Consider the following 72,089-nt stretch of genomic DNA (forward strand, 5'->3'; position numbering starts at 1 on the left):
ACTTTGCACCCACTTTTTAGGGTCTTGGGGTGGGCTATTTTTCTAACCCTCACTGTTTCCTTACAGTCCCAGCGACCCTCTACAAGGTCACATAGGTTTGGGGTCCATTCGTGGTTCGCATTCCACTTCTAGAGTATATGGTTTGTGTTGCCCCTATCCCTATGTGCCTCCATTGCATTCTATTGTGACTATACATTGTTTGCACTGTTCTCTATTGCTATTACTGCATATTTTGGTATTGTGTACATATATCTTGTGTATATTTGCTATCCTCATACTGAGGGTATTCACTGAGATACTTTGGCATATTGTCATAAAAATAAAATACCTTTATTTTTAGTATAACTGTGTATTGTGTTTTCTTATGATATTGTGCAAGTGACACTAGTGGTACTGTAGGAGCTTCACTCGTCTCCTAGTTCAGCCTAAGCTGCTCTGCTAAGCTAACTTTTCTATCAGCCTAAGCTGCTAGATACCCCTCTACACTAATAAGGGATACCTCGGCCTGGTGCAAGGTGTAAGTACCTCTTGGTACCCACTACAAGCCAGTCCAGCCTCCTACACCCTGTGCACCCGTCTTGTTCACCTCATGAGTCCTCTGTGCACTTTGTGCAAAATCCCTTTGTGCACAGCCTGGCCCAGGTCCCCAACACTCTATTCTGTGACTCTCAACTTGCTGAGTTGTTCTCCTGCGGCGTGGGACTTTCCTTTATAATTCATGATTCGTATTCCACTTTCTTAGTATATGGTTTGTGTTTCCACTAGACCTGTTTTCTCCCATTGCATTCTGTAGCGTTTCGGATTGTTTGCACTATCCTATTTCTAATTACTAACCATATTTTGGTGTCTAGTGTATATATTGTGTATAATATTTACCCCCAGAAGGAGTATTGTCTCTAAGCTATTTTTGGTACTGTGCCACCCAAAAAACTACCTTTATTTTTGGTAACACTGAGTATTGTCTTTACTTGTGTATAAGTACTGTGTAACTTTAAATGGTATTGCGGGACCCTAGTTCAGCCTAAGCTGCTTTGCTATAGCTATCTCTATCAGCCTAAGCTGCTAGAAAACTGCTACTTCACTAATTATGGATAACTGGACCTGGCACAAGGTGTAAGTACCCAAGGTACCCACTACAAGCCAGGCCAGCCTCCTACAATCAGTGATGGATTCAGAGGGCTGTGAACCTATCTAAAACCTGCAGTAACATTTTAGGGTTTTCCATGTCCAGACCTGTCACTGAAACCACCTTTAGGAATGAAAGCTCAAACTGGTCTTTTCCATTCTATGTTTCATTTCACTCCTGCAGTACACTCTGTCTATTTGAGTAGCAGTGGACCCTGAAGTTTTGAACATGCTCTTTCCTCCATGATGTCGGCTTCACCCAGACCTGCACTGATTATAGAAACTTACTTCAAAAGTTGTGCACCATGAAAGAAAATACTCATAGGCACGAATTCTGGATTAGTTTTTTATTGACTTCTTTTTATTTGAATATGATACAAAGCTTAATGACAGAACAAGAATGCCTTTAAACTTCTTCCTAACTTCATAGAAGCTCAAGGAATGGGACACTAGGTGAGCAGAATCAGTATGAGTTTGTAAACCTCAGCAGGCCCCTGAGCAGTGATTGGCAGTAGTGACTCCCAGCAGGTCGATGATCTATAGCTCCTGAGTAGTGGCTGATTTGAGTGAAACTTTGCAGAGCTGATATGAATAAGAACAGAAGAGAGTTCTGCAGATGTCAATCCATCTCTTCTGTCTAATCCTTGGTGCAGCCTCAAGGATCCTCTCAGAGCTCTCGAGTAAAACTATTTCTCCCAACGCTGCAGGACATAAATAAAACATACACATTAGGATTTCAGCAAAGACACTCTTAACATATTCATCATCTTGAACAAAGTTCAATCCACCACTTCCAAAATCTAATTACCTCCTCTTGTAACCACTCAGTCCGTATTCTCAATGATCAAACAATGAATGAACCTTATACCTGTTACTCAGCCAAGGTCACATTCAGATATTCATCTTCTTGAAAAATTCTCCCAGATAAAGACGGACAGTGCTGAGAATTAGTACCTGCATTCCCTTTCATGTCATTCAGAAAAAGAATCTCTGCTCAATCAATAAATACATTATTTGAATTACAAGGATGTGTTCCTCCCTCTGTCAAGTCTGGCCTATTGACCCCTGCCACAGTCCATTAAACAAGCACTGACAGCACCAAAACCTCTGGCTTATGAACAAAAGTGTATTTTGTGTCACTGATAGGTGTAGACACTCAATAAATCATTATGCACACACTCCTCTTATTTCACACATGTATCCATACATCAATTCATTGATTGATCCTTCGATACATGCTCTGACACAACCACAATAAAATACACACTAACTATGCAACATATGCAAAATAAATGGAAAGGATACGTTTTTAATAACAAAACTAAACATTGCAGTGTGTGTCCATCCCCCAAAGCCATTGTAAGTAGTTGTTTTAAAGTTCAAGAATGGAGCCACATTCATAACGAATGTGTTGGTCATCTTTGAATGGGAAAAAAATGATGCACTACACAACAGCATTCCATAATGCTCTTCTGGTTTTAGGGAAGGAAAGTTAAACTGTTTAGGTTAACTGTGCATATTCTCAGTATTTGGTATATGTTTTTCTTATGAAAAGCACGAATGATAAAGTGATAAAGCAGTTACAAGTTCATATCCCACCGCTGCACCACCAATGTAGGAGGCTGGCCTGGCTTATAGTGGGTACCTTATGGTACTTACACCTTGTGCCAGGTCCAGTTGTCCCACGGCGTGGTAGAGGATGCAGAGCTGTTTCCACACAGAAAGACTGCAAACAAGCCTTGCTAGCTGCAAGAGTCACAGCTAAAGAAAATGGGTGTTGCCCGGGCCCAGGAAGGACCAGGAAGTCGCCGCTTGGAGGAGGAAACAGAGAGGGTGCTCAGCAGCACAGTGAGCCCATGCAGTAGCAGGCAGCACCCGCGGAAGTACTTGAACAGGCATTCAATAAATCCGAGCATGGCGGTTGTCTCAACACTACAAAAGAAGGTCCCACAAAGCCGGTGGTCAACTCAGCAAGTTGAGCAATACAGGATGGAGTGCTGGGGAACTGGGCTATACTATGCACGAAGGATTCCTTGCAAGAGTGAACAGAAGCCCTAGCAGCTGCAGATCATGCAGTACACAGGATTACTGTCTGGTGTGGGGAGGCAAGGACTTACCTCCACCAAATTTGGACAGAAGGACCACTGGACTTTGGGGGTCACTTGGATCCAGCTCCTGTGTTCCAGGGACCCCACTCGTCCAGATGAGAGGGGACCCAGAGGACCGGTGATGCAGAAGTTTGGTGCCTGCGTTAGCTGGGGGAAGCTTCCCTCGACCCACAGGAGATTTCTTCTTGGCTTCCAGTGCAGGGTGAAGGCAGACAGCCCTCAGAGCATGCACCACCAGGAAACAGTCGAGAAAGCCGGCAGGATTAGGTGCTACAATGTTGCTGGAAGTCATCTTGCTACTTTGTTGCGGTTTTGCAGGCGTCCTGGAGCTGTCAGCGGTCAATCCTTGGCAGAAGTCGAAGAGGAAAGTGCAGAGGAACTCTGGTGAGCTCTTGCATTTGTTATCTACGGAATAGCCCAGAGGAGAGACCCTAAATAGCCAGAAAAGGAGGTTTGGCTACCAAGAAAGGAGGTTTGGCTACCAAGAGAGGTAAGAACCTATCAGGAGGGGTCTCTGACGTCACCTGCTGGCACTGGCCACTCAGAGCAGTCCAGTGTGCCCCCAACACCTCTGAATACAAGATGGCAGAAGTCTGGGACACACTGGAGGAGCTTTGGGCACCTCCCATGGGAGGAACTGGTCAGGGGAGTGGTCACTCCTATTTCCTTTTGTCCAGTTTTGCGCCAGAGCAGGGCTGGGGGATCCCTGAAGTGGTGTAGACTGGCTTATGCAGAGATGGGCACCATTTGTGCCCATCAAAGCATTTTGATGTCCCACATCGTGAAGAAGCTTGCAGAGGTGTTTCCGTGCAGAAAGACCGCAAACAAGCCTTGCTAGCTGCAAGGGTCGCAGTTAGGGTTTTTGGATGCTGCTGTGGCCCAGGAGGGACCAGGATGTCGCCAATTGCGTGAGGAGACAGAGGGGGCGTCCAGCAAGACAAAGAGCCCACTCAGAAGCAAGCAGCACCCGTAGAAGTGCCAGAACAGGCACTACGAATTGGAGTGAACCAGAGCTCACCTGAAGTCACAAAGGAAGGTCCCAGGACGCCGGAAGACAACTCAGGAGGTCGTGCACTGCAGGTTAGAGTGTGGGGGACCAGGCTTGGCTGTGCACAAAGGAAATCCTGGAAGAGTGCACAGGAGCCAGAGCAGCTGCAAATCACGCGGTACCCAGCAATGCAGTCTAGCGTGGGGAGGCAAGGACTTACCTCCACCAAACTTGGACTGAAGAGTCACTGGACTGTGGGAGTGACTTGGACAGAGTTGCTGAGTTCAAGGGACCTCGCTCGTCGTGCTGAGAGGAGACCCAGAGGACCGGTGATGCAGTCTTTTGGTGCCTGCGGTTGCAGGGGGAAGATTCCGTCGACCCACAGGAGATTTCTTCAGAGCTTCTAGTGCAGAGAGGAGGCAGACTACCCCCACAGCATGCACCACCAGGAAAACAGTTGAGAAGGCGGCAGGATCAGCGTTACAAGGTCGCAGTAGTCGTCTTTGTTGCTTTGTTGCAGTTTTGCAGGCTTCCAGAGCAGTCAGTGGTCGATTCCTTGGCAGAAGGTGAAGAGAGAAATGCAGAGGAACTCTGATGAGCTCTTGCATTCGTTATCTAAAGAATTCCCCAAAGCAGAGACCCTAATTAGCCAGAAAAGGAGGTTTGGCTACTTAGGAGAGAGGATAGGCTAGCAACACCTGGAGGAGCCTATCAGAAGGAGTCTCTGACGTCACCTGCTGGCACTGGCCACTCAGAGCAGTCCAGTGTGCCAGCAGCACCTCTGTTTCCAAGATGGCAGAGGTCTGCAGCACACTGGAGGAGCTCTGGGCACCTCCCAGGGGAGGTGCAGGTCAGGGGAGTGGTCACTTCCCTTTCCTTTGTCCAGTTTCGCGCCAGAGCAGGGCTGGGGATCCCTGAACCGGTGTAGACTGGCTTATGCAGAAATGGGCACCATCTGTGCCCATGAAAGCATTTCCAGAGGCTGGGGGAGGCTACTCCTCCCCAGCCCTAACACCTTGTTCCAAATGGAGAGGTTGTAACACCCTCTCTCTGAGGAAGTCCTTTGTTCTGCCTTCCTGGGCCAAGCCTGGCTGGACCCCAGGAGGGCAGAAACCTGTCTGAGGGGTTGGCAGCAGCAGCTGCAGTGAAACCCCGGGAAAGGTAGTTTAGCAGTACCCGGGTCTGAGCTAGAGACTCGGGGGATCATGGAATTGTCTCCCCAATGCCAGAATGGCATTGGGGTGACAATTCCATGATCTTAGACATGTTACATGGCCATGTTCAGAGTTACCGTTGTGACGCTATACATATGTCGTGACATGTGTATAGTGCTCGCGTGTAATGGTGTCCCCGCACTCACAAAGTCCGGGGAATTTGCCCTGAACAATGTGGGGGCACCTTGGCTAGTGCCAGGGTGCCCACACATTAAGTAACTTTGCACCCAACCTTTACCAGGTAAAGGTTAGACATATAGGTGACTTATAAGTTACTTAAGTGCAGTGGTAAATGGCTGTGAAATAACGTGGACGTTATTTCACTCAGGCTGCAGTGGCAGGCCTGTGTAAGAATTGTCAGAGCTCCCTATGGGTGGCAAAAGAAATGCTGCAGCCCATAGGGATCTCCTGGAACCCCAATACCCTGGGTACCTCAGTACCATATACTAGGGAATTATAAGGGTGTTCCAGTATGCCAATGTAAATTGGTGAAATTGGTCACTAGCCTGTTAGTGACAATTTGGAAAGAAATGAGAGATCATAACCACTGAGGTTCTGGTTAGCAGACCCTCAGTGAGACAGTTAGTCATAACACAGGTAACACGTACAGGGCACACTTATGAGCACTGGGGCCCTGGCTGGCAGGGTCCCAGTGACACATACAACTAAAACAACATATATACAATGAAATATCGGGGTAACATGCCAGACAAGATGGTACTTTCCTACATGCACGCCTACAAAGCCCTACACGACCAAGGTCGAGCATACATGAACCAACACTTGAACTTTCAGCAACCACCCAGAAACCTTTGCTTTGCCTCCCTCGCTCTTGCTCAGACTCTGCTCATCTGCCCCAGCCTCAGTGGAAGCCGCTCCCTCTCCCACCTTGCCACCAAGTCCTGGACCGCCATCCCTCACCACCGCCCGGCTTCACCCTCATTAATGGACTTTAGGAAGAGACTCAGGACCTGGCTTTTTGACTAAAACCCAGCAGTCCAGCGCCTGGTTGCCCTCACTGGTGATATGTTACACTTTACAAATACTGATTGATTGACTGAATAATCAAATTTCTCTATCTATTGGTTTGCTCAGCTGTCTGACATTTTGCTTCTTCCTACCACAACACACATCATTGGGCGATGGATCATCACCACTCAGACATCGGCTGACTTTATTATAAGCATCTGTAATACAGAGCAACACATGTATAGTGCCACTCAAAAAACAATTTACTAAAAATAAAGCATAATGCACTTGAATTTACCAATGATTGCTAGTGTCCATGTATACTAGGATGTCAACGCAATACAAAATGTGTCAAAGGTTGTACTATAAAATTATTAAAAACAAGCGTTGGCATATTTACTTATCCTGTTTAGAACAAGCACAATTCATTAGAGTATCATAAGTGTATCTGCACACTTTTATGTTGAGTCACACTCCCTAACCTTTGGGAAAGACATCTGAAGCAGTTGCATCTTACTTGTAATGGAGATCTACTAACATCTTAGGGCACTGCATGAGGGGCATCTACTAAAATCTTGAAGGACTGCAGCCGTGTTAAAAACTGCAAGCTGCTATTTCTGCCTTGAGAGGGACGTGTAGTAATGACATGAAGCACTGCAACCATGAGAAAGGCTAGGCCTATTGGTTTTGCCAATGCTTTCCTACTTTCTCTCCTTTCCATTGCTTTCCCAACATGTTGTTCGTTCTTCTTTCTCTACCTTTTTTCTCTATTGAGCTACGCCTAAGTCTGATAATGCAAAACACACTTGTCTTTCTTATTGAAAAGGCACCACCATCACTTACCTTGTTGCTTTCCAGTTGTCGGTTCTCTCACCAGCATGACTTCTAAGCAGCCATATTGTCTCCAAAACCTCATTTCCATTGTCATCCTCAAAGCACTGCCCGACGAAGGATGTCACTGAATCTGAAGAAGAGAGAGGATACAGTGTGTACAACTTCAGTGGGAAGTGGGAAAGGCATCTTGTAAGATAAGGTAGATGCTGTCAACATGAGATCTTAGAATTGTTGATATAGTGTGCAGGAGGCTGGCCTGGTGTGTAGTGGGTACCCTAGGTACTTACTCCTTGTGCCAGGTCCAGTTATCCCTTATTAGTAGATTAGTAGTGTACTAGCAGCTTAGGCTGATAGAGGTAGCTACAGCAGAGCAGCTTAGGCTGAACTAGGGGATATGCAAACCTCCTACAATGCCACTTATAGTTACACAATACTTATACACAAGAAAAGCAATACTCAGTGTTAAAAAAAATAAAAGTAGTTTATTTGGATGACACAAGGCCAAAAATATCTTAGAGGCAATACTCCTTCTGGAGGTAAGTATATAATCAATATATACACTAGACACCAACATAAAGTAAGTAATTAAACATAGGATAGTGCAAACAAAAGAAAATGCTATAGAATGCAAAGGGAGAAAATAGGGACCACAGGCCTAGTGTAGTGTGTAGAGGGTCGCTGGGAGTGTAAGAAAACACACCCCACCCCAGACCCTGAAAAGTAGGAATAAAGTGCTACACTTCCCCAGAAACACACTAAACTCGTGGTAGAGGATTCTGCAAAGACTACAACAGACTGCAAAGCACTGAAGATGGATTCCTGGACCTGAGGACCTGTAAAGGAAAGGGACCAAGTCTAAGAATCGTGAAAGTGTCCGGTGGGGGCAGGAGCCCACTAAACCCCGGATGAAGGTGCAAAATGGCTGCCTCAGGATGGAAGAAGCTGAAGATTCTGCAACAATGAAAGGTGCCAGGAACTTATCCTTTGTGCAGAAGATGTCCCACGGTGTGCTGGAGGATGCAGAATTGTTTCCTTGGGCAAAGCCCGCAAACGAGCCTTGCTAACTGCAAAGGTCACCGTTAATGAAAAAGGGTGCTGCCTGGGCCCAGGAAGGACTAGGATGTCGCCACTTGGGAGAGGAGACAGAGGGAGCCCTCAGCAACACAGAGAGCCCACATGCAAGAAGGGAGCACCCACAGAAGTCCTTGAACACGGGTTCAAGAAGACTGAGCACAGAAGTCGTCTCAACACTACAAAAGAGATTCCCACGAAGCCGGTGGTCAACTCAGGGAGTTGAGCAATGCAGGACAGAGTGCTGGGTACCTTGTTCCACAGGTACTCTCGTCAGGAAATCCATCGTTGTTGCATTGCTGGTGTTGGTCTTCCTTGCAAAATTCCCCTATCACGACTTCTGTGCTCTTTGGGGACCTTAGGTGCACTTTGCACCCACTTTTTAGGGTCTTGGGGTGGGCTATTTTTCTAACCCTCACTGTTTCCTTACAGTCCCAGCGACCCTCTACAAGGTCACATAGGTTTGGGGTCCATTCGTGGTTCGCATTCCACTTCTAGAGTATATGGTTTGTGTTGCCCCTATCCCTATGTGCCTCCATTGCATTCTATTGTGACTATACATTGTTTGCACTGTTCTCTATTGCTATTACTGCATATTTTGGTATTGTGTACATATATCTTGTGTATATTTGCTATCCTCATACTGAGGGTATTCACTGAGATACTTTGGCATATTGTCATAAAAATAAAATACCTTTATTTTTAGTATAACTGTGTATTGTGTTTTCTTATGATATTGTGCAAGTGACACTAGTGGTACTGTAGGAGCTTTACTCGTCTCCTAGTTCAGCCTAAGCTGCTCTGCTAAGCTAACTTTTCTATCAGCCTAAGCTGCTAGATACCCCTCTACACTAATAAGGGATACCTGGGCCTGGTGCAAGGTGTAAGTACCTCTTGGTACCCACTACAAGCCAGTCCAGCCTCCTACACCCTGTGCACCCGTCTTGTTCACCTCATGAGTCCTCTGTGCACTTTGTGCAAAATCCCTTTGTGCACAGCCTGGCCCAGGTCCCCAACACTCTATTCTGTGACTCTCAACTTGCTGAGTTGTTCTCCTGCGGCGTGGGACTTTCCTTTATAATTCATGATTCGTATTCCACTTTCTTAGTATATGGTTTGTGTTTCCACTAGACCTGTTTTCTCCCATTGCATTCTGTAGCGTTTCGGATTGTTTGCACTATCCTATTTCTAATTACTAACCATATTTTGGTGTCTAGTGTATATATTGTGTATAATATTTACCCCCAGAAGGAGTATTGTCTCTAAGCTATTTTTGGTACTGTGCCACCCAAAAAACTACCTTTATTTTTGGTAACACTGAGTATTGTCTTTACTTGTGTATAAGTACTGTGTAACTTTAAATGGTATTGCGGGACCCTAGTTCAGCCTAAGCTGCTTTGCTATAGCTATCTCTATCAGCCAAAGCTGCTAGAACATTGCTACTTCACTAATTATGGATAACTGGACCTGGCACAAGGTGTAAGTACCCAAGGTACCCACTACAAGCCAGGCCAGCCTCCTACAATCAGTGATGGATTCAGAGGGCTGTGAACCTATCTAAAACCTGCAGTAACATTTTAGGGTTTTCCATGTCCAGACCTGTCACTGAAACCACCTTTAGGAATGAAAGCTCAAACTGGTCTTTTCCATTCTATGTTTCATTTCACTCCTGCAGTACACTCTGTCTATTTGAGTAGCAGTGGACCCTGAAGTTTTGAACATGCTCTTTCCTCCATGATGTCGGCTTCACCCAGACCTGCACTGATTATAGAAACTTACTTCAAAAGTTGTGCACCATGAAAGAAAATACTCATAGGCACGAATTCTGGATTAGTTTTTTATTGACTTCTTTTTATTAGAATATGATACAAAGCTTAATGACAGAACAAGAATGCCTTTAAACTTCTTCCTAACTTCATAGAAGCTCAAGGAATGGGACACTAGGTGAGCAGAATCAGAATGAGTTTGTAAACCTCAGCAGGCCCCTGAGCAGTGATTGGCAGTAGTGACTCCCAGCAGGTCGATGATCTATAGCTCCTGAGTAGTGGCTGATTTGAGTGAAACTTTGCAGAGCTGATATGAATAAGAACAGAAGAGAGTTCTGCAGATGTCAATCCATCTCTGCTGTCTAATCCTTGGTGCAGCCTCAAGGATCCTCTCAGAGCTCTCGAGTAAAAATATTTCTCCCAACGCTGCAGGACATAAATAAAACATACACATTAGGATTTCAGCAAAGACACTCTTAACATATTCATCATCTTGAACAAAGTTCAATCCACCACTTCCAAAATCTAATTACCTCCTCTTGTAACCACTCAGTCCGTATTCTCAATGATCAAACAATGAATGAACCTTATACCGGTTACTCAGCCAAGGTCACATTCAGATATTCATCTTCTTGAAAAATTCTCCCAGATAAAGACGGACAGTGCTGAGAATTAGTACCTGCATTCCCTTTCATGTCATTCAGAAAAAGAATCTCTGCTCAATCAATAAATACATTATTTGAATTACAAGGATGTGTTCCTCCCTCTGTCAAGTCTGGCCTATTGACCCCTGCCACAGTCCATTAAACAAGCACTGACAGCACCAAAACCTCTGGCTTATGAACAAAAGTGTATTTTGTGTCACTGATAGGTGTAGACACTCAATAAATCATTATGCACACACTCCTCTTATTTCACACATGTATCCATACATCAATTCATTGATTGATCCTTCGATACATGCTCTGACACAACCACAATAAAATACATACTAACTATGCAACATATGCAAAATAAATGGAAAGGATACGTTTTTAATAACAAAACTAAACATTGCAGTGTGTGTCCATCCCCCAAAGCCATTGTAAGTAGTTGTTTTAAAGTTCAAGAATGGAGCCACATTCATAACGAATGTGTTGGTCATCTTTGAATGGGAAAAAAATGATGCACTACACAACAGCATTCCATAATGCTCTTCTGGTTTTAGGGAAGGAAAGTTAAACTGTTTAGGTTAACTGTGCATATTCTCAGTATTTGGTATATGTTTTTCTTATGAAAAGCACGAATGATAAAGTGATAAAGCAGTTACAAGTTCATATCCCACCGCTGCACCACCAATGTAGGAGGCTGGCCTGGCTTATAGTGGGTACCTTATGGTACTTACACCTTGTGCCAGGTCCAGTTGTCCCACGGCGTGGTAGAGGATGCAGAGCTGTTTCCACACAGAAAGACTGCAAACAAGCCTTGCTAGCTGCAAGAGTCACAGCTAAAGAAAATGGGTGTTGCCCGGGCCCAGGAAGGACCAGGAAGTCGCCCCTTGGAGGAGGAAACAGAGAGGGTGCTCAGCAGCACAGTGAGCCCATGCAGAAGCAGGCAGCACCCGCGGAAGTACTTGAACAGGCATTCAATAAATCCGAGCATGGCGGTTGTCTCAACACTACAAAAGAAGGTCCCACAAAGCCGGTGGTCAACTCAGCAAGTTGAGCAATACAGGACGGAGTGCTGGGGAACTGGGCTATACTATGCACGAAGGATTCCTTGCAAGAGTGAACAGAAGCCCTAGCAGCTGCAGATCATGCAGTACACAGGATTACTGTCTGGTGTGGGGAGGCAAGGACTTACCTCCACCAAATTTGGACAGAAGGACCACTGGACTTTGGGGGTCACTTGGATCCAGCTCCTGTGTTCCAGGGACCCCACTCGTCCAGATGAGAGGGGACCCAGAGGACCGGTGATGCAGAAGTTTGGTGCCTGCGTTAGCTGGGGGAAGCTTCCCTCGACCCACAGGAGATTTCTTCTTGGCTTCCAGTGCAGGGTGAAGGCAGACAGCCCTCAGAGCATGCACCACCAGGAAACAGTCGAGAAAGCCGGCAGGATTAGGTGCTACAATGTTGCTGGAAGTCATCTTGCTACTTTGTTGCGGTTTTGCAGGCGTCCTGGAGCTGTCAGCGGTCAATCCTTGGCAGAAGTCGAAGAGGAAAGTGCAGAGGAACTCTGGTGAGCTCTTGCATTTGTTATCTACGGAATAGCCCAGAGGAGAGACCCTAAATAGCCAGAAAAGGAGGTTTGGCTACCAAGAAAGGAGGTTTGGCTACCAAGAGAGGTAAGAACCTATCAGGAGGGGTCTCTGACGTCACCTGCTGGCACTGGCCACTCAGAGCAGTCCAGTGTGCCCCCAACACCTCTGAATACAAGATGGCAGAGGTCTGGGACACACTGGAGGAGCTTTGGGCACCTCCCATGGGAGGAACTGGTCAGGGGAGTGGTCACTCCTATTTCCTTTTGTCCAGTTTTGCGCCAGAGCAGGGCTGGGGGATCCCTGAAGTGGTGTAGACTGGCTTATGCAGAGATGGGCACCATTTGTGCCCATCAAAGCATTTTGATGTCCCACATCGTGAAGAAGCTTGCAGAGGTGTTTCCGTGCAGAAAGACCGCAAACAAGCCTTGCTAGCTGCAAGGGTCGCAGTTAGGGTTTTTGGATGCTGCTGTGGCCCAGGAGGGACCAGGATGTCGCCAATTGCGTGAGGAGACAGAGGGGGCGTCCAGCAAGACAAAGAGCCCACTCAGAAGCAAGCAGCACCCGCAGAAGTGCCAGAACAGGCACTACGAAGTGGAGTGAACCAGAGCTCACCTGAAGTCACAAAGGAAGGTCCCAGGACGCCGGAGGACAACTCAGGAGGTCGTGCACTGCAGGTTAGAGTGTGGGGGACCAGGCTTGGCTGTGCACAAAGGAAATCCTGGAAGAGTGCACAGGAGCCAGAGCAGCTGCAAATCACGCGGTACCCAGCAATGCAGTCTAGCGTGGGGAGGCAAGGACTTACCTCCACCAAACTTGGACTGAAGAGTCACTGGACTGTGGGAGTGACTTGGACAGAGTTGCTGAGTTCAAGGGACCTCGCTCGTCGTGCTGAGAGGAGACCCAGAGGACCGGTGATGCAGTCTTTTGGTGCCTGCGGTTGCAGGGGGAAGATTCCGTCGACCCACAGGAGATTTCTTCAGAGCTTCTAGTGCAGAGAGGAGGCAGACTACCCCCACAGCATGCACCACCAGGAAAACAGTTGAGAAGGCGGCAGGATCAGCGTTACAAGGTCGCAGTAGTCGTCTTTGTTGCTTTGTTGCAGTTTTGCAGGCTTCCAGAGCAGTCAGCGGTCGATTCCTTGGCAGAAGGTGAAGAGAGAAATGCAGAGGAACTCTGATGAGCTCTTGCATTCGTTATCTAAAGAATTCCCCAAAGCAGAGACCCTAATTAGCCAGAAAAGGAGGTTTGGCTACTTAGGAGAGAGGATAGGCTAGCAACACCTGGAGGAGCCTATCAGAAGGAGTCTCTGACGTCACCTGCTGGCACTGGCCACTCAGAGCAGTCCAGTGTGCCAGCAGCACCTCTGTTTCCAAGATGGCAGAGGTCTGGAGCACACTGGAGGAGCTCTGGGCACCTCCCAGGGGAGGTGCAGGTCAGGGGAGTGGTCACTTCCCTTTCCTTTGTCCAGTTTCGCGCCAGAGCAGGGCTGGGGATCCCTGAACCGGTGTAGACTGGCTTATGCAGAAATGGGCACCATCTGTGCCCATGAAAGCATTTCCAGAGGCTGGGGGAGGCTACTCCTCCCCAGCCCTAACACCTTGTTCCAAATGGAGCACCCTCTCTCTGAGGAAGTCCTTTGTTCTGCCTTCCTGGGCCAAGCCTGGCTGGACCCCAGGAGGGCAGAAACCTGTCTGAGGGGTTGGCAGCAGCAGCTGCAGTGAAACCCCGGGAAAGGTAGTTTAGCAGTACCCGGGTCTGAGCTAGAGACTCGGGGGATCATGGAATTGTCTCCCCAATGCCAGAATGGCATTGGGGAGACAATTCCATGATCTTAGACATGTTACATGGCCATGTTCAGAGTTACCGTTGTGACGCTATACATATGTCGGGACATGTGTATAGTGCTCGCGTGTAATGGTGTCCCCGCACTCACAAAGTCCGGGGAATTTGCCCTGAACAATGTGGGGTCACCTTGGCTAGTGCCAGGGTGCCCACACACTAAGTAACTTTGCACCCAACCTTTACCAGGTAAAGGTTAGACATATAGGTGACTTATAAGTTACTTAAGTGCAGTGGTAAATGGCTGTGAAATAACGTGGACGTTATTTCACTCAGGCTGCAGTGGCAGGCCTGTGTAAGAATTGTCAGAGCTCCCTATGGGTGGCAAAAGAAATGCTGCAGCCCGTAGGGATCTCCTGGAACCCCAATACCCTGGGTACCTCAGTACCATATACTAGGGAATTATAAGGGTGTTCCAGTATGCCAATGTAAATTGGTGAAATTGGTCACTAGCCTGTTAGTGACAATTTGGAAAGAAATGAGAGATCATAACCACTGAGGTTCTGGTTAGCAGACCCTCAGTGAGACAGTTAGTCATAACACAGGTAACACATACAGGGCACACTTATGAGCACTGGGGCCCTGGCTGGCAGGGTCCCAGTGACACATACAACTAAAACAACATATATACAATGAAATATCGGGGTAACATGCCAGACAAGATGGTACTTTCCTACATGCACGCCTACAAAGCCCTACACGACCAAGGTCCAGCATACATGAACCAACACTTGAACTTTCAGCAACCACCCAGAAACCTTTGCTTTGCCTCCCTCGCTCTTGCTCAGACTCTGCTCATCTGCCCCAGCCTCAGTGGAAGCCGCTCCCTCTCCCACCTTGCCACCAAGTCCTGGACCGCCATCCCTCACCACCGCCCGGCTTCACCCTCATTAATGGACTTTAGGAAGAGACTCAGGACCTGGCTTTTTGACTAAAACCCAGCAGTCCAGCGCCTGGTTGCCCTCACTGGTGATATGTTACACTTTACAAATACTGATTGATTGACTGAATAATCAAATTTCTCTATCTATTGGTTTGCTCAGCTGTCTGACATTTTGCTTCTTCCTACCACAACACACATCATTGGGCGATGGATCATCACCACTCAGACATCGGCTGACTTTATTATAAGCATCTGTAATACAGAGCAACACATGTATAGTGCCACTCAAAAACCAATTTACTAAAAATAAAGCATAATGCACTTGAATTTACCAATGATTGCTAGTGTCCATGTATACTAGGATGTCAACGCAATACAAAATGTGTCAAAGGTTGTACTATAAAATCATTAAAAACAAGCGTTGGCATATTTACTTATCCTGTTTAGAACAAGCACAATTCATTAGAGTATCATAAGTGTATCTGCACACTTTTATGTTGAGTCACACTCCCTAACCTTTGGGAAAGACATCTGAAGCAGTTGCATCTTACTTGTAATGGAGATCTACTAACATCTTAGGGCACTGCATGAGGGGCATCTACTAAAATCTTGAAGGACTGCAGCCGTGTTAAAAACTGCAAGCTGCTATTTCTGCCTTGAGAGAGCATGTAGTAAGACATGAAGCACTGCAACCAGGAGAAAGGCTAGGCCTATTGGTTTTGCCAATGCTTTCCTACTTTATCTCTTTTTCATTGTTTTCCCAACATGTTGTACCTTCTTCTTTCTCTACCTTTTTTCTCTATTGAGCTACGCCTAAGTCTGATAATGCAAAACACACTTGAGATTCTTATTGAAAATGATTCACCATCAAAACTGACCTTGTTGCTTTCCAGTTGTCGGTTCTCTCACCAGCATGACTTCTAAGCAGCCACATTGTCTCCAAAACGTCATTTCCATTGTCATCCTCAAAGCACTGCCCAGTGAAGACTGTCATTGATTCTGAAGAAGAGAGAGGATACAGTGTGTACAACTTCAGTGTGAAGTGGTAAAGGCATCTTGTAAGATAAGGTAGATGCTGTCAACATGAGATCTTAGAATTGTTGATATAGTGTGCAGGAGGCTGGCCTGGTGTGTAGTGGGTACCCTAGGTACTTACTCCTTGTGCCAGGTCCAGTTATCCCTTATTAGTAGATTAGTAGTGTACTAGCAGCTTAGGCTGATAGAGGTAGCTACAGCAGAGCAGCTTAGGCTGAACTAGGGGATATGCAAACCTCCTACAATGCCACTTATAGTTACACAATACTTATACACAAGAAAAGCAATACTCAGTGTTAAAAAAAATAAAAGTAGTTTATTTGGATGACACAAGGCCAAAAATATCTTAGAGGCAATACTCCTTCTGGAGGTAAGTATATAATCAATATATACACTAGACACCAACATAAAGTAAGTAATTAAACATAGGATAGTGCAAACAAAAGAAAATGCTATAGAATGCAAAGGGAGAAAATAGGGACCACAGGCCTAGTGTAGTGTGTAGAGGGTCGCTGGGAGTGTAAGAAAACACACCCCACCCCAGACCCTGAAAAGTAGGAATAAAGTGCTACACTTCCCCAGAAACACACTAAACTTGTGGTAGAGGATTCTGCAAAGACTACAACAGACTGCAAAGCACTGAAGATGGATTCCTGGACCTGAGGACCTGTAAAGGAAAGGGACCAAGTCTAAGAATCGTGAAAGTGTCCAGTGGGGGCAGGAGCCCACTAAACCCCGGATGAAGGTGCAAAATGGCTGCCTCAGGATGGAAGAAGCTGAAGATTCTGCAACAATGAAAGGTGCCAGGAACTTATCCTTTGTGCAGAAGATGTCCCACGGCGTGCTGGAGGATGCAGAATTGTTTCCTTGGGCAAAGCCCGCAAACGAGCCTTGCTAACTGCAAAGGTCACCGTTAATGAAAAAGGGTGCTGCCTGGGCCCAGGAAGGACTAGGATGTCGCCACTTGGGAGAGGAGACAGAGGGAGCCCTCAGCAACACAGAGAGCCCACATGCAAGAAGGGAGCACCCACAGAAGTCCTTGAACACGGGTTCAAGAAGACTGAGCACAGAAGTCGTCTCAACACTACAAAAGAGATTCCCACGAAGCCGGTGGTCAACTCAGGGAGTTGAGCAATGCAGGACAGAGTGCTGGGGACCTGGGCTTGGATGTGCACGAAGGATTCCTTGCAAAAGTACACAGAAGCTGTAGCAGCTGCAGTTCACGCCGTGCACAGGATTACTGTCTGAAAAAGGGAGGCAAGGACTTACCTCCTCCAAATTTGGACAGATGGACTACTGGACAGTCTGGGTCACTTGGGTCTACTACTTGTGTTCCAGGGGCCACGCTCGTCACGATGAGAGGGGACCCAGAGGACCGGTGAAGCTGAAGTTTGGTGCCTGCTGAAGCTGGGGGAAGACTATGTCAACCCACGGGAGATTTTTTAATGGCTTCCAGTTCAAGATAAAGGCAGGCAGCCCCCAAAGCATGCACCACCAGGAAACTGTTGAGAAAGCATGCAGGATTCGGCACTACGATGTCGCTGGTAGTCTTCTTGCTACTTTGTTGCAGTTTTGCAGGCGTCTTGGAGCAGTCAGTGATCGATCTTTGGCAGAAGTTGAAGAGAAAAGTGCACAGGAGTCCTGCTGGAATCTTGCAAGTTGTAATCTGATGAGAAGCCCACAGGAGAGACCCTAAATAGCTCTCAGAGGAGGATTGGTCACCTAGTCAGGTATGCACCTATCAGGAGGGCTCTCTGATGTCAACTGCTGGCATTGGCCACTCAGAGCCCTCCAGAATGCTCCCACACCTCTGAACACAAGATAGCAGAGGTCTGAGACACACTGGAGGAGCTCTGGGCACCACCCTGCGGGTGGTGATGGATAGGGGAGTGGTCACTCCCTTTTCCTATGTCCAGTTTTGCGCCAGAGCAGGGACTGGGTGATTCCTGAACCGGTGTAGACTGGCTTATGCAAGGAGGGCACCATCTGTGCCTTCAAAACATTTCAGGAGGCTGGGAGAGGCTACCCCTCCCCAGCCTGGAACACATATTTCCAAATGGAGAGGGTGTAACACCCTGCTCTCAGAGGAAATGCTTTGTTCTGCCTTCCTGGGGCTGGGCTGCCCAGACCCCAGGAGGGCAGAACCCTCTCTGTGGGATGGCAGCAACTGTAGCTGTAGAGAAAACTCCAGAGAGCTGGTTTGGCAATAATGAGGGTCCATAGTGGAGCCCCCAGGATGCGTTGAATTAGCTCCCCAATACCAGATTTGAAATGGGGGGACAATCCCATGATCTTAGACATGTTACATGGCCATATTCGGAGTTACCATTGTGAAGCTACATATAGGTATTTATCTATATGTAGTGCACACGTGTAATGGTGTCCCTGCACTCACAAAGTCCAGGGAAATGGCCCTGAACTATGTGGGGGCACCTTTGCTAGTGCAAGGGTGCCCTCACACTTAGTAACTTTGCACCTAACCTTCAGCAAGTGAAGGTTAGACATATAGGTGACTTATAAGTTACTTAAGTGCAGTGAAAATGGCTGTGAAATAACGTGTGCGTTATTGCACGCAGGCTGCAATGGCAGTCATGTGTAAGGGTTTGTCTGAGCTCCCTATGGGAGGCAAAAGAAGTTCTGCAGCCCAAATAGACCTCCTGGAACCCCAATGCCCAGGGTACCTAGGAACCATATACTAGGGACATATTAGGGGGGTCCTGTATGTCAATTGAAATTGGTAAATGTAGTCACTAGCCTATAGTGACAACTTTAAAGGCAGATAGACCATGAGCACTGATATTCTGATTAGCAGAGCTTCAGTGACACAGTTAGGCACTACACAGGCATACACATTTAGGCCACACACTATGAGCGCTGGGGTCCTGACTAGCACAATCCCAGTGAGACAGGCAAAACATACTGATATACATGTAAAACTGGGGGTAACATGCCAAGAAAGATGGTACTTTCCTACACAACCCCCTCCCCTTCCCCAAACGAGGGACAATACGGCTAACCTTGCCCAGATGAGTCTTCATTGTCTAAGTGGAAATATCTAGAAAGTCCATCTGCATTGGAGTGGGTACTCCCAGGTCTATGTTCCACTGTATAGTCCATTTCCTGTAGGGAGATGGACCACCTCAACAATTTAGGGTTTTCACCTTTCATTTGTTTAAGCCATAATAGAGATTTGTGGTCTGTTTGAACAATAAAATGAGTCCCAAGAGGTATGGTCTCAACTTTTTCAAGACCCAGGCCACAGCACAGGCCTCCCTCTCTATGGAAGACCAACGCTTTTCTCTAGGGGTCAACCTCCTGCAATTGAAAGCAATAGGTTGATCCTGCCCCTCTGTGTTTAGCTGTGATAGAACTGCCCCTACCCCTAATTCAAAAGCATCAGTTTGTACAAATAATTTGTTGGAGTACCAAGGGATTTTGAGAACAGGTGCAGAGCGATGACCTGTTTGAGCTCATTAAAAGCCTTTTGACAGCAAGCTTTCCAAAATACCTTCTTAGGCATTTCTTGGATGTGAGGAAGAGAGGCAGCTATAGTGGCATAATTCTTGATGAACCTCCTGTAGCAACCAGTGAGGCCTAGGAAGGCTCTCATGTGGGTTTGAATTGCAGGGGGAATCCATTCCATAATGGTTTGGATCTTCCCCTGCAGTGGTGAAATCTGTTCTCCACCTACCAGGTGGGCCAGATAAACCACTTTCCCCTGCCCTATCTGGCACTTTGAGGGCTTGATAATGAGGCCTGCATTTTGCAGGGCCTCAAACGTTTCCACTGGTGGACCAGGTGATCATCCCAGGTGGAGCTAAAGATAGCAATATCATCTACATATGCTGCACTAAAGGCTTCCAATCCTTGGAGGATTGTATTCACCAACCTCTGAAAAGTGTCAGGTGCATTTTTCAATCCAAATGGCATAACTGTGAACTGATAATGCCCTCCAATGGTTGAAAATGCTGTTTTTGGTTTTGCATCTTCTGATAATCTAATCTGCCAATACCCTGCAGTTAAATCAAAAGTGATTAGATACTTGGCAGAAGCCAGTGTATCAATCAGCTTATCTGCCCTGGGTATAGGGTGAGCATCAGTTTTTGTTACTTCATTGAGACCCCTATAGTCCTCACAAAACCGCATTTTTTTCTTTCCTTTTTTACTATGTGGTTTGGGGGCAAGCACCACAGGGCTGGCCCAGCGGCTTTCAGAGGGTTAAATCACTCCAGGGTCTAACATTTTCTGTACCTCTTGTTTGATACAGCCTCTGGCATGGTCAGGCTGTCTATAGATTTTACTTTTGATAGATAAACTGTCTCCAGTGTCAATTATGTTCTCACACCAGTTAGTTGTACCTGAAATTAGTGAGAAGAGGTCATAGAATTGTCCAAGGAGATGTATGCAGTTGTCCTTCTGCTCAGCAGTAAGGCAATCTGCTGGTACAACTCCCTCCACTAAGCGATCAGCTTAGTCGGGGAGAAGAGGTCAGGGAGAGGCTTACTCTCTTCTTCCTGTCCCTCATCTGTGGCCAAGTGGCTAAAGCCCACTACTTTTTGGGATACCTCCCTGTAAGCAAAAAGGAGGCATGGCAACAGGACATCCTATCTCCTTCTGAGTTTTTCAGGGAGTCCCATAATCATACCTATCAGATTTTTATTAAACCTCTCAACCAGACGATTTGTCTGTGGATGATAGGGAATAGTGAACTTTTAACTTACACCACACTCCTTCCACAATGCTTTGTGTCAGGATACTTCAATTCGATTTCCTCAGAAACAGAAGATAACTCCTCAGTCCCGACCCGAGTTACTCACAACGAATTCTAACCCTTTGTGCTGAGTACCCCGGAGGGGGAAAGGGGAATGGGATTGTAGAGAGACTGCCACAGAGATGATGAACGTCAGTACTCAGTCTGCCTCTTCACGTCTAAGATTGGATGCAGCACCCTGAGTTCTCTGTAGCCTTGCTTCTCTCTATGAATGATAAGCTCTTCTTAAAAATGCTTATTACTGATTCTGGAAGAACTTCTCAACCTTTGTTAGAGATTGGTTTTATGTTGCTATATATATATATATATATATATATATATATATATATATATATATATATATAGTTGGTGATAATGCGTTCTCCAAATCAGCTGATGTTAGTTGGTTTCTACTTTACATTAGAGAGTTTAATTACGTTTATTGCATTGGTAATTCTTGCTTGTGAAACTTTGTTTCTCCTGTCTTATTTTGACTTCTGTCAATACTTGTATTTGTAAATGCTTGTTTATTAAAGTTTGTTTCTTCTTTCTTACTTCGACTTCTGTTGATAACTTATATTTGTAAATACGTGTTTATTAAAGTTAGTTTCTCTTTTCTTACTTTGACATCTGTCGATAACTTGTATTTGTAAATGCTTGTTTATTAAAGTTTGTTTCTCTTTTAAACTCTACTTTGGTTTATTACCGTTGCATTTGTAAATGTTTACTTGTTAACATTAATTTCTCCGTTAAACTCAGTCTTCTCTTGATCAAATAAATTGAGTCTTATATACTGTTCTAACTCTTGATTCACTCTCTCTGTTTGCCCATCGGTTTCAGGATGGTAACTGGTAGAGTAATGAGAATCAATTCCTAATCTTTTACTAAAGGCCTTCCAAAAGCGAGAAACAAATTGGGACCCCCTGTCTGAAACTAGAAAATTTGCGATACCATGGGCGCGTACTATGTGTTGTGTAAACAACTGTGCAACCTGTGGGGATCGAGGGATTTCTTTCAAAGGAATGAAATGCGCCATTTTAGTGAAAGTGTCTACAAAAACTAGGATAGTGTTAAAACCTTGGCTACTAGGGAGGTCCACTATAAGATCCATAGTAACAGTATGCCAGGCATGGGGTGCAGTGGGCAAAGGTCTTAACAGACCTTGTGAAGCTGTTCTATTTGATTTCCCTCTTTGACATTTGTCACAAGTTGACACATATTGTCTTATCTGAGTTTTCATTTTTGGCCACCAAAATTCTGGTTGTAGCAGATTTTGAGTTTTTTAAATTCCTTTGTGTCCAGCCAATTGATCATCATGATAAACCTGAAGAATGTTTTCTTGCAGCTCCACAGTCGGAACATACAGTGCACCTTTAAAGTATGGCAAACCATTTTTGATTTCTCTTCCTTGGCCTTCTTTGGACCACTTCAGCATTCCTTCGAATGATAAGTTTTCTTGAATTTCTTTGGTTAAATCTTCATACAATATGGCATGGACCATGCGGCCGCATCACCTGTCAGATAAGACAATATAAATGCCACTTTGGACTGGTCTTCGGAAAAAATGACTGGTCTACATAACAAAATGCAATGAGCATTGGGTCAGAAAAATCTGCGCCTTATTTGGACCCCCACCGAAGTGCTCAGGTTGAGCCAAAGGAATAATAGGAGAAACCGCATGAATTACTTGAGTGGATGTACCTGCAGACTGTGAAGGGCTAGGGATTTGTGCAAACACAGATTCATTTGATTTAGCGGTGTTCCCTAACTCACTTATTCGCTGTTTTATTTGGACTGTTTCTTCTATGGTGTTATTTAATTGTTTCTGTAACCCTTCCAAAATGGTGAATAATGCTTTTATATCAATTCCTTCTGCCATTCTGCTCAGGAGGAAATCTGTTTTTCCCTAAAATTAGGGTGAAGGCACTTCAATCTTTCAGGATACTTCAATTCGATTTCCTCAGAGGCAGAAGATAACTCCTCAGTCCCGACCCGAGCTACTCACAACAAATTTTAATCCTTTCTGCTGAGTACCCCGGAGGGGGAAAGGGGAATGGGATTGTAGAGAGACTGCCACAGAGATGATGAACGTCAGTACTCAGTCTGCCTCTTCACGTCTAAGATTGGATGCAGCACCTGCAAGAGTCACAGTCGCAATTACTAGGGACATACAACATCTGTTTTACACTTTCTACTCTTAACACTTAATTCTCTTTAATTCTATTATTTCTTCACTCACCCTGAGTTCTCTGTAGCCTTGCTTCTCTCTATGAATGATAAGCTCTTCTTAAAAATGCTTATTACTGATTCTGGAAGAACTTCTCAACCTTTGTTAGAGATTGGTTTTATGTTGCTATATATATATATATATATATATATATATATATATAGTTGGTGATAATGCGTTCTCCGAATCAGCTGATGTTAGTTGGTTTCTACTTTACATTAGAGAGTTTAATTACGTTTATTGCATTGGTAATTCTTGCTTGTGAAAGTTTGTTTCTCCTGTCTTATTTTGACTTCTGTCAATACTTGTATTTGTAAATGCTTGTTTATTAAAGTTCATTTCTTCTTTCTTACTTCGACATCTGTTGATAACTTGTATTTGTAAATGCTTTTTTATTAAAGTTAGTTTCTCCTTTCTTACTTCGACATCTGTCGATAACTTGTATTTGTAAATGCTTGTTTATTAAAGTTTGTTTCTCTTTTAAACTCTACTTTGGTTTATTACCGTTGCATTTGTAAATGCTTAATTGTTAACGTTCACTTCTCCGTTAAACTCGGCCTTCATTTATAACCTTGGTATTTGTAAATACTTGCTTGTTTAAGTTCGTTTTTCTTTTGACTTTGGTATCTTAAACAGGAACCTTGTAAACATAAGGTTTATTCATACATTAAACTCTGTAGCCTTGCCAACCCTCCACTGGAACGGTCTACTATCAAACTCCTCGAATAAACCTTGACAATATTTATCACGGTTTCTGTAAAATAGTCCTCAAGGGTAATTTGACCTCACAGGAGTTTCTGCTCTGAAGCGCGCTCTGTCTCCACACAGCTGATTCCTTTCAGACCTCAGTTGAAGTGCGAAGCTTCCAGCTGGTGAACTCGTAACCTAGCAACCAACCGATTGCAAGACTACAGCTGTAACTAACATTCAGGACTCACGACGGCCATCTTGAATCTTCTCTTCTTGATTCTTCCTTTGAAATAAGCGCAAGATTACTCTGCAAAACTTCTTCCAGTTTGGGCTTTGCTGTCTCCACTGAGGATATCTCTTTGCTTTTCTCAAGCATTTCTTTGATTTGATTTGGCAAGTTTGTGTGGTCATGGCACTTTGAGATATGCAGACATGAAGTTACTACCTCTGTCTGATACCACTTCCTTAGGGAAACCCGCTCTGGAAAAGATTCCCAGGATGGCCTTTGCCACTGCAGGAGCTGTAGTCCTTAAGGGTAGGCCTTCAGGATACTAAGTGGCATGGTCCACTACTACTAGGATGAATCTGTTTCCTGAAGCTGTTGGAGGGTCAATGGGGCAAACACTGTCAACCCCTACCCTCTCAAAGGGCACCCCAAATACTGGAAGTGGAATTAAAGGGGCCTTAGGTGTGCCACCAGTCTTGCCACTGGCTTGCCAGGTCACACAGGAGCGACATAACTCCTTTGTGTCCTCTGACATATGAGGCCAGTGAAACAGTGGAACAAATCTGTCCCATGTTTTACTTTGGACCAAATGCTCAGCCAAAGGAATGTCATGAGCCAAAGTAAAAAGAAGCTCCCTATACTGCAAAGGGATGACCAATCTCCTGGCAGCTCCAGGTCTAGGGTCCCTTACCTCAGTATAGAGAAGGTTGTTTTCCCAATAGACTTTGTATCACTGACATCCCCATTTTTCTGTTTGACAGCTTGCTGTCTGAGACCCTCTAGTGTGGGACAGGTCTGCTGTGCCACACTCAGCTCTTCCCTAGCAGGCCCCCCTGCACCCAAAAGCTCAGCAGTGTCAGTTGCCAGTTCCTCTGGTATGGGTTCTGCACAGGGAGAGGATTCCTGTTCCTCAAAAGGGGAATCTTCTGGAGAGGGAGGTATAGTGGGCAAGGATTTACCCTTTCTACCCCTAGCTTTTAGGAGCACTTGGTCCATTTTTCCAGGATCCAAGTTTCCCTGTCCTCTTTGCTTCTTGGCCTGAGCCCTTGTGAGAACAAAGATATGCCCTGGAATGCCCAGCATTGCTGCATGAGCCTCCAACTCCACTTCAGCCCTAGCTGATGTTTCCAAATCATTTCCTAGTAAGCAGTCTACAGGTAAATCAGTGGCTACCACAACTTTCTTCAGGCCAGTAACTCCCCCACCCCCACCAAGTTGAGATTCACAACAGCCATGAGGTGGCTAAGAGTACTGCTGACCAAGTAGGTGTTGATCAGGGGCAACCAGTTTCTCTATCACCATGGTGACAATGGCTCCTGTGTCCCTGTAGGCTTCAACCTCAACACCATTTATTAGGTGTAGTTGTTTGGACTTACCCATGTTAAGGGGACAAGCAACTAAGAAGGCAAAATCAATACCACCATCAGACACTAAAACAGCCTTGGTGGTCTCCCTTACAAGCCCAACCCCCACTACAGTACCAATGGTAAGCCCAGCTACACCCTTTGTCTGGCTATTTGTAGTGTTCTTCCCACCACCACTGCTATTGCTAGGGACAATGGTGGACGCAGTTGGGGTTGTGGTGGTGGGAGCCTTGGTGTTTTTCTTTGGGCAGGTGGGATCACTTGCCCAATGGCATTTACTTTTACATAAATAACACCATGGCTTCTTTTGATTGTGAGAAGAGGAATTGGACCCACCTTCCCCAGAGGATTTTTGTGGGCCTGATGAAGACTCAGAATTAATTTTGTCTTTGTCCCCACCCTTGTCATGAGACTTACCTTCCTTCTTCTTGCCATCCTTGTCACCCCCTGTATGAGCTTTTCTGCTCCCTCTTGTTCTGACCCATTTGTCTACCTTCTTTCCCAATTCATTGGGAGAGGTCAGATCTGAGTCTACCAAGTACTGATGCAACAAGTCAAACACACAATTATTCAAGATATGCTCTCTCAAAATTAGATTATACAGGCTTTAATAATCAGTCACCTTACTGCCATGTAACCATCCATCCACATCCATCCATCCATCCGTCTACAAAGTCTGTCCAGTCTTGAGAAGACTCTTTTCTGGTATCTCTGAACTTTATCCTGTATTGTTCAGTAGTTAAGCCAAATCCATCTAAGAGTGCATCCTTCAAAACTTTGTAATTGTTGGCATCACTCTCACTGACAGTAAGGAGTCTGTCCCTATCTTTGCCAGTGAAAGATAGCCACAAGATAGCATCCCACTGCCTTTGAGGGACCAACTGTACAATACAGGCCCTCTCAAGTGCAGAAAAACACTTGTTAATGTCAACCCCCTCCTTGTAAGGGGGGACAATCTTATGCAGGTTTTTTGAGTCTGTTTCTCTAACAGGATGACTATCAAGATTGCTGCTGTTTCTGCCACCATGGGGAACTAACCCCAACTTCTGCCTTTCTCTCTCTACATCTAAGGTTTCCCTATCTAAGGCCAACTGTTGCTCCTTTAGCCTCAGCCTGGCCTCTTCCAACCTCAGCTTTCTGAGTTCCCTGTCTAGGGCTTTGTCCTCAGGGTGGGAGGCTTGGGAAACCTCTGATACAGAGGTAATGTGAGAATGAGCCAAAGTGGACCTTTCTCTGACTGCCTGAACCCTAGTGACCTGGCCTTTAGGAGTGAAAGGTGTCCTACTGTTGTGTGACCCCCTCCCACTACCAGCTTCACTAGATGGCCTGTTAAGTGAAAGGTCTTTGGAAGTACCCTCCCCAGAGTTCACAGGACCCTCCCCTGAATCTGTCTGGGAACACCCCTCCTCTACCTCCTGATCCTGAGTTTGACCATTCTGTTTCTGGTCACTTTCAAGGAGAAGGTTAAGAAGGAGCTCTTTGGCAGGGTTCTTACCAATCCCCAAACTTCTTTTCATACAGAGACCCCTCAAACTTTTAAAGTTAAGATTGTCATGAGCTGTTTTCAAAATTTTGGGAGTAACCTCTACCATAGACATGGTTTGAAAGAAAGAGGTTAGGGGTAAGAGAAAGAGTTTTGAGCTTTCAAGAAAAGAGAAAAAAAACGTTAAAAAACTTTTTAGAAAGCTTTTAGAGTGAAAGTAAAATTGTTGAGTTTACTTGTATATATTTCTAAGTATTAGGAATATGGTTTTCTTATGAAAAGCACCAATGACAAAGTGGTTAAGCAGTTACAAGTACTTATCCCACCGCTGCACCACCGATGTAGGAGGCTGGCCTGGCTTGTAGTGGGTACCAATGGTACTTACACCTTATGCCAGGTCCAGTTATCCCTTATTAGTAGAGTGTAGTAGTGTTCTAGCAGCTTAGGATGATAGAGGTAACTATAGCAGAGTGGCCAAGGCTGAACTAGGAGACATGCAAAGCTCATGCAATACCACTTATATCATATAGCACAATATCATAAGAAAACACAATACACAGAGTTACTAAAAATTAAGGTGACAATGTGCCAAAAATATCTCATAGGATATACTCCCTTAGGAGGTAAGTAACATACACAAAATATACAGACTTAACCAAATCAGGTAAGTAAAATAGTCAGACAGTAGTGCAAACACCGTAAAACACAATAGGATGCAATAGGCCTAGGGACAACACAAACTATATACTATGTCAGTGGAATGCAAACCACAAATGCACCCCTTGGCAAGTGTAGTGTGTAGAGGGTCGCAATCACTCACTATTAGCGCAATAAAAATGTAGTGCAATTAGCTGGAATATGACTTTCAATGGCAGCTGGAGGCAATAAAGAAGTGCATTTAAATGTATGTTGTGTGCATGCTTTAAGGTGAGTGTGGATTTACATGAGAGAGAGAGAGAGAGAGAGAGGGAGAGAGGCAGGAAGAGGGAGAGAGGGAGAGAGAGTGTGAGTAAGAACGTGTGTAGTTGCACACCCCTCATCATGGTGAAGCACTGTGGAAAGATGGCGATACAAGAGAGTTCAGTAGCAAACACACCACTGCACACCGCACATCCTGGTGAAGTGCCTTGGTGAGACGGTGACTCTACACAAGAGAGTGCAGCAGTGAACACACCCCTGCACAGCACTCACCCTGGTGAAGCGCCTTGGGGAGACAGTGACTCCACACAAGAGAGTGCAGCAGGGAACAGAGCACTGCGCAGCACTCATCATGATGAAGCACTGTGGAAAGATGGCGATACAAAAGAGTTCAGTAGCAAACACACCACGGCACACTGCACATCCTGGTGAAGTGCCTTGGCGAGACAGTGACTCCGCACACGAAAGTGCAGCAGTGAACACACCGATGCATTGCACTCATCCTGGTGAAGTGCCTTAGAGAGACAGTGACTATGTACAAGAGAGTGCAGCAGGGAACACACCCCCCTGCGCAGCGTTAATCCTGATGAAGTGTATTGGAGAGGCGGTGACTCCTCACTAGAGAGTGCAGCAGTGAACAGAGCCCGGCGCAGCACTCATCCTGGAGAAGTACCTTGGAGAGATGGTGATTCTGCACAAGAGAGTTCAGCAGGCAACACACCCCTGTGCAGTGCTCATTCTGGTGAGGCTTCTTGAAGAGACGTTGACTCCACACAAAAGGGTGCAGCAGTAAACAAACCCCTGCGCAGTGCTCATCCTGGTGAAGCGCTGTGGAAAGATGGCGATACAAGAGAGTGCATTATCAAACACACCGCTGCGCAGTGCTCATCCTTTTGAAGTGCCTTGGCGAGACGGTGACTCCACACAGGAAAGTGCAGCAGGGAACACACCGATGCGTCACACTCATCTCAGTGAAGTGCTTTGGAAAGACGGTGTAGGAGGCTGGCCTGGCTTGTAATGAGTACCAAGGGGTACTTACACTCTGCACCAGGTCCAGTTATCCCTTATTAGTGTAGAGGGGTGTCTAGCAGCTTAGGCTGATAGATAATGGTAGCTTAGCAGAGCAGCTTAGGCTGAACTAGGAGACGAGTGAAGCTCCTACAGTACCACTAGTGTCACTTGCACAGTATCATAAGAAAACACAATACACAGATATACTAAAAATAAAGGTACTTTATTTTTATGACAATATGCCAAAAGTATCTCAGTGAGTACCCTCAGTATGAGGATAGCAAATATACACAAAATATATGTATACAATGCCAAAATATGCAGTAATAGCAATAGAAAACAATGCAAGCAATGTATAGTCACAATAGATTGCAATGGGAGCACATAGGTATAGGGGCAACACAAACCATACACTCCAAAAGTGGTATGCGAAACACGAATGGACCGCAAACCTATGTGAGCTTGTAGAGGATCACTGGGACTGTAAGAAAACAGTGAGGGTTAGAAAAATAGCCCACCCCAAGACCCTGTAAGGTAGGTGTAAAGTGCACTTACAACCCCCAGAGAGCACAGAAGTCGTGATAGGGGTATTCTGCAAGGAAAACCAACACCAGCAAAGCAACAACAGTGGATTCCCGGACCTGAGTACCTATGAAACAAGGGGACCAAGTCCAAGAGTCGCGACAGTGTCGAGAGTGGGCAGATGCCCAGGAAATGCCAGCTGAGGGTGAAAAGGACCTGCTGCTGGATGGAAGAAGCTTGGTGTTTTGCAAGAATGAAGAGGACTAGGAACTTCCCCTTTGGAGGATGGATGTCCCACGTCGTGAAGAAGCTTGCAGAAAGACCGCAAACAAGCCTTGCTAGCTGCAAGGGTCGCAGTTAGGGTTTTTGGATGCTGCTGTGGCCCAGGAGGGACCAGGATGTCGCCACTTGGATGAGGAGACAGAGGGGGTACCCAGCAAGTCAGGGAGCCCTCACAGAAGCAGGCAGCACCCGCAGAAGTACCAGAACAGGCACTTATAAGAGGAGTGAACCGAAGTCCACCCGAAGTCAGAAAAGGGAGTCCCACTACGCCGGAAGACAACTCAGAAGGTTGTGCACTGCAGGTTAGAGTTTTGGGGACACAGGCTTGGCTGTGCACAAAGGAAATCCTGGAAGAGTGCACAGGAGCCGGAGTAGCTGCAAATCACGCGGTACCCAACAATGCAGTCTAGCATGGGGAGGCAAGGACTTACCTCCACCAAACTTGGACTGAAGAGTCACTGGACTGTGGGAGTCACTTGGACAGAGTTGCTAAGTTCCAGGGACCACGGTCGGCGTGCTGAGAGGGGACCCAGAGTACCGGTGATGCGGTCTTTTGTTGCCTGCGGTTGCAGGGGGAAGATTCCGTCGACCCACGGGAGATTTCTTCAGAGCTCCTGGTGCAGAAAGGAGGCAGGCTACCCCCAGAGCATGCACCACTAGGAAACAGTCGAGAAAGCGGGCAGGATGAAGCAATACAAGGTTGCAGTAGTCGTCTTTGCTTCTTTGTTGTGGTTTTGCAGGCGTCCTGAGCAGTCAGCGGTCGATCCTTTGGCAGAAGGTGAAGAGGGAGATGCAGAGGAACTCTGGTGAGCTCTTGCATTCGGTATCTGAAGAATTCCCCAAAGCAGAGACCCTAAATAGCCAGAAAAGGAGGTTTGGCTACCTAGGAAGGAGGATAGGCTAGTAAGAAAGGTAAGAGCCTATCAGAATGAGTCTCTGACGTCATATGCTGGCCCTGGCCACTCACAGCAGTCCAGAGTGCCAGTTCACCTCTGAATCCAAGATGACAGAGATCTGGGGGAGCTGGAGGAGCTCTGGGCCCCTACCCTGGGCGGTGCAGGTCAGGGGAGTGGTCACTCCCCTTTCCTTTTTCCAGTTTCGCACCAGAGCAGGGCTGGGGGATCCCTGAACCGGTGTAGACTGGCTTATGCAGAGATGGGCACCATCTGTGCCCATCAAAGCACTTCCAGAGGCTGGGGGAGGTTACTCTTCCCAGCCCTGACACCTATTTCCAAAGGGAGAGGGTGTAACACCCTCTCTCTGAGGAAGTCCTTTGTTCTGCCTTCCTGGGCCAGGCCTGGCTGGACCCCAGGAGGGCAGAAACCTGTCTGAGGGGTTGGCAGCAGCAGCAGCTGCAGTGAAACCCCTGGAAAGGCAGTTTGGCAGTACCCGGGTTCTGTACTAGAGACCCAGGGGATTTGGGGTGACAATTCCATGATCTTAGACATGTTACATGGCCATGTTCGGAGTTACCATTGTATAGTGCACGCGTGAAATGGTGTCCCCGCACTCACAAAGTCCGGGGAATTTGCCCTGAACAATATGGGGGCACCTTGGCTAGTGCCAGGGTGCCCACACACTAAGTAACTTTGCACCTAACCTTTACCAGGTAAAGGTTAGACATATAGGTGACTTATAAGTTACTTAAGTGCAGTGGTAATTGGCTGTGAAATAACGTGGACGTTATTTCACTCAGGCTGCACTGGCAGGTCTGTGTAAGAATTGTCAGATCTCCCTATGGGTGGTTAAAGAAATGCTGCAGCCCATAGGGATCTCCTGGAACCCCAATACCCTGGGTACCTCAGTGCCATATACTAGGGAATTATAAGGGTGTACCAGTATGCCAATGTGAATTGGTGTAATTGGTCACTAGCCTGTTAGTGACAATTTGGAAAGCAGAGAGAGCATAACCACTGAGGTTCTGGTTAGCAGAGCCTCAGTGAGACAGTTAGTCATCACACAGGGAACACATACAGGGCACACTTATGAGCACTGGGGCCCTGGCTGGCAGGGTCCCAGTGACACATACAACTAAAACAACATATATTCAAGGAAAAATGGGGGTAACGTGCCAGGCAAGATGGTACTTTCCTACAGACGGTGACTCTTCACAAGAGAATGCAGCAGTGAACACACCCCTGCGCAGCGCTCGTACTGATGAAGCGCCTTGGAGAGACAGTGACTCTACACAAGAGAGTGCAGCAATGAACACAACCATGTGCAGCGCTCGTCCTGGTGAAGCGCCTTGGAGACAGTCACTCCACACGAGAGAGAACAGCAGTGAACACACCCGTACACAGCTCTCATCCTGGTGAAGCTCCTTGGAGAGGCAGTGACTCCACACCAGAGTGTGCAGCAGGGAGCACACCCCTGCACTGCGCTCATCCTAGTGAAGCTCCTTGGGGAGACATTGACTCTACACAAGTGGGTGCAGCAGTGACCACACCCCTGCACAACGCTCATCCTGGTGAAGTGCCTTGGAGAGGTTGTGACTCATCACAAGTGAGTGCAGCAGTGAACGCTCCTGCACAGCGCTTATCCTGGTGAAGTGCCTTGGAGAGAGGGTGACTCTGCACAAGAGAATGCAGCAGGGAACAGAGCCCTGGTCAGAGCTCATCCTGGTGAAGTGCCTTGGAGAGATTGTGACTCATCACAAGTGAGTGCAGGGGGACACACTCCTGTGCAGCACTCATCCTGATGAAGTGTTTTGAAGAGACGGTGACTCCACACAAGAGAGTGCATCAGTGAACACACCCCTGCGCAGTGCTCATCCTAGTGAACCGCTTTGGAGAGATGGTGATTCTGCACAAGAAGGTGCAGTGGTGAACACACCCCTGCGCAGCGCTCATCCTAGTGAAGTGCATTGGAGAAACGGTGATTCCGCACAAGAGAGTGTAGCAGGGAACACACCCCTGCGCAGCACTCAAAATAGATAGTATTTATAATTACACATATAGTTCTCCGTTACTTTTCCACATGACAACACCCCTAATTCTCACCAGGCCTGGGCCGAACTTGTGGAGTTTTAATTTGTGGAATTCAGCAGAGTTACAAAACACGGGGAGATTTCGCAGAATTCCACACATGGGTAGCAATAGGCCCGTCGCGCAGCTCGCGCTGTGATTTAGCGCCAGGAGCTCGTTCCATGCTGAAACATCTTCACGAACGGCACACGTGGCTTGCCAGAGGGAGCAGCTTCTCCAGCTGATTTTGCTGCGCTCGAACACATTTTCTGCTCATGGGCAGTCGCGGCTGGCAGCGGGGTAAAGTGGCGGGGGTGGGGTGGGGTGAACAAAGCAAACAAAATAAATAAACGTACCTGAATCCCCTCTGCATCTGCATCGCTGCTCTTCTGGCTCCAGCAGGCACAGGCTCCCAGAATGCCCTCCGGTGAGTTCTAACGCTGCTCTCACGTTGCGGACAGCATGAGAGCAGTGCCAGGATTGCCCTCAGCGTCCTCACTTTGCGCTCCCAGACAGACTGGGAGCCTGTGCCTGCTGCCTCCAACCTGGCAAAGCAGCTCGGGTTGGAGAGAGCTCAGTGCGCATGTGGGATTAGCCGTCCTGAGACTGCCAGCCAAACCAACATGCGCACTGACAGCAGTGCCACCACTCCTCCTCCCTGCCTGTCATCCCCAAATGGCCCCACCCCCTAGAAAAATGAAACCATAATAAACATTTTCTATTATTGTTTTTAAAGTTTTGCAGCTGCTGCTGGCTGGGCAGCGACACTCCTCCTCCATAGCAGAGGAGCTGCTGTTGCTCATGGGGAGGCTTCCTGACTGTGAACCGTCGCAACGGCCTGTGACCACCTGCATTTGAATGAAAATCATGTTAGGGGATGCCAAATCTCGCTCACACTCGCCAACCTGCTGTTATTGAGCCCTGCACAAGAGAAAACGCTGGCGGTTGGCAGAACCTGGCTGGAACTCGGCATTACACATTTAACATGGAGTGGGCAAAATGCTGCCAGTTCTGCCGTTGGGGAGGAGTACATCGCTCACCCCTAATTTTTACAAAAGAATTCAGAATACTGTGTGATTTGTTTCAAAATAGATGGTGGGAAACAGTTAAAGTTAAGTACTGACAAGACAGAGATAGCCTTGCTGAAAAATCAGACCAGCTTTTAGAGCCACAATTACTGGCCTGGTGATCTGGGTCCTGTACCGACCCCATTACTCCCTGCCAAGAGTCTCGGGGAAGTGATGGATGACAACCTTACGCCTGTCACCCAGATGGGGCAGTGGTTTCCAAATGTGCTTTTTCACTAAATACTTTGAGGAAAATTGCACCTTTGTTATTCTTTGATAACAGGAATTGAATTGTCACGCCAGTCACCAACTTGAGACTTGACTATGCCAACCTGGCATATATAGGGCCCTGCATAAACTACAAATTAGTCAAAACAAAGCCCACGGCTGATTCTTCTCCTGCCCCGGCATTCACCTTCCACATCTGCATTGAGGGAGCTGCATTGGCTTCCAGTACAGGAGTGAGTCTGCTTGGAAGTATGCTGCAGGGTGTTTAAATGCTGGAACCATCATCCTGGTGGACAGAACCAAGACCCTCCCAGAAGTCTGAGATCTGGCCAGGCAGACCGGCTGGTCATTCCTAGATTTCAGAAACACTGGTCAGGAGGCTGAGGTTTTTCAGTAGTGACCCCCTCTAAATCATTCAATCAAGGATTTTTAAAGTGCAGCAAATCACCTGTTGGCTTCTCAAGAATCTTCAAAAGCAAGGAAAAGGCAAGAGCTAGAGCTATGCAGCAGCACGGGAGAGCTGGGCCTGGGACCTATCAGGATATCCCTGTGGGGCACGTGCCTTCTAGGGACAGTCTGTACATCACTCAGCACTATATAAGAGTGATGGAGCAGCACAGGAGAGCTGGGCCTGGGACCTATCAGGAGATCCCTGTGGGCCACGTGCCTTCTTGGGACAGTCTGTATATCACTCAGCACTATATAAGAGTGATGGAGCAGCAGCACGGGAGAGCTGGGCCTGGGACCTATCAGGAGATCCCTGTGGGGCACGTGCCTTCTAGGGACAGTCTGTACATCACTCAGCACTATATAAGAGTGATGGAGCAGCACAACGCTAGAGCTGGGACCGGGACCTATCAGGAGATCTCTGTGGGGTACATGCCTTCTTGGGACAGTCTGTACATCACTCAGCACTATATAAGAGTGATGGAGCAGCACGGGAGAGCTGGGCCTGGGACCTATCAGGAGATCCCTGTGGGGTACGCGCCTTCTTGGGACAGTCTGTACATCACTCAGCACTATATAAGAGTGATGGAGCAGCACGGGAGAGCTGGGCCTGGGACCTATCAGGAAATCCCTGTGGGTACCTGCCTTCTTGGGACAGTCTGTACATCACTCAGCACTATATAAGAGTGATGGAGCAGCAGCACGGGAGAGCTGGGCCTGGGACCTATCAGGAGATCCCTGTGGGGCACGTGCCTTCTAGGGACAGTCTGTACATCACTCAGCACTATATAAGAGTGATGGAGCAGCAGCACGCTAGAGCTGGGACCGGGACCTATCAGGAGATCTCTGTGGGGTACATGCCTTCTTGGGACAGTCTGTACATCACTCAGCACTATATAAGAGTGATGGAGCAGCATGGGAGAGCTGGGCCTGGGACCTATCAGGAGATCCCTGTGGGGTACGCGCCTTCTTGGGACAGTCTGTACATCACTCAGCACTATATAAGAGTGATGGAGCAGCACGGGAGAGCTGGGCCTGGGACCTATCAGGAAATCCCTGTGGGTACCTGCCTTCTTGGGACAGTCTGTACACCACTCAGCACTATATAAGAGTGATGGAGCAGCACGGGGAGAGCTGGGACTGGGACCTCTAGATGGAATGCCTTACTTGATAAAATTCAATGGGCATAGGACAGTGGGACCTTTCGTGGAAAGTTGAAAACATGGCTATTAAAATAGGCTTATGATATTAAGTAAATTCCAATCAGGTCTTAACAGATCCTGCTATTTTTAAGCAGCAAGAAATGTTGGTGAATGAGCACTCTATAACCATTATTAACATAACATGACATGACCTTACCTGACATGTACACAGAACTGCGTGAGTTGGGCTCACCGCTACATATAATACTCCCAAAACACCCTAAAAGCCTCAATGAGCAGAGGATCCTACTGAATACAGGCAAGTCAGACATGTAAAAATGGCAACTCAGTCATGCAACTCACTCACAATTAATATCACTCAAGAGTCCCTAGATAGGTCCACACAACCAGAGCATCATCCGAGTCTACATCATGCTGGGCTTGACAAAAGAGTTTACATCTTCCTGGCAGGTGCGGAGCTTAGTCACTGAGGTTCAGGGGGGTGTGAATCGCAAATTTCCCAACAAAAAACAGTATGCAGAAGGGTGGAGGGATGAGATGACCAAGGTTTGGGATACACAATTCCCAGGAGGAACCGGTTCAATACTGATTTGTACTAGTTGGGCCTCTGTCTAAGCTCCTAATAAAAAAATAATAAATTAAGACCTTTGATCAATAAGGACAAAGAGAACAACCAACAAAGGCATAGATAGGACACCCGACTCAAGCCCCCAGGCCTAACTCTCAGGGCAAGAATGCAATCACTTTACGCGGTGTCACACCCCAACCACTCCTCCCCTCCCAGGAAGCTGCACTCAAACAAGATTCAACATTGTTGATTGTGCAATTACTAAAGTGAGCCAATGACGCATTCTCTGCTGCGCCCTGAGCTGAAAGCTGAAATAAAAAAAGTCTAAAATAAACTGTTTTAATGCAATGGAACATGGTGAGAAGTGATGCTTTAAAGCTATGTTGCCTCAGTAATCAATAATGAATGACCAATCTTTAAAGACAGATCTTTATCTTTTGCATATTGACAGGATTGGATGAACTGTTTTATATAATGCTGCCTGAGTAATACATTAAGGCCCTCATTTTGACATCGTCGGTGAAAACCGCCTACCACCATGGCGACGGCCGCCAAAAGACCGTCGCCGCAGCTACCAGCCGTCTGCCGTATTATGACCCCAGCCTGATTTCCGCCAGGAGAATGGCGGAAATCTGGCTGTGGCCATGCCGGCAGATGGCGGAAAGGTGGCGCTGCTGCCACCAGCAGCCCCACGGCAGAAGTCCACCACCAGCCATATTAGGACCCATAATATATCCTGGCGGTGTTTTGCTGGCGGGCGCTGCTGGCGATAGCAGCGCCCAGTCCCGTCTCCTGCCGGAGGACCCCCTGGTTAGAGGTAAGTTGGGTCTCCGCCAGCAGAGGGGGGCGAGAGGGGTTGTGTGTGAGTGTGGGGGTGTGTGAATGTATGTGTGTGCGTGAATGCGGGGGATGTTTCATGATGAATGATGAATGCATGTGTGCATGTATGGTGGTGCGAGTGCGTGTCTGTGGTGTAATGTAAATGCGTGGATGTGTGTGTGAAAGGATGAATGCATGCGTGGATGCATGTTGGAATGGGTGTGTGTATGCGTGTGTGTGTGTGTGAAGGGGGCGTGAATGTATGGGGGGTGGGGGAGTCTGGAGAGGTATGGGGGTGGTGGGTAGCTGGAGTGGGGAGACCCCTATCAGTGACAAGGAACGAATTCCCTGTCACTGATAGTGCCTACCGCCATGGTTTTCGTGGTGTTAAAAAAGCCACAAAATATGGCGGTAGGCGGGGTCATAATCCCACTGGCGGAACAGTGACGGCTGCCGGGCTGGAGATGGCTATCTCCAGCTCAGTGGCTGTTACTACCGTGGTGGTCGGTGTGGTACATTGGCGGTGTGACTTCAGCCACACTGCCAATGTTATAATGTGGCGGTATGTACCGCCAGCCTGTTTGCTGTACTACCGCCACATTATCGCTGACCGCCGTAATGACCCCCTAAGTTTTTTAAATAAATCATTTTAGTAGCTCTAAAATCTGGAAGAGGACAGGAAGCTGTGGGATGCACAGGAAAATGTTTAAGAAAAAAGATGCCCTGGAGGAAGCATGCTGAAAGGAGAGCAAACAATGGCTGAACATTTCATTTCAATAAGTAAACTTATAGTATAAAGCCATACTGGAGAAGGTCCACTTCACGGTAAAGCCCACAGTGGGCTCGTCGTCGAGCTGTTGGGCACCTGCCAGAGGGGACTCTGTGATGGTGTTGTTTGTTGAAGAAACAGCCGTCAGATATGACCCCTCAAAGCCTCCCTTGGAATCAACACTTCCGATGGACATGGTGGAGCCAAGATCGTTCTTCCACCTCCCGGAGAGATGACACTGCAGAGAGACAAACAGGAGCCATGTTCAGGTCCACAACCATGTAGGACAACATCCTGGTGGGTGGAGTCAGTGACAGTCGCTCTACAAGGTCGAAAGGCACCACAGCTTGTGATGCACCACAGCATCTGTGGATGCAGCATCTTGCGGCTTGAGCAGGGGCATAACAGAGGCCCCACAGCCCCTGCAGCACGGGGTCCGCAGCCTTACCCATACTGGAGGGGGCCCCCCGCAGCCCCTACTGATTAAGGTGTGGGAGACCCCTTCAGCTTATCTTGCAGAGGGGCCCCTCACATTTCGTTACACTACTGGGCTTGAGTGATGTAGCACTACACATAAAATCACTTATTACAGACACTAAAGTATTGTCGTACATAGTGGTTCTTCTCCAAAGAGGAAGAGAGTTATATTCACAGTGCATAATGCTTCACATTACATTGACACTGCACCCTCATTGTAGACTCAACACACTGCTGTGTTTCACAGATCTCCACAGTTGATGGGAGTTTGTTTGAGTGGCTTAACTTCATTGTGTGACTCGTGTCCCAAAATGCATGACCCTGTGGTGGTAAGGCATGTCTTTCCCTTGGCCTTAGCAAAGGTGTTGTGGTATGTGCCTTGACACAGTCCGTTTACTGTTGAAATTTAATATGTGCACTAGGGTCTCCCTGCCCAACATATAAAGGCAAATATTTACAAGCCACCTGTGCCAACAGTGTGTCACTTTTTATGATGCCCCGGCAGCTCACAGTGCAGACACAGATCTTTGTGCATTTCCATGGCCTCGTAGATATGGTGTAAGGCAATGCAGCGCAAGTCACTGAATTGTCTTACACTGTGTCAGGGGGATGTTCCAGGGCGTGGTGGGGGACGGGGGTTTCTCACACAACACCCATGGATTTTGACACATTTCCAGATTGCAAAGACATGTAAACCTGGAAATGCGTCAAACCTGTACGCCTCCGCAGGGGAGGCATAGCAAGGAGAAAATTCTTCAGCACACATAGAACGAGAAAAAAGCCTCCATGGATTGTTTTTGTTCAGGAAGGTGAGCCTTTCTGCACAAAAGCAATCTGGCTAAGGGCGCTGACACTCTTGAATCATGGTGCAAGGTTGCCTGCGTTAGAGCTAGGCACCAAATTGTGCACCGGTGCTGGCTGATAGGACAGTAATGCACTGTATCTCATAGATGCAGTGGATTCGTGGTATTAGGCATAAGGCAGCTCAGCAAATAGACTTGTGGCGCTGCCCTACACAAACTCTTTTTAAATATGCCCCAAGTATATAGTTAGGGGCATATTTACGAGCCCCTTGCACCACCAGTGTATCACTTTTTATGACACACCGGCAGCACAAAGTGCAGACCCATATGTACGAGACCACGCAAAGCCACTTTATGTGGCTTTTCAAAGCCTTGTAAATATGGTGTAAGGCAATGGAGCATAAGTCACTGCGATGCCTTACACTGCATCAGGGGGCGTTCCATGGGTGTTGCCGTGTATTTCCCACACAACACCCACAGGTTTAGAGGCATTACCAGATTTACAAGGATGTGTATACCTGGGACTGCATCAAAACTGTACACCTCCCCAGGGAGGCATAATGAGAATTAATATGCTTATTTCTCCTTCTTTTTCCTCTTTCGTTGTGTGCTGCATTCTGCACAAAAACAATCCTGCCAACAATGCACACACCGTTGCACCATGGTGCAAGGAAGTCTGTGTTGGCGCTAGGCACCAAATTGTGCCCAGTGCTGGATGAATGGACAAGAATGCACTGTTTCTTGTAGATCCGGTGCATTTCTGCCCTTTCAAATTGGTGCAGGCCAGCACTGCACGTAAACTTGCAGTGCTGCCCTATGCCAATTCTTTGTGAATATGCCCCATAGTGTCAGCTTGCCATTTTCACCACAGTAACGTAACCTCTAATCGGAAGCAGACACCTTATTTTCATTAGTTTTCTATATTGCTTCAAGCCGACTGGTAGTTCCAGGAATTTTTGCCTAGCATTATTTTCGAACATTCTTCGGACCAATCAAGTTTGTTTCCTAAGTTCTAAGTGTCCTCTGCTTTCAGGGAGCGAAAGAAGTATTGTGTCCATTCTATTTCTAGGGGCATATTTACAAGGAGCTTGCGCCACCGTAGCATCATTATTTTTGCCCCTGCGGCGCATTCAGTAAGCCATATTTACAAAGGGGATGCATTTAGCCCAATGTGTTAGTTTTTGTAGCCCTGCTTCAGAGTATACCTGTGCTAGAACCGGCAATATTTACAAGTTTGGCAATGTGTAAAGCATGCGTTGCTCTAAGCCTGTAATGCGTCAAAATTCCTACGTCTCAGTAACTCAGATGTAGGAAATGATGAAGTGGCTGTGGCATAGGAGGTCACTTAAAACACATTAATAAGTAAGTAAATCACATCCCCTCAACTAGTAGTAGGTATACATATGGAGCAATCATGTTGACAGACCCCTTGAGCAACCTGGGATCATGGTCAGTAATATATATTATCTACCACTGCAGCAATGCAATGTGATGCTGTGTAGTCCATGTAAGGGACAGGCCAGGATTGTCAAATATCAATATAGGAATGGGTCCCCAAGTCCAGCAAAGTCTACTCCAAACCACAAAAGTTAAACACACATAAGGTAGGTAACACAGGAATTTTCACTTCAACTTATATGAATTACTTTTATCTACTCACATTAAGGTTTCACTCAACATGTCACACATAGTTAGGTATCTTTGTACACATAAGTAGACTATGCCCACTGTACTGTGACCAGGAACAATGAAATGGTGTCCAAGGTGGGTTTTATATCATTTCACACTCCATTACATTGGTTCCCCACACATTAGGCCAATTCTATCAGTCAGAACCGACGCATCGGATCTGTTTTTTGACGCATTGCTGAAATTGAGCATGTTCTAAGCCTGATTTTAGCAGTGTGTCATTTTTGGGGCAGATGCGTTGCGGCATTCTTCCCACAGATGTGTGAGCATTTCTAATGCACTGTGTGACTTTATGCCATGGTGCGTCATAAATACGACCCATCAAAAGCACTTGGATCTGTTATACCGATGTGCAAGATCTTCTGATGCATCGTTGCCTTCATGCAGTGATGCATCAGTTCTTGTAAATATGCCCCCTAATATTTAATTTGTAAAGTGCATGGGGATACTTGCAAAGGTATGTTTTAAAACTGGACATAGGGACATTGTTCAGCACATTGCACCGGTGAGCAGATGGGACTAATCATCTTAGGTATTACTTGCATACAGGCCAGGGGCCTCATTTACAAGAACTGATGCATCACTGCATTGTGGCAGCGATGCATACAAAAAGAACTTGCACTTTGGTAATGCCATGTATGCGTCGTATATACAATATGTTGCTCCATGGCATAGGGTCCCAGGATGTATCAGAAATTCTGACGCATCCAAGGGAAGGATGCTGCAACACATCCACTCAAAAAGTGACTCATTGCTGAAGTTGGTTTCAGAATTGATGCAACTTCAACAATGCATCAGAAGTCTGAGGCGATGTGTCATTTCAAATTGACTCATGGAGCCTAATGTGTTAGGACCAATGTAAAAGACCGTGAAATGGTAGAACATCACCTTCTACACTTTTGCATTGGTCCTAGATGTAAGAGGTAATGTATACAGTATGGCTATGTGTCACATTACAGTGGGCATGGCCTACTGATGTATATCTACAGACCTGAGTATGTGTGACATTGTGAGTGACAGTGTAATGTAAGTGAATACAAGGATGTGTTGGAATGTGAAGTGGCAATACATGTATTACCTACTTTATGTGTGTGCTTACCTTTGGTCCTTCGGGGTACTCAGACCTGGATTTGTTGATCCATTCATCTTTGGAGAAGTGACAATCCTGTTCCTTGCAAAAAGTACACAATGCCACATTGACTTGCTGCAGTGGATGATAGGCTCACAGGTGCCATGGTCCTAGGTTGGTCATGGGGTCCTACAACATGATTGACACATGTGTAGACCTACTACAAACAGTGGGGAGGTGCAAAACAGACATCTTCCAGGATGTGAAGTGACTTCAAATAGCCATGATCCTGTTTTAAAGCTAATGCGTCAGTCCCTAAACCTGGGATTTGGTGGCATAGGAATTCTGACGCATTGAAGTCTATGCGTGATGCATCTTGAAGAAGCGTCAAACATGGAAAATGATGTAAATACCACCACAACACTTGTAAGTGACTTTTTTAGACAGAACGCCAACTCTGCATACTTCAAAATGTACGTGAAGCAGGCGGATTCCGCACAGGTTTTGTTTTACACATGCATCACTTTGTAAATATGGAGCTAACACAGCACCACCACTGAGTCAAAAGAAGTGACACAACGGCGGTGCAAGCTCCTTGTAAATGAGGCTCCAGGACTTTAGCAGCCTACCAAAATTAGCTTGTGCAGATTCCCGATCCACACTTTGGGAAAGGCTTCTTTACAGCTATACCACCTGTACAAACGTCCACTTCCTCCTCATGTACCGGCCTTCCCAAACCCCTCAAGTACTGGTACCACAATACCACCCTCATTATCACCATTATTCACCAGTACTCCCATATCGGCCCCATTCCAGACTCGAAGCACAGGCTTTATGGCCAGGCTCATGTTTCTGTCACCCTAGACCCCAGCCCCCTGTGCATACCCCCCCCCCCCCCCTCCAGCCAGTTTGTAATTCTTGTTCATCCTAGGGCGTGAAGTGTGAGCCTGTTAACCCAGAGCTGAGATGGCACCCTCTGCACACGACAACACCGCAACAGCTGCCACTCATTCAATGTACCTGTAGGTTGTCTCTCACAGTGCCTAGAATAGATATCACTGCCACACAATGCAACATAATGATTGACCTTGATGGGGGAGAGACTGAAGCAACCTGAAAGGATTCACACCTATTACTGGCAACAATCACCTCTTGCTCCTGAATCCACTGAGCAGTCTAACCCAATAAGGGGGTGAACTGTTTCTATTCGACATACAAAATAAGCAGTGGCCACTGCTTGCTGCAAGACACTTGTGATAATAACCTGAGGTTACCTTATATTTTATGGGGAGCTCTCACAACCCCAATCTTTCAGCTTCTCAGCACTGTCAATAACGTGGCTAACTCTTATCCATATCAGCAATACTCATATGATCTCAGAATGAAAGGCTGTGACACCACCCAGGAATTCCAATCTGCACAAAGGACACAGCAGTAGGTGTCTTACCGAACTGAACCATGTGACATGTAAAATGGAATGACACCCTTCTAGTGGTTCAATCATTGAAACCCCCAGGTCCACAGGGAGAAGGAAGGAAGTCTGTGGAAAAGTTTACAGACAGTGCCCCCTTACCCTGCTGCAGACCTACGTAGTGAAGCTAGTGAAGCTAGTAGGAGACCTTTACAGACTGTGACCCCTCTTACCTGGTTTCTGATAGAACAGGTGAGGCCCACAAAGGAGAAGGACTGGGGCCCTGGAGAGATTTACAGGTTAGATATATGTACTTTGCTGCAGACAGAGGTGGTGAGGGCCAGGCCCACAGGGAGAAGGATTGGAGCCCTGGAGAGATTTACAGGTTACACCTCCTTACCTTGGCGCACCCAGGTACACGGGGACAAGTACTGGGGACCTGGAGAGAAATACAGTTTACAGCTCTTTTCTTTGCACACACAGGGGTGGTGAGAGCCAGTACCACAGTGAGAAGGGCTGGGGACCTGAAGAGATTTACAGGTAACACCTCTTAACCTTGCTACTGATTGAAGTGGTGAGGGCCAGTCTCACAGGAGAAAGACTGGGGGCTGGAGAGATGAACAGGTTATGCCTCCTTACCTTGTTGCATACAGAGGTGGTGAGAGCCACTCTCACAGGGAAAAGGACTGTGGGGTTGGAGAGATTTACAAGTTACACCGCCTTACCTTGCTGCTGACAAATGTGGTGAGTTCCAGCCCCAATGGTGAAGGACTGGGGCCCTGGAGAGATTTATAGATTACAACTCCTTATCTTGCTGCAAACAGAGGTGGTGAGAGCCAGTCCCACAGGGAGACGAACTGGGGGCCTGGGGAGATTTACAGGTTACACCTCCTTACCTTGCAGATCACAAGTGTGGTGAGTCCCAGACCCACAGGGTGAAGGATTGGGGCCCTGGAGGGATTTATAGGTTACACCTACAGTTTAGATTACTCTGCAGACAGAGATGGTTAGGGCCAGTCACACAGGGAGAAAGGTTGGGGCCTTAAGAGATTTACAGGTTACACCTCCTAGCCATGCTGCTGAAAGAAGTGGTAAGGGCAGACCCACAGGGAGAAGGACTGTGGGCCTGGAGGGATATGCATATTACAGCTCCTTACCTTGCTGCACACAGAGGTGGTGAGGTCCGGTCACAAAGGAAGAGGTGCTGGGGGCATGGAGAGATTTACAGGTTGCACTTCCTAACCATGCTGCAGAGAAATGTGGTGTGAGCCAGACTCCCTGGGAGAAGGACTGAGGACCAAGAGACATTAACAGGTTACACCTCCTTACCTTGCCGCACACAGAGGTGGGGAGAGCCAGACCCACAGGGAAAAGGACTGGGGGTCTGGAGACATTTACAGGTTACACCTCCTTAACTTGGCCCACACAGAGGTGGTGAGAGCCAGTCCCACAGGGAGAAGGACTGGGGGCCTGGAGACATTTACAGGTTTCACCTCCTTATCTTATTGCACAAAGAGGTGATGAAGGTCAGTCACACAGGGAGGACTGTGGGCTTGGAGAGATTGACAGGTTACACCTCCGTGCCTTGCTGCTGACAGAAGTGGTGAGAGCCAGTCTCACCGGGAGAAGGACTGGGGGCCTGGAGACATTTACAGGTTATATTGCCTTACCTTGCTGATGACAGAGTTGGTGAGGGTCAGTCCCATAACGAGGACTAGGTGTCAGGTGAGATTTACATGTTGCACCTCCTAACCTTGCTGCAGACAGAGGTGGTCGGGCCAGTCACACAATGAGAAGGGCTGGGCCTGGAGAAATTTACAGGTTGCACATTCTTACCTTGCTGCACAGAGAGGTGGTGAGAGCCAGTCCCACAGGGTGAATGACTGGGGCCTGGAGAGATTTACAGGTTACACCTTCTGCCCTTGATGCTGACACAGGTGGTGAGAGCCAGACCCAAAAGTAAAAGGATTGGGACCCTGGAGAGATTTGCAAGTTACACCTCCATACCTTGCTGCACACAGAGTTGGTGAGAGGCAGACCTACAGGAAAAAGTACTCAGGCCAGGAGAGATTTACAGGTTATACCTCCTTAGCGCCGTGGACCCTGGTCCTCGCTCTATCCGCTGGTTCAACTTCAACACACTACACACCCTCAACCTGTGAAGATCTTCAGCTAGCTTCCTAGCCGACCAGAGGAACACTCAATGACCTTTCTCATTTCATGCATGCTCTCTCACCCTCCACTGACCACCACACGATCCGGAACCAAGCGCAGAATACCAACTCAAGTGCATACTCCTCAATACACGCTCCAGCATCAAGCAGGCAGTAGATGTCTGAAAACCCCTCGACTTGACCGCCCCGGATGTCGCCTTCCTCACTGAGACATGGTTCACCCCCACCTCAGGCCTGGACATCACCATGGCAATCCCAAACAATTACAAAATCATCCACAAGGACAGAGCCAAATGTCCAGAAGGAGGCATCACCTTAGCCTACAAGAACACCCTCCGCCTGACCAACAAGTCACATAGTCAGCCAACCCATAAACACCTACACTTCCAGATCCAGACCAACCCCAAATCCTCCCTCCTTTGCACACTCATCTGCACTCCCCCCGGAACCCGACATCAATTCAGCGAAGACATTGCTGACCTTGTTAGCCCCCCGAGCTCTCGCCTCCAGCGACTACCTCATACTCGGTGAACTCAACTTCCACCTTAATATCCACAATGACCCCAACACCACAAACCTCTTGGACAACCTTGCAACACTTCGCCTCAAACAACTTGTCAACATCCCCAACCACACAGCTGAAAACATCCTCTACCCCATCTTCTCAGCAGCGAACAACATCACCATCTCTCACACCTCTGAACACCATTGGACTGACCACAAGTGCATCCACTTTACCTTCACGAAGAACCCTGAATGCCACTATGCTCCCCCTGCCCTCTTCTCGGCAGACACTGGGGCGAAGTTACAGAAGAGCAACTCACCAACGCTCTCAGCCACTCCCACCCACCGGATGCAGCAAACACCAATGAATCCACACATAATCTACGCTGCTGGTTATCAGAATGTGCTAACAGCGTAACCCCCCCAGGAAACCCGCAGGTAACCAACAAAGCAAAACACCTAAATGGTTCATGACAGACCTAAAAGAGTCTAAACGCTCCTGTAGACAGCTGGAAAGGAAATGGAGGAGCATAAAATCAACCAAAGACTGCATAGCCTACAAGAACGCAGTCACCACGCACCACCAGAACATCAGAGATATCAAAAATAGCCGACATTCAAGAACGCCTCAGCACCAGCGCTCATAACAGCAAGGAGCTCTTTGCCATCATCAAGGAGTTCATGAACCTCTGGACAGACACCTCATCCATCCCTCCCTCCCAACACCGCTACGATGACATCTGCACCTACTTCCACCAGAAAATCCTGTACATATTCCAAGGCTTCAAGAACCAAAGCCCAACCACACTGTCCACCATGGACCCGCACCACACCAGATCATGAACTCCTGGACCCCCATCACCACAGTGGATACCCAAAGACTCATAAACTCCATCCACTCTGGAGCACTCTCGGATCTGTGCTCTCATTACATCTTCAACCTGGCTAGTGCCACCATAGCACTTGAGCTCTGCCGCACTATCAACCGATCCTTCGAGGCAACCACCTTCTCATCAAACTGGAAGCCCGCCAAAATCAATCCGCTTCTCAAGAAACCCACTACCGACCCAAGGGAGCTGAAAAACTACAGACCCATCTTTCCGCTCCCTTTCCCAGCCAAAGTAACGGAAAAGACCTTCCACCAGCAACAGACTGAATTCCTCAAGACACACCAAATCCTAGATCCATCACATTCCAGATTCAGGAGCAGCCACAGCACTGAAACTCAACCTCCTTGACCTTTCCGCTGCATTCAACATCGTCTCCCACTCCACCCTCTACGTCAGACTCCACGACGCCGGCATCTGCAATGAAGCAATAGAATGGATCAGATCCTTCCTTACTGAAAGTACATAGAGTGTCATACTACTGTCGTTCACCTCAGAATCCAAAGAAACATGCTGCGTAGTGCCCCAACAATCATCACTCAGCCCCACGCTTTTCAACATCTACATGGCCCTGCTCGCCAATATCATCAAACAACACGGGCTGAACATTGTTTCCTATGCCAACGATACCCAACTGATCCTCTCTCTGTCGAACGACCCTGTAAAGGCCAAGAGAAATTTCCACAATAGGATGAGAGCAGTCTCCGGCAGGATGGAAGCCAGCTGCTTCAAACTCAACCTGGACAACACAGAGATCCTCGTAATCGGATCCATTCCCGCTGCCTGGAATGCCTCCTGGTAGCCTACTGCACTAGGAAACACCCCTGCTCCCACTGACAGCGCACGCAATATGGGCATCATCCTGGACTTCTCTCTGTACATGACCCACCATATCAATGCTGTCTCGCCATCATGTTTCCACATGCCTCGACTCGTTCGAAAGATTTTCAAGTGGATTCCCACTGACACGAGGACTGCCACCCATGCACTTGTCACTAGCAAACTGGACTATGGCAACTCACTCTATTCAGGCACCACCAAGAAACTGCAATCAACACTACAAAGAATCCAGAAAGCAGCAGCCAGGCTCATTCTGGACATCCCCGACACAGCCACATTTACTCCCACCTCAAAGACTTACACTGGCTCCCAGTCAGCAAGCGCATCACATGTAAACTTCTGATTCACACCTACAAGGCAGTACACAACATAGGACTAGCATAACTCAACCACCGCCTCACCTTCTACGTACCCTACAGACAACTCTGTTCTTCCCAACTCGCCCTCTCAGCCATTTCCAAGATTCAAAGAAGCACAGCAGGAGAAAGATCCTTCTCCTAACTTGCAGCCCGGACAAACACGCTACCTCTCAAACTCAGACAGACTGCATTACTGAAGCAGTTCAGGAAGGACCTCAAGACCTGGCTTTTCGATTGAGCAGCAAGCTAGCAAACAGCACCTTGAGACCCCATGGATGATTAGCTGCGCTATAGAAATAGTGTTTGATTGATTGATTGATTGCTTAGCTTGCTACTGACAGAGGTGGTGTGGGTGTAGGAGGCTGGACTGGCTTGTAGTGAGTACCAAGGGATACTTGCACCTTGCACCAGGCCCAGTTATCCCTTATTAGTGTATAGGGTGTCTAGCAGCTTAGGCTGATAGATAATGGTAGCTTAGCAAAGCAGCTCAGGCTGAACTAGGAGACGTGTGAAGCTACTACAGTACCACTTAGTGTCATATGCACAATATCATAAGAAAACACAATACACAGTTATACTAAAAATAAAGGTACTTTATTTTTATGACAATATGCCAAAGTATCTTAGAGTGTACCCTCAGTAAGAGGATAGGAAATATACACAAGATATATATACACAATAGCAAAAATATGCAGTATAGTCTTAGAAAACAGTGCAAACAATGTATAATTACAATAGGATGCAATGGGGAAACATAGGGATAGGGGCAACACAAACCATATACTCCAAAAGTGGAATGTGAACCACGAATGGACCCCAAACCTATGTGACCTTGTAGAGGGTCGCTGGGACTATTAGAAAATAGTGAGAGTTAGAAAAATAACCCTCCCCAAGACCCTGAAAAGTGAGTGCAAAGTGCACCAAAGTTCCCCTAAGGACAAAATAGTCGTGTTAGAGGGAGAATGCAAGGAAAACACAAATCAGCAATGCAACAACGATGGATTCCTGTCTGAAGGTACCTGTGGAACAAGGGGACCAAGTCCAAAAGTCACAAGCAGCTCGGAGATGGGCAGATGCCCAAGAAATGCCAGCGGTTGGTGCAAAGAAGCTCTTACTAGGCTGAAGAACTGTGAATACTGCAGGAACGACAAGGGCTAGAGACTTCCCCTTTGGAGGATGGATCCCCCACGCCTTGGAGAGTCGTGCAGAAGTGTTTTCCCGCCGGATGGACGCCAACAAGCCTTGCTACACGCAAATCGTGCGTTTGGCGTTTTTGGACGCTGCTGGGGCCCAGGAGGGACCAGGAGGTCGCAAATTGGACCTGCAGAGAGAGGGGACGTCGAGCAAGACAAAGAGCCCTCACTGAAGCAGGTAGCACCCGGAGAAGTGCCAGAAACAGGCACTACGAGGATGCGTGAAACGGTGCTCGCCGAAGTTGCACAAAGGAGTCCCACGTCGCCGGAGACCAACTTAGAAAGTCGTGCAATGCAGGTTAGAGTGCCGTGGACCCAGGCTTGGCTGTGCACACAGGATTTCCGCCGGAAGTGCACAGGGGCCGGAGAAGCTTGCAAAGTCGCGGTTCCCAGCAATGCAGCCCAGCGAGGTGAGGCAAGGACTTACCTCCACCAAACTTGGGCTGAAGAGTCACTGGACTGCGGGGGTCACTTGGACGGTGTCGCTGGATTCGAGGGACCTCGCTCGTCGTGCTGAGAGGAGACCCAAGGGACCGGAGATGCAGCTTTTTGGTGCCTGCGGTTGCAGGGGGAAGATTCCGTCGACCCACGGGAGATTTCTTCGGAGCTTCTGGTGCAGAGAGGAGGCAGACTACCCCCACAGCATGCACAAGCAGGAAAACAGTCGAGAAGGCGGCAGGATCAGCGTTACAGAGTTGCAGTAGTCGTCTTTGCTACTATGTTGCAGGTTTGCAGGCTTCCAGCGCGGTCAGCGGTCGATTCCTTATCAGAAGGTGAAGAGGGAGATGCAGAGGAACTCGGCTGAGCTCATGCATTCGTTATCTAAAATTTCCCCAGAGACAGAGACCCTAAATAGCCAGAAAAGAGGGTTTGGCTACCTAGGAGAGAGGAAAGGCTACTAACACCTGAAGGAGCCTATCACAAGGAGTCTCTGACGTCACCTGGTGGCACTGGCCACTCAGAGCAGTCCAGTGTGCCAGCAGCACCTCTGTTTCCAAGATGGCAGAGGTCTGGAGCACACTGGAGGAGCTCTGGACACCTCCCAGGGGAGGTGCAGGTCAGGGGAGTGGTCACTCCCCTTTCCTTTGTCCAGTTTCGCGCCAGAGCAGGGGCTAAGGGGTCCCTGAACCGGTGTAGACTGGCTTATGCAGAATTGGGCACATCTGTGCCCAACAAAGCATTTCCAGAGGCTGGGGGAGGCTACTCCTCCCCTGCCTTCACACCATTTTCCAAAGGGAGAGGGTGTCACACCCTCTCTCAGAGGAAGTTCTTTGTTCTGCCATCCTGGGCCAGGCCTGGCTGGACCCCAGGAGGGCAGCTGCCTGTCTGAGGGGTTGGCAGCAGCAGCAGCTGTAGTGAAACCCCAGGAAGGGCAGTGGCAGTACCAGGATCTGTGCTACAGACCACTGGGATCATGGAATTGTACCAACAATGCCAGGATGGCATAGAGGGGGCAATTCCATGATCATAGACATGTTACATGGCCATATTCGGAGTTACCATGGTGAAGCTACATATAGGTAGTGACCTATATGTAGTGCACGCGTGTAATGGTGTCCCCGCACTCACAAAGTTCAGTGAATTGGCTCTGAACAATGTGGGGGCACCTTGGCTAGTGCCAGGGTGCCCTCACACTAAGTAACTTTGCACCTAACCTTTACCAGGTAAAGGTTAGACATATAGGTGACTTATAAGTTACTTAAGTGCAGTGTAAAATGGCTGTGAAATAACGTGGACGTTATTTCACTCAGGCTGCAGTGGCAGGCCTGTGTAAGAATTGTCAGAGCTCCCTATGGGTGGCAAAAGAAATGCTGCAGCCCATAGGGATCTCCTGGAACCCCAATACCCTGGGTACCTCAGTACCATATACTAGGGAATTATAAGGGTGTTCCAGTAAGCCAATGTAAATTGGTAAAAATGGTCACTAGCCTGTTAGTGACAATTTGAAAGTAATGAGAGAGCATAACCACTGAGGTTCTGGTTAGCAGAGCCTCAGTGAGACAGTTAGGCACCACACAGGGAACATATACATGCACACCTATGAGCACTGGGGCCCTGTGTGACAGGGTCCCAGTGACACATACATATAGGCCACAAACCTATGAGCACTGGGGTCCTGACTAGCAGGATCCCAGTGACACATAACAACCATACTGAAAACATGGTGTTTTCACTATGAGCACTGAGGCCTGGCTATCAGGATCCCAGTGAGACAGTGAAAACAGTGACAAACACCCTGACATACACTCACAAACAGGCCAAAAGTGGGGGTAACAAGGCTAGAAAGAGGCTACCTTCTCACACAACCCCCCCCCAAACGAAGGACAATAAGGCTAACCTTGGCCAGTTGAGACTTTATTGTCTAAGTGGTGATAAGTAGAGAGTAGCTCTGCAATAGACTGGTTACTCCCTTTATCATCCACTATATGGTTACTTCCCTGTGGGGATGTAAACCACCCTGTTTGAAGTTTTTTAGCTAAGCAACAATGTGAAGATGTATTTTCAGAGTTTCTATCAGTAAGTTTTAGTTTAGAGCAGTGGGAATTGTCCACTGAACCTATTTGTAGTGATGGAAATGCCAGACAGGGATGCTGTCTCAGAAAAGCCATAGCTGGGCAAAAACTTTGTCCATCTGGCTGGAAGAGAGAACAGGGATGCTGTTTCTCTTGAGTTGGAGCAGGGCAGGGATGCTGTCCTATGAGCTCCACACTAGGGCAGGGATGCTGTCCTAAGTGTTGTGAGGTAGTGCAGGGTTTCTGCACTAAAGTTTCTCTGGGAGGGTTGGAGGGATGCTCCATGTTAACTAAAATGGTGCTGTTTTTCTCACCAATGTTAGTTATCCCACAGAGAGGTACTTCCACCTCAGGGAGTCTAGCTTTGCCAGCTGATGATTCCCTTGGAACAGGTGCCACCCCAGGAGAGGTTTCTCCCACCACAGGAATAGTATCCTGAATGGTAGGGTGGTTAGGGGATACTGTGATACCCTTTTTACCTGTTGATGGAGAGGGATCCTGAGTTTTCAGGCCTTCTCTCCTTTGCTTTTTCATTTCACTTGAAATGAGAGGGAACAATTCCTCAGGGATGCCCAGCATGGCTGCATGGGCATAAAACTCTACATCAGCCCAACCTGAGGCCTCTAGGTCATTACCTAAGAGACAGTCTACAGGTAAGCTAGGTGATACCACCACCTGCTTAGGGCCAGTAACTCCACCCCAACTAAACTGAATTATAGCTAAGGGAAGAAACTTAGTGGAGTTATGGACATCAATAATCTTATACTGTTGTCCAATGATGTGTTGTTCAGGAGGCACTAGGTTTTCAGTCACCAAAGTGAAACTGGCACCTGTGTCCCTGTAGGCCAAGGCCTCAACACCATTTATTGAAACTGTCTGCCTGTACTTATCCATTGTAAGGGGACCAGCAGCCAGTGTGGCAAGGCCAATGCCACTAGGTGTGACAGAAACTGTCTTGGGACTGATTACATCAGTTTCCACTATGGACCCATAAGTGAACCCAACTACACCCTTTGCTTGACTGTTGCCAGCAGTCCCACCACTAGTATCACTACTGCTAGGGGCACTAGAGCTTGATGTATTAGTGGTGGTAGGCTCAGGGGGTTTACCTGGACAGGACTTATCCCCTGGCCTATGGCCTCTGTTTTTACACACAAAGCACCAAGGCTTTTTAATGTGTGCAGGTTGGGAAGAAGAGGAAGAATTTGTTTTATCCCCACCCTCTGAAGAGTGTTTAAGATTTGAAGTGGGATCTTTGGTTTTACCCTTATCCCCATGCTTATCTTGAGATTTTTCACCATCTTTCTTCTTATTGCCATCTTTGTCACCCCCTGTATGAACTTTTCTGTTCACCCTTGTTCTGACCCATTTGTCTGCCTTCTTTCCCAATTCTTGGGGAGAGGTCAGATCAGAGTCTACCAGGTACTGGTGCAACAAATCAGACACACAATTATTAAGTATATGCTCTCTCAGGATTGTGTTATACAGGCTTTCATAATCAGTAACTTTACTGCCATGTAACCACCCCTCCAAGGCCTTCACTGAATGGTCAATGAAATCAACCCAGTCTTGTGAAGACTCCTTTTTGGTCTCTCTGAACTTTATCCTGTACTGTTCAGTGGTTAAGCCATAACCATCCAGGAGTGCATTCTTAAGAACTGTAAAATTATTGGCATCATTTTCTTTCACTGTAAGGAGCCTATCCCTACCTTTTCCACTAAATGATAGCCATAGGATAGCAGCCCACTGCTTTTGAGGGACATCCTGTACAGCACAGGCCCTCTCAAGTGCAGCAAACCACTTGTTAATGTCATCCCCCTCCTTGTAAGGGGGAACTATCTTATGCAGATTCCTGGAATCATGCTCTTTTGCAGGATGACTATGGGGAATACTGCTGCTGCCACCATGGGTATCTAAACCCATTTTCTGTCTTTCCCTCTCTATTTCTAAAGACTGTCTATCCAAATCCAGCTGTTGCTTCTTGAGCTTCAGTCTGGTTTGCTCCACTCTCAATCTATTGAGCTCCCTTTCCAACAATCTGTCATCAGGGTGGGTGGGAGGGACATTTCTAGATACAGAGGTATGATGGGAATGAACAGAAGGAGACCTGTCCCTTACAGAGGGCACCCTAACAGCTTGGCTACCAGTATAATGTGAGAGCACATCATCAGTATGATGTGATTCAACCTCTGTACCAACTATGCTAGACTGTCTAGTAATGGGCAGGCTGAGAAGTTTCTTTCCTGAACCTTTTCCTGGGGGAGTCCCTGGATCAGATTGAGAACCATTAGCTACTTTTTCTACAGATTGGGCACTTATGGCCTTATCCTGTACTCTAAGCATATTAATTAACAGTTCTAAGGAAGGATTCTTCCCTACACTCAAACCTCTCTCTATGCAGAGACTCCTTGCTCCTTTCCAGCTAAGGTGATCATATGCAAGTTTGGACAGTTCAACTTTTTGGCCTGTGCCAGACATTTTTAGAGAGAGTTAAAGTGATAGACAAAGAGAAAAAAAAGTTTTCAGAACTTTTTGGAAAGACAGAAAAAACTTTTTAAACTTTTAAGAACTTTTTGAAAGTTTAGAAGTACTTTTCAGCACTTAGAAAAGAGTGAAAAGAGGAAATGCAAAACTTTTTGGCTATGTGTATATACACTGACCTTGTTTTGTATATTTTTCTCTTATGAAAAGTACAATGACAAGAGTGGTAAGTAGTCTCAAAGCACTTATCCCACCACTGCACAACCAATGTAGGAGGCTGGACTGGCTTGTAGTGAGTACCAAGGGATACTTGCACCTTGCACCAGGCCCAGTTATCCCTTATTAGTGTATAGGGTGTCTAGCAGCTTAGGCTGATAGATAATGGTAGCTTAGCAAAGCAGCTCAGGCTGAACTAGGAGACGTGTGAAGCTACTACAGTACCACTTAGTGTCATATGCACAATATCATAAGAAAACACAATACACAGTTATACTAAAAATAAAGGTACTTTATTTTTATGACAATATGCCAAAGTATCTTAGAGTGTACCCTCAGTAAGAGGATAGGAAATATACACAAGATATATATACACAATAGCAAAAATATGCAGTATAGTCTTAGAAAACAGTGCAAACAATGTATAATTACAATAGGATGCAATGGGGAAACATAGGGATAGGGGCAACACAAACCATATACTCCAAAAGTGGAATGTGAACCACGAATGGACCCCAAACCTATGTGACCTTGTAGAGGGTCGCTGGGACTATTAGAAAATAGTGAGAGTTAGAAAAATAACCCTCCCCAAGACCCTGAAAAGTGAGTGCAAAGTGCACCAAAGTTCCCCTAAGGACAAAATAGTCGTGTTAGAGGGAGAATGCAAGGAAAACACAAATCAGCAATGCAACAACGATGGATTCCTGTCTGAAGGTACCTGTGGAACAAGGGGACCAAGTCCAAAAGTCACAAGCAGCTCGGAGATGGGCAGATGCCCAAGAAATGCCAGCGGTTGGTGCAAAGAAGCTCTTACTAGGCTGAAGAACTGTGAATACTGCAGGAACGACAAGGGCTAGAGACTTCCCCTTTGGAGGATGGATCCCCCACGCCTTGGAGAGTCGTGCAGAAGTGTTTTCCCGCCGGATGGACGCCAACAAGCCTTGCTACACGCAAATCGTGCGTTTGGCGTTTTTGGACGCTGCTGGGGCCCAGGAGGGACCAGGAGGTCGCAAATTGGACCTGCAGAGAGAGGAGACGTCGAGCAAGACAAAGAGCCCTCACTGAAGCAGGTAGCACCCGGAGAAGTGCCAGAAACAGGCACTACGAGGATGCGTGAAACGGTGCTTGCCGAAGTTGCACAAAGGAGTCCCACGTCGCCGGAGACCAACTTAGAAAGTCGTGCAATGCAGGTTAGAGTGCCGTGGACCCAGGCTTGGCTGTGCACACAGGATTTCCACCGGAAGTGCACAGGGGCCGGAGAAGCTTGCAAAGTCGCGGTTCCCAGCAATGCAGCCCAGCGAGGTGAGGCAAGGACTTACCTCCACCAAACTTGGGCTGAAGAGTCACTGGACTGCGGGGGTCACTTGGACGGTGTCGCTGGATTCGAGGGACCTCGCTCGTCGTGCTGAGAGGAGACCCAAGGGACCGGAGATGCAGCTTTTTGGTGCCTGCGGTTGCAGGGGGAAGATTCCGTCGACCCACGGGAGATTTCTTCGGAGCTTCTGGTGCAGAGAGGAGGCAGACTACCCCCACAGCATGCACAAGCAGGAAAACAGTCGAGAAGGCGGCAGGATCAGCGTTACAGAGTTGCAGTAGTCGTCTTTGCTACTATGTTGCAGGTTTGCAGGCTTCCAGCGCGGTCAGCGGTCGATTCCTTATCAGAAGGTGAAGAGGGAGATGCAGAGGAACTCGGCTGAGCTCATGCATTCGTTATCTAAAATTTCCCCAGAGACAGAGACCCTAAATAGCCAGAAAAGAGGGTTTGGCTACCTAGGAGAGAGGAAAGGCTACTAACACCTGAAGGAGCCTATCACAAGGAGTCTCTGACGTCACCTGGTGGCACTGGCCACTCAGAGCAGTCCAGTGTGCCAGCAGCACCTCTGTTTCCAAGATGGCAGAGGTCTGGAGCACACTGGAGGAGCTCTGGACACCTCCCAGGGGAGGTGCAGGTCAGGGGAGTGGTCACTCCCCTTTCCTTTGTCCAGTTTCGCGCCAGAGCAGGGGCTAAGGGGTCCCTGAACCGGTGTAGACTGGCTTATGCAGAATTGGGCACATCTGTGCCCAACAAAGCATTTCCAGAGGCTGGGGGAGGCTACTCCTCCCCTGCCTTCACACCATTTTCCAAAGGGAGAGGGTGTCACACCCTCTCTCAGAGGAAGTTCTTTGTTCTGCCATCCTGGGCCAGGCCTGGCTGGACCCCAGGAGGGCAGCTGCCTGTCTGAGGGGTTGGCAGCAGCAGCAGCTGTAGTGAAACCCCAGGAAGGGCAGTGGCAGTACCAGGATCTGTGCTACAGACCACTGGGATCATGGAATTGTACCAACAATGCCAGGATGGCATAGAGGGGGCAATTCCATGATCATAGACATGTTACATGGCCATATTCGGAGTTACCATGGTGAAGCTACATATAGGTAGTGACCTATATGTAGTGCACGCGTGTAATGGTGTCCCCGCACTCACAAAGTTCAGTGAATTGGCTCTGAACAATGTGGGGGCACCTTGGCTAGTGCCAGGGTGCCCTCACACTAAGTAACTTTGCACCTAACCTTTACCAGGTAAAGGTTAGACATATAGGTGACTTATAAGTTACTTAAGTGCAGTGTAAAATGGCTGTGAAATAACGTGGACGTTATTTCACTCAGGCTGCAGTGGCAGGCCTGTGTAAGAATTGTCAGAGCTCCCTATGGGTGGCAAAAGAAATGCTGCAGCCCATAGGGATCTCCTGGAACCCCAATACCCTGGGTACCTCAGTACCATATACTAGGGAATTATAAGGGTGTTCCAGTAAGCCAATGTAAATTGGTAAAAATGGTCACTAGCCTGTTAGTGACAATTTGAAAGTAATGAGAGAGCATAACCACTGAGGTTCTGGTTAGCAGAGCCTCAGTGAGACAGTTAGGCACCACACAGGGAACATATACATGCACACCTATGAGCACTGGGGCCCTGTGTGACAGGGTCCCAGTGACACATACATATAGGCCACAAACCTATGAGCACTGGGGTCCTGACTAGCAGGATCCCAGTGACACATAACAACCATACTGAAAACATGGTGTTTTCACTATGAGCACTGAGGCCTGGCTATCAGGATCCCAGTGAGACAGTGAAAACAGTGACAAACACCCTGACATACACTCACAAACAGGCCAAAAGTGGGGGTAACAAGGCTAGAAAGAGGCTACCTTCTCACAGTGGGCCAGTCTGAAAGGAGAAGAACAGGGCCCTAGAGAGATATACAGGTTACACCACCTTACCTTGGTGCAGACAGAGGTGGTGATAGCCAGTCAACAGGGAAAGGACTGGGCCCTGGAGAACATTACACGTTACACCACATTACCTTGCTGCAGACAGAGGTGGTGAGTGCCAGTCACACAGCGAGAAGGGCTGGGACCTGTAGAGATTTACAGGTTACACCTCCTTACCGTGCTGCACACAGAGGTGGTGAGGGCCAGTCCCACAGGCAGAAGTACTGGGGGCATGGATACATTTATGGGTTACACCTCCTTACCTAGCTGCACACAGAGGTGGTGAGGATCAGTCCCACATGGAGGACTGGGGCCTGGAGAGAGAGGTGGTGAGAGCCAGTCCCACAGGAAGAAGGATTGGGGCCTGGAGAGATTTACAGGATACACCTCCTTCCCTTGCAGCTCACAAGTGTGGTGAGTTCCAGACCCACAGGGTGAAGGATTGGGGCCCTGGAAAGATTTATAGGTTACACCTATAGATTACTTTGCAGAGGTGTTGAGAGCCAATCACACAGGGAAAAAGACTGGGGTGTGGAGAGATTTACAGGTTACCCACCCAACCTTGCTGCAGACAGAGGTGGTGGGCGTCAGACCCACAGGAAAAGGTCTCGGACCTGGAGAGATTCACAGGTTACACCTCCTTATGTTCTATAGACAGATGTGGTGATGGCCAGACCCACAGGGAGAAGGGCTGGGGCCTGGAGAGATTTACAGGTAACACCGCCTAACCTTTCTGCAGAGGTGGTGAGGGCTGGTCTCACAGGGAGGAGGACTGGGAAGTGGAGACATTTACAGGTTACACCTCCTTACTTTGCTGCAGTAGAGGTGGTGAGAGTCAAATCCACAGGGAGAAGCATGGGTGCCTGGAGAGAATTACATGTTACCCCTCCTTACCTTGCTGCAGTAGAGGTGGTGAGAGCCAATTCCACAGGGAACAAGATTAGGGCCCGGAGAGTTTTACAGATTACCCTCCACCACCCCAACCTTGCTGCTGACAGAGGTGGTGATGGCCAGTCACACAGGGAGAAGGGCTAGGGCCTGGGTAGATTTACAGATTACACCTCCTTACCTTGCTGCACACAGTGGTGGTGAGTGCCAGGCCGAGAAGGAGCAGGAGGGGAGTCTTAGTGCAATACCCAGGTGCCATGGTACCTTCTCATGGGTGCTACCAGTCCTATCCTTTGGTTAGACGCGGTTTCTATTTATATTCTAGAGGACAAGCCACATGCCTTCCCTCCCACTGTTAAAAAACTCCCCTGAGGTGGTGGAATGATGTAACCAGGGAGTTTCCCAGTCCACTGGAAGTTCCTTTTAATAGGAAATATTTGCTTTCTCACACATGAGTCAGCTAGGTTCCCAGCGAGCGGAGAGTGAAGAAAAGGTCAGGAAATCTTGTGTTTCAGAGAAGGTGGCAGAGGCATGTCAGAACACACTGCACTGGGTTTGTGCGTGCCCAGTGTCAGTGCCAAGGAGAGGCACTTAGGCCCCAAGGGGAAGGGTGGGAAAAAGAGCTATAGATGCCATACACAGTGCAGGGAACCTGAGAAGGCCATGAAAGGAGTGAGAGAAGGGTGTGAAGTGCAAGGCTCCCTGCCTGTCCACGGCACAGGGACAGTGATTAGACACAGTCTGCCTGCAGCTTTGCTGTGCTCATGCATCCCATTGACACAGCTACAGAGGCTTCAGTTTGCTGATGTGTGACATACCAGTGTAATTATGAGTGACATTCTACTATACTGCCTCAATGCAAGGTCCCTCCTGGTTCACACCTGCACACTGTGTACTACCTCATTGCAAGGTCCCTCCTGGTGCACACCTGCACACTGTCTCCTACCTCAATGCAAGGTCCCTCCTGGTGCACACCTGCACACTGTCTACTACCTCAATGCATGGTCCCTCGGGGTGCACACCTGTACTCTGTCGACTACCTCAATGCAAGATACCTCCCGGTGCCCACTTCCACACTGTCTACTAACCTCAGTGCAAGGTACCTCCTGGTGCACACCTGCACACAGTCTACTAACCTCAGTGCAAGGTCCCTCCCGGTGCACACTTCCACACTGTCTAATACCTCAAAGCAAGGTCCCTCCTGGTGCACACCTGCACACAGTCTACTAACCTCAGTGCAAGGTCCCTCCCAGTGCACACCTGCACACTATCTACTACCTTGATGCAAGGTCCCTTCTGGTGCACACCTGCCCACTGTCTGCTACCTCAATGCAAGGTCCCTCCTAGTGCACACCTGCACACTGTCTACTACCTCATTGCAGGGTCCCTCCTGGTGCACACCTTCACACTGTCTACTACCTTCATGCAAGGTCCCTCCTATTGAACACCTGCACACTGTCTACTACCTCAATGCAAGGCACCTCCCGGTGCATACCTCCACACTGTCTAATACCTCAAAATAAGGTCCCTCCTGGTGCACACCTGCACACTGTCTACTAACCTCAGTGCAAGGTCCCTCCTGGTGCACACCTGCACACTATCTCCTACCTCGATGCAAAGTCCCTTCTGGTGCACACCTGCCCACTGTCTACTACCTCAATGCAAGGTACCTCCTAGTGCACACCTGCACACTGTCTACTACCTGGATGCAAGGTACCTCCCGGTTCACACCTGCACACTGTTTACTCAGAGGCGTAGGAGACAATACATTTCTGGAGGGGACAGAGACTCTATATAAATCGCCCATTATTTGCAAAATGCAGGCTTCGATAAGTGTACACAATCATATAGTTTGGATGTGAAATAGGGAGAAAAGAAGGCATGTTGTCAGTTTGAAAGTAGGTTTTATTGTTATTCACAGTCACACAGTATTTAAACCGAATGTGAAAAAAACACGTTGATTAACCTTGCATCTTCATGCACCAAACAAATAAAGGTAGGAGGGAGAAAAGGAAGAATATACCTTTTGTGCCCGCACCGATCATGCCTCTCACCTCATGCAAATAGAAACACACTAGAGATATCAAAAGCGATCAGGTACAATAATTGTAAACTGTGCTCTGAAACCATAGTTCTAATAACATTTCTGCTCTGTGCCATGTTGGGCAGGTGAGCTCCACATCAGTCAAAATTGGGAGCATTTACACTGAAGAAGCTCTTGGTGTTACAGATTATTTAATACATGGGATTCTGTGATCCCTGTGTAGCAGCAGTCATTAATTCCTATATGATCCGCTACTTCTGATGCATCAACTAATCGATTATAAAGAAAAGACTATTATAAGGTTATTACAGTCCAGTTTTGACTCGCTTTCTGCCAGAGCCAGCAGCCAAGGTGAAAGGCAGGTCAGGACATGGAACATAATTTAAACAGCTGTTTAAAGCAACAAACAGAAGGTTGCTTTTCTTTCTTCTGCTCTATTTTAATAGCTTAAAATTACAGAAGCTACACACTAAGGCAGTGGTTCCCAACCTTTTGACTCCCGAGCACCTCCACTGAATCACTACTGGAAGCCGGGGACCCCCAAGCAATTTGTATAATTTAAATGTCAAACATTAAAAGAGTAATTCGCAAACACAAGCAAGTTCAAACCAAACACATACTCAAATTACTAAAGATCTAATTTGTTTATTTTGAAAAATATCAAGAAGCGAAACATTTTAATGGGAAGGTTGGCGCTGCATCTCAGGTGATTAACTTTTCCATGTTTGATCTTATTTAGAAAAGCTGAATCCTCAGGTCAGATTCTACATTTACCAAGTGATTTCTGTTTTTATTTTTTAGGTACATAAGATCTGAGGAGGCTTTTTCACATAAATGTGTGGTGGGGAAAGGAAGTAAACTATAAGGGCCTCGCATCTCTCCATAGCCTCTGTCATGTATAATTAATTTGTTTAATAGCACCTCTCAAACCAGTGTAAGGTGTTGGAGCACATAGAATACTGTTCTTTACATGATACACATTCTGTGCAGCAGGCATATTAACCATCTGCGCTACCTTAGATGAGTCAAAACTGCCACTAGGCAAAACCCCTACCTCTCTCCCACTGGTACGTTAATCACCAGAGTTATCTTGCTGCTTTTATTTTTGCCCAAAAGCCCCCGGTGACTGCTAAGAAACGGGGGTGGAGAAGCAGGGGGATGAAAATTTTAAAAAAGAACACTTGATCTGTGTATGGCTGCCATCTCTCCTCCATCTTCTTCTCTTCCTGAGTCCCAGCAGCACGGAAGCACACAGGCTCCCAGACTCCCCTAAACAATCAAAACCCTGCTGTCACCAGCAGGCAGCAGCATTGTGATTGGTCTGGTTCAGCATTCAGACAGGGAGTGGGAGCCTATTTACGTTCTCCACCCAGCTGTGCATTACAGCCAGGTGGGGAAATACTAAGTGCGCATGTCTGTTTGGCCAGCCCAAGACGGCCGGCTAAACTGTCATGCGCACTTATGGTGCACATTCCACTCCTCCTCCATGTAACACAGCCCAGCCTACCCCACCCTAACTTGGCTCTGCGCTGCAAAAATAAAATGATAATAACAAAGTGTTATTATAATTTTATTTTTCCTTTTATGCACTGCTCAGAGCAGTAGGGGAACGCTCCTCCCCCTTAGCAGAGGAGCCGTTGCTGCTGCTGCATGTACAAGGAACTTTGCAGTGCTTTTAAAACTGCTGCACAAAGGAAGTAATAAATATAAAAACACATGTATTTCTAGATGACCCAGTTGGAGAAGTGCCTTTCTGCTGACCCGGGTCTGTGGATTCCCTGGGAATGTGTCACGGACCCTTGGGGGGGGTCTCAAATCACAGGTTGGGAACTGCTGCACTAAAGTTTAAGTGGCTTTTGGGTAAGTTGATTGTGTGGTATTATATGGGCTATTACACCACTTGGCGTGGGTAATAAGGATACTGCAAGTCATCTCGGAGTTCCATACTTTATAAAGAAGCATTGGCAAAGCCCATAGGTCTCACATATACAGAGCTATTGGCTTTGCTAGTGTGTTTTAGCCATGTTGTTAATTAGCATGGCTGCTGTTCAGCATGGCTAAAAGTTAATAGCATAAAGGAGAATGACGTCATAAAGTGTTGTCATTTTTTGTGGCATAGAGTGTCGAGGAGTGAGTAGAGTGCAGTAGTGTCAGAGTGGAGTAGAGTGGAGAGGAATAAAGAAAAGCGCAGTGGCATAGAGTAGAGTAAAGTAATGTGGAGTGCAATAGAGTTGAATAGGGTGTCGCTGAGCATAGTACATTGAGGTATAGTGCAGTGGCATGGATTGTCATAGAGAGGAGTGGAGTAGAGTATCATAGATTGAAGTGGAATAGAATGTCATGGAGTGGCATAGAGTGGAGTAGTATGTCACAGAACAGAGTGGAGTAAAGTGGCATTGAGTGGTATAGAGGCAATTGTGTATAGAGTCGCAGAGTGGAGTAAAGTGTTGTATAGTGGCACAGAGTGGAGTAAAGTGTTGTATAGTGCACAGAGTGGAGTAAAGTTTAATGGAGTACAGTGTAGGAATGGAGTATTATGGAGTGTAATTTCATAGAGTGAAGTGTTGTTGATTGGTCTAGAGCGAAGTGGTGCAGAGTACAGTAGTGCAGAGTAGATTGGCAGAGAGTGCATTGGGTTTTAGTAAAGTGGTGTAGAGTGCATTGATGTAGAGTGCACTGGTTTAGAGTAGAGTGCACTACTCTAATGGTGAAGAGTAAAGCCTCAGAGCTGAGTGGTACGGCATAGATCACAGTGGCAGAGAGTGCAGTAGTGCAGAGTGCTGCGTCGTAGAGTGATGTGGTGCATGGTAGAGTGCTACAAGATAGAGTGGCGTAGAGTGTAGTGATGCAGCATTGAGGGGTGTAGAGTGCAGTGGTATAGAGTGCATTGGAGTGCAGTAGAGTGGCACAGAGTTGAGTAAAGTTTAATGGAGTAGACTATCAGAACGGAGTATTATGGAGTGTAATGTCGTAGAGTGAAGTGTCGTAGAGTGATCTAGAGTGAAGTGGTGCAGAGTACAGTGGTGCTAGTGGTACAGAGTAGATTGGCGGAGAGTGCATTGGGTTTTAGTAAAGTGGTGTAGAGTGCATTGATGTAGAGTGCACTGGTTTAGAGTAGAGTGCACTACTCCAGTGGTGAAGAGTAAAGCCTCAGAGCTGAGTGGTACGGCATAGATCACAGTGGCACAGAGTGCAGTAGTGCAGAGTGCTGTGTCGTAGAGTGATGTGGTGCATGGTAGAGTGCAGTCGCATGGAGTACAGTGGTGCAGAGTAGAATAAAGGGGCATAATGTGCAGTATTGCAGTGCAAAAGGGGTCATAGAGTGCAGTGGTTTAGAGTGATGTAGAGAGCAGTGGTGTTGAGTGCAGCGGTGCAGCGTGGAATACAGTGGCATAGAGTAGAGTGCTGCAGTAAAGTACAGTGGTGTATAGCAGAATGCTGTAGAGTGCATTGACGTAGTCTACAGTAGTGCAGAGTAGAGTGGAGTGGCCTAGACTAGAGTGGGGTAGAGTGCATTGGCATGGAGTAGAGTGGTACAGAGTAGAGTAGGGAGGTGCAGAAGTGGAGCAGAGTATATTGTAGTGGCATGGAGTGATACAGGGTAGAGTGGAGTGGCCTAAGCTAGAGTGGGGTAGAGGTGTAGAATGGAGTGGTGCGGAGTAGATTGCAGTTGCATGGAGTGATCCGGAGTAGAGTGGAGTGACATAAAGTGGGGTACGCATAGCGTGGTAGCACACTGCATTGCAGGCAACACATCTTCAACTGAAATGACCATTAGATTTGCAGAGATGTACAGTTTTACTGATAAAAACACACAGCACACAAATTATAATGTGTGGAAATGTAATCACCTAGTGTATTGATTTGTTTCAATCATCTTAAAATATTTGTTTCCACTACACTTATATTCTTAACTATTTTAGTATTTAAGTAAATTAAGCAAATTTAATTCACAAATATTTGAAGTTTGTTGTGTGGTAGATAAAAATAGCATCCTAAAGCCTTCCTCCACCACACCCCCAGTAGCTAGCATGATTGTCATATAAGTTCTCTCACTTGGAAGTCCGAGAAAGAAATATAAACGCCAAGATCCATGGGAAGACAGAGCCTGTAATTTGACCTTGGTCTTTGATTGCACAGCAAGTGAGACAAGATAAGAACAATATTTAAATGCCTGTTTCCAAACATCAAACACTGGTGGAAGGACGCAGTATACAAGAGATGCTCTACTGGAGGTACAAACTCAAGCGGACAGCCTAAATCAAATTCACCTAGCAAATAGAAACCAAACAAATGTAAGTTACAAAGCCAAAGGTAAGCAATGGGTGGAATACATTCCCAAAGAAGCTTTCCAAGTGTCCACTAATTTACTTTAGCAAACCAGACAGCTTCGATCTAATGATCTCAGCCTTCAACCAAGTTCCTATATATTTTTTATGCAACTCCTCTGTGACTGCGAAAGGCACACTGTATCTTGCTATTTAGGGCCTTGTACACACCCTGTTATTGGCCAGGACTGCTGTATTGTCCTGTAACCGTTTGAAAGTTGTGCAGATTTATGCAAATGCATTGATACAAACACTGTATTTCTGATGCCTAGGTTGGCTATCACCAGGGCCACTAGAATTATGCGATTGTGCGCTGCAGTGTTTTTCGCATAGTTATGGATTTGCTGCATTTGCCACAAAATCTAAAATCTGTTGCATAATCTGCAGATTTAAACAAAAACGGTTCAAAAGTTACTAAAAGCACAGCAACACGTGTTGGTGCACAGTGCAGGGCCCCTTTGAAAATGTTGACTGCTAACCTTTCTTTTGCTTGTTGCTATATGTAAGTGTTAAGCTGGTACTAATGAGGTACAACCTTAGCCCAGAGAGTGTTTAGTGTAAAAATGTCAAAATAATGAAATACTATCACAAAATGCATCATATTATGTTGCATAATTTGCCTCTTCTGCCCGCATAACTTAGTCAACCCTGCCGCATAATTTGTCCCTCCCCTGCTGCATAATTATAGTGGCCCTATCACCAATGTATCCTCATGTAACTGTTATTCTTTATTTGCCATTTTTTCTGTCTCTACTCATAAAAATTGAAAATTAATTTAAAAAAATTATAATAAAAGTCAAATGAGAATGTTAAATACAGAAAAGATAATATACTTCAATATGCTTAAGTAAGTGACAATAACAACAACATAACTAATAACGCTAGGCAAACTGCCTAAAATGAGAAGTGGCTTCTCCCTGTTAGCCAGCTGTAATCCAGCCCTTTATTACTTAGATAAAAAACATCGGGCCTGATTCACAAAGATAAACTTATACATTTAGTCTAAATTTAGACCAAATGTTTAATTTTAAGATTTTTGGGAATTCACAAAGGGCATTTACAAGTAGGATCTTTACGTCTGCACTTGGGGCGGATCTCCTTTATAGGTAAATGTTACAAAGAGTTACCCTTCTAGTAGCTAAATTGTATAGTGTGAAAAGATATTTTCTCGCCTTCCCTGTTTCAGTGAATGGTGTGATCCTAGGCAACCACAAATACTCAGGACACAAGTCCTAAAAAAAATGATTGGGGGGACTAACCAAGGTAGGCAGTATGCAAGTGACATCACAACGCATGACATCATGGTGTGTGACATTGCACTTGGCATCGCAACCCATGGCCTCAAAGAAGGTGGCATCAGATCTTAATACCTCAAGAACTATGTTCAGCAGGTCTATAATGAGTATTATTTGAGTGCTTTACTATATTTAACAAATGAGATTTTGCTTTGAGGTTGTGTCAAAAAAGTTGGGCAACCTTGACACAAAATCTGGGCCTCAATTTATAAATTTATTTTTTAGAGGCTCGACCACCAGGAAATTGGCACAAGGGAGAAATGTGGGAGTAAATCACTTCTGCTAAATTGTTGCAAAGTCTGCATTTTAAAATATCTGCTGAAGAGATCTTTGTGTGCCCAGTATAACCCAGGGAATAATAAAAATGTGTATGACGTAAAGCACCAAGTGAGGGTTAGACATATAGGTGACTTATAAGTTACTTATGTGCAGTGAAAAATGGCTGTGAAATAATGTGTCCATTATTTCACTCAGGCTGCAGTGGCAGGCCTGTGTAGGAATTGTCTGAGCTCCCTATGGGTGGCAAAAGAAATGCTGCAGCCCATAAAGATCTCCTGGAACCCCAATACCCTGGGTACCTAAGTACCATATGCAAGGAAATTATATGGGTGTACCGGTATGCCAAAGAGAATTGGTAAATTTAGTCACTAGCCTGCAGTGACAAATTTAGAAAGCAGAGAGAGCATAAACACTGATGTTCTGGTTAGCAGAGCCTCATTGAGACAGTTAGGCACCACAAAGGGAACACATATAGGCCACAAACTTATGAGCACTGGGGTCCTGGCTAGCAGGATCCCACTCAGACAGTAAAAACACCCTGACATATACTCACAAACAGACCAAAAGTGGGGGTAACAAGGCTAGAAAGAGGCTACCTTCCTACAGTACCCCCATAAAACACATATAAATAGCTCAAACCATGTGTTATACTAAAATATACACGTACAGTACTCAGCCTAAGATTCTACAATCATAGGAGTCCAGTTATATACCCTGCTCGTTTCACCCATGTGGAAAGGTATAATTGACAAACTCCAAGCACCTAGAGTATAATACAAATGCTGGCTTCCATGTACCTCACTTATTAACCACACAAAGGGGATCTGATCTATCGCAGAATCATACACTGGCTTAATGATCCCTGCAGAAAGTGCAAGTGCTGTCGTCCGATAGATCCTTATATCATAGTAATATGAGAGTTTTATTTCACTGCAGTCACAAGCCTAGCATTCCAAGGCATCTCTCTATAAGAAGTGACGAATGGTTGGAAGCCATTTCGTCCACAACCCCCCAGTTGAAGCTACCATGGGGAGTTTGTCTCTCGGGTTTGATGTAAACTAAGATATAAGAGTGCAAATGCTAATGTCTATGTGTAGGAAAGTACCATCTTGCCTGGCATGTTACCCCCATTTTTCACTGTATATATGTTGTTTTAGTTGTATGTGTCACTGGGACCCTGTTCTCCAGGGCCCCAGTGCTCATAAGTGTGCCTGAATGTGTTACCTGTGTGTAGGAGGCTGGACTGGCTTGTAGTGAGTACCAAGGGGTACTTGCACCTTGCACCAGGCCCAGTTATCCCTTATTAGTGTATAGGGTGTCTAGCAGCTTAGGCTGATAGATAATGGTAGCTTAGCAGAGCAGCTTAGGCTGAACTAGGAGACGTGTGAAGCTACTACAGTACCACTTAGTGTCATATGCACAATATCATAAGAAAACACAATACACAGTTATACTAAAAATAAAGGTACTTTATTTTTATGACAATATGCCAAAGTATCTTAGAGTGTACCCTCAGTGAGAGGATAGGAAATATACACAAGATATATATACACAATAGCAAAAATATGCAGTATAGTCTTAGAAAACAGTGCAAACAATGTATAGTTACAATAGGATGCAATGGGGAAACATAGGGATAGGGGCAACACAAACCATATACTCCAGAAGTGGAATGCGAACCACGAATGGACCCCAAACCTATGTGACCTTGTAGAGGGTCGCTGGGACTATTAGAAAATAGTGAGAGTTAGCAAAATAACCCTCCCCAAGACCCTGAAAAGTGAGTGCAAAGTGCACTAAAGTTCCCCTAAGAACAAAAGAGTAGTGTTAGAGGAATAATGCAGGAAAGACACAAACCAGCAATGCAACAACTGTGGATTTCCAATCTAGGGTACCTGTGGAACAAGGGGACCAAGTCCAAAAGTCACAAGCAAGTCAGAGATGGGCAGATGCCCAGGAAATGCCAGCTGCGGGTGCAAAGAAGCTTCTACTGGACAGAAGAAGCTGAGGTTTCTGCAGAAACGAAAAGGGCTAGAGACTTTCCCTTTGGAGGATGGATCCCCCTCACCTTGGAGAGTCGTGCAGAAGTGTTTTCCCGCCGGAAGGACGCCAACAAGCCTTGCTACACGCAAATCGTGCGTTTGGTGTTTTTGGACGCTGCTGGGGCCCAGGAGGGACCAGGAGGTCGCAAATTGGACCTGCAGAGAGAAGGGACGTCGAGCAAGACAAAGAGCCCTCACTGAAGCAGGTAGCACCCGGAGAAGTGCCAGAAACAGGCACTACGAGGATGCGTGAAACGGTGCTCGCCGAAGTTGCACAAAGGAGTCCCACGTCGCCGGAGACCAACTCAGAAAGTCGTGCAATGCAGGTTAGAGTGCCGTGGACCCAGGCTTGGCTGTGCACGAAGGATTTCCGCCGGAAGTGCACAGGGGCCGGAGTAGCTGCAAAGTCGCGGTTCCCAGCAATGCAGCCCAGCGAGGTGAGGCAAGGACTTACCTCCACCAAACTTGGGCTGAAGAGTCACTGGACTGTGAGGGTCACTTGGACAGAGTCGCTGGATTCGAGGGACCTCGCTCATCGTGCTGAGAGGAGACCCAAGGGACCGGTAATGCAGCTTTTTGGTGCCTGCGGTTGCAGGGGGAAGATTCCGTCGACCCACGGGAGATTTCTTCGGAGCTTCTGGTGCAGAGAGGAGGCAGACTACCCCCACAGCATGCACAAGCAGGAAAACAGTCGAGAAGGCGGCAGGATCAGCGTTACAGAGTTGCAGTAGTCGTCTTTGCTACTATGTTGCAGGTTTGCAGGCTTCCAGCGCGGTCAGCGGTCGATTCCTTATCAGAAGGTGAAGAGGGAGATGCAGAGGAACTCGGCTGAGCTCATGCATTCGTTATCTAAAGTTTCCCCAGAGACAGAGACCCTAAATAGCCAGAAAAGAGGGTTTGGCTACCTAGGAGAGAGGAAAGGCTACTAACACCTGAAGGAGCCTATCAGCAGGAGTCTCTGACGTCACCTGGTGGCACTGGCCACTCAGAGCAGTCCAGTGTGCCAGCAGCACCTCTGTTTCCAAGATGGCAGAGGTCTGGAGCACACAGGAGGAGCTCTGGACACCTCCCAGGGGAGGTGCAGGTCAGGGGAGTGGTCACTCCCCTTTCCTTTGTCCAGTTTCGCGCCAGAGCAGGGGCTAAGGGGTCCCTGAACCGGTGTAGACTGGCTTATGCAGAATTGGGCACATCTGTGCCCAACAAAGCATTTCCAGAGGCTGGGGGAGGCTACTCCTCCCCTGCCTTCACACCATTTTCCAAAGGGAGAGGGTGTCACACCCTCTCTCAGAGGAAGTTCTTTGTTCTGCCATCCTGGGCCAGGCCTGGCTGGACCCCAGGAGGGCAGCTGCCTGTCTGAGGGGTTGGCAGCAGCAGCAGCTGCAGTGAAAGCCCAGGAAGGGCAGTCTGGCAGTACCAGGGTCTGTGCTACAGACCACTGGGATCATGGAATTGTACCAACAATGCCAGGATGGCATAGAGGGGGCAATTCCATGATCATAGACATGTTACATGGCCATATTCGGAGTTACCATGGTGAAGCTACATATAGGTAGTGACCTATATGTAGTGCACGCGTGTAATGGTGTCCCCGCACTCACAAAGTTCAGTGAATTGGCTCTGAACAATGTGGGGGCACCTTGGCTAGTGCCAGGGTGCCCTCACACTAAGTAACTTTGCACCTAACCTTTACCAGGTAAAGGTTAGACATATAGGTGACTTATAAGTTACTTAAGTGCAGTGTAAAATGGCTGTGAAATAACGTGGACGTTATTTCACTCAGGCTGCAGTGGCAGGCCTGTGTAAGAATTGTCAGAGCTCCCTATGGGTGGCAAAAGAAATGCTGCAGCCCATAGGGATCTCCTGGAACCCCAATACCCTGGGTACCTTAGTACCATATACTAGGGAATTATAAGGGTGTTCCAGTAAGCCAATGTGAATTGGTAAAATTGGTCACTAGCCTGTTAGTGACAATTTAAAAGTAATGAGAGAGCATAACCACTGAGGTTCTGGTTAGCAGAGCCTCAGTGAGACAGTTAGGCACCACACAGGGAACATATACATGCACACCTATGAGCATTGGGGCCCTGTGTGACAGGGTCCCAGTGACACATACATATAGGCCACAAACCTATGAGCACTGGGGTCCTGACCAGCAGGATCCCAGTGACACATAACAACCATACTGAAAACATGGTGTTTTCACTATGAGCACTGAGGCCTGGCTATCAGGATCCCAGTGAGACAGTGAAAACAGTGACAAACACCCTGACATACACTCACAAACAGGCCAAAAGTGGGGGTAACAAGGCTAGAAAGAGGCTACCTTCTCACACAACCCCCCCCCAAACGAAGGACAATAAGGCTAACCTTGGCCAGTTGAGACTTTATTGTCTAAGTGGTGATAAGTAGAGAGTAGCTCTGCAATAGACTGGTTACTCCCTTTATCATCCACTATATGGTTACTTCCCTGTGGGGATGTAAACCACCCTGTTTGAAGTTTTTTAGCTAAGCAACAATGTGAAAATGTATTTTCAGAGTTTCTATCAGTAAGTTTTAGTTTAGAGCAGTGGGAATTGTCCACTGAACCTATTTGTAGTGATGGAAATGCCAGACAGGGATGCTGTCTCAGAAAAGCCATAGCTGGGCAAAAACTTTGTCCATCTGGCTGGAAGAGAGAACAGGGATGCTGTTTCTCTTGAGTTGGAGCAGGGCAGGGATGCTGTCCTTTGAGCTCCACACTAGGGCAGGGATGCTGTCCTAAGTGTTGTGAGGTAGTGCAGGGTTTCTGCACTAAAGTTTCTCTGGGAGGGTTGGAGGGATGCTCCATGTTAACTAAAATGGTGCTGTTTTTCTCACCAATGTTAGTTATCCCACAGAGAGGTACTTCCACCTCAGGGAGTCCAGCTTTGCCAGCTGATGATTCCCTTGGAACAGGTGCCACCCCAGGAGAGGTTTCTCCCACCACAGGAATAGTATCCTGAATGGTAAGGTGGTTAGGGGATACTGTGATACCCTTTTTACCTGTTGATGGAGAGGGATCCTGAGTTTTCAGGCCTTCTCTCCTTTGCTTTTTCATTTCACTTGAAATGAGAGGGAACAATTCCTCAGGGATGCCCAGCATGGCTGCATGGGCATAAAACTCTACATCAGCCCAACCTGAGGCCTCTAGGTCATTACCTAAGAGACAGTCTACAGGTAAGCTAGGTGATACCACCACCTGCTTAGGGCCAGTAACTCCACCCCAACTAAACTGAATTATAGCTAAGGGAAGAAACTTAGTGGAGTTATGGACATCAATAATCTTATACTGTTGTCCAATGATGTGTTGTTCAGGAGGCACTAGGTTTTCAGTCACCAAAGTGAAACTGGCACCTGTGTCCCTGTAGGCCAAGGCCTCAACACCATTTATTGAAACTGTCTGCCTGTACTTATCCATTGTAAGGGGACAAGCAGCCAGTGTGGCAAGGCCAATGCCACTAGGTGTGACAGAAACTGTCTTGGGACTGATGACATCAGTTTCCACTATGGACCCATAAGTGAACCCAACTACACCCTTTGCTTGACTGTTGCCAGCAGTCCCACCACTAGTACCACTACTGTTAGGGGCACTAGAGCTTGATGTATTAGTGGTGGTAGGCTCCGGGGGTTTACCTGGACAGGACTTATCCCCTGGCCTATGGCCTCTATTTTTACACACAAAGCAGCAAGGCTTTTTAATGTGTGCAGGTTGGGAAGAAGAGGAAGAATTTGTTTTATCCCCACCCTCTGAAGAGTGTTTAA

The 72,089-nt window shown here is 47.1% G+C and overlaps 1 protein-coding gene across 2 annotated transcripts; it reads right to left on the reverse strand.

The window, feature by feature from the left end:
- Window positions 1-1,457: 1,457 nt before the first annotated feature.
- LOC138252918 (avidin-like) lies at window positions 1,458-58,628 on the reverse strand. 2 transcript variants are annotated; one of them, XM_069205778.1, is made up of 4 exons: window positions 58,503-58,628; window positions 37,605-37,806; window positions 15,915-16,035; window positions 1,458-1,826 (listed from the first exon to the last, which is right to left on the reverse strand). In XM_069205778.1, the coding sequence occupies exons 1-4, from the start codon at window positions 58,578-58,580 to the stop codon at window positions 1,793-1,795; spliced, it is 435 nt and encodes a 144-aa protein (XP_069061879.1). In that variant the 5' UTR covers window positions 58,581-58,628; the 3' UTR covers window positions 1,458-1,792. The 2 variants fall into 2 exon arrangements, with proteins under 2 accessions (XP_069061879.1, XP_069061878.1); XM_069205777.1 differs by lacking the exon at window positions 1,458-1,826 and adding an exon at window positions 10,214-10,501.
- Window positions 58,629-72,089: the final 13,461 nt, after the last annotated feature.

The sequence above is a fragment of the Pleurodeles waltl genome, chromosome 1_2 (genome assembly GCF_031143425.1).
Source record: "Pleurodeles waltl isolate 20211129_DDA chromosome 1_2, aPleWal1.hap1.20221129, whole genome shotgun sequence".
Lineage (NCBI taxonomy): Eukaryota > Metazoa > Chordata > Amphibia > Caudata > Salamandridae > Pleurodeles > Pleurodeles waltl.

Bases quoted from the DNA above. Each gene is read 5' to 3' on its own strand.
- LOC138252918 (XM_069205778.1), bottom strand. From the start codon at position 58,580: ATGGCACCTGGGTATTGCACTAAGACTCCCCTCCTGCTCCTTCTCGGC. The intron at 37,807-58,502 runs GTAAGGAGGTGT...GTCTCTCTGCAG, and splicing joins CCACCACTGTGTGCAGCAAG to TGTCATCTCTCCGGGAGGTG. The intron at 16,036-37,604 runs GTATGGCTTTAT...TCTCTTCTTCAG, and splicing joins CGTGAAGTGGACCTTCTCCA to AATCAATGACAGTCTTCACT.